At 42.7% G+C, this 70870-nt stretch overlaps 2 protein-coding genes across 6 annotated transcripts; one reads left to right on the top strand and one right to left on the bottom strand.

The window, feature by feature from the left end:
• Positions 1–15761: 15761 nt before the first annotated feature.
• ebf3a (EBF transcription factor 3a) lies at positions 15762–47184 on the bottom strand. 4 transcript variants are annotated; one of them, XM_047608371.1, is made up of 16 exons: positions 46414–47184; positions 44622–44778; positions 44315–44378; positions 44129–44184; positions 42644–42717; positions 41898–41966; positions 33244–33325; positions 32813–32930; positions 30122–30252; positions 29877–30003; positions 27101–27189; positions 21621–21686; positions 20443–20605; positions 19611–19811; positions 19252–19437; positions 15762–16788 (listed from the first exon to the last, which is right to left on the bottom strand). In XM_047608371.1, the coding sequence occupies exons 1-16, from the start codon at positions 46533–46535 to the stop codon at positions 16757–16759; spliced, it is 1737 nt and encodes a 578-aa protein (XP_047464327.1). In that variant the 5' UTR covers positions 46536–47184; the 3' UTR covers positions 15762–16756. The 4 variants fall into 4 exon arrangements, with proteins under 4 accessions (XP_047464327.1, XP_047464326.1, XP_047464329.1 ...); XM_047608370.1 differs by having other exon boundaries at positions 30122–30255; positions 46414–47183; XM_047608373.1 differs by having other exon boundaries at positions 19623–19811; positions 46414–47183.
• Positions 47185–58236: 11052 nt separating this feature from the next.
• LOC125022872 (rho GTPase-activating protein SYDE1) lies at positions 58237–68954 on the top strand. 2 transcript variants are annotated; one of them, XM_047609847.1, is made up of 14 exons: positions 58237–58479; positions 61360–61604; positions 61782–62211; positions 62285–62626; positions 62869–63064; positions 63274–63437; positions 63766–63879; positions 63967–64055; positions 64158–64295; positions 64367–64493; positions 64657–64823; positions 66151–66424; positions 66506–66769; positions 67203–68954. In XM_047609847.1, the coding sequence occupies exons 1-14, from the start codon at positions 58395–58397 to the stop codon at positions 67388–67390; spliced, it is 2823 nt and encodes a 940-aa protein (XP_047465803.1). In that variant the 5' UTR covers positions 58237–58394; the 3' UTR covers positions 67391–68954. The 2 variants fall into 2 exon arrangements, with proteins under 2 accessions (XP_047465803.1, XP_047465802.1); XM_047609846.1 differs by having other exon boundaries at positions 61357–61604.
• Positions 68955–70870: the final 1916 nt, after the last annotated feature.

The raw sequence follows: 70870 nt of genomic DNA, 5'->3' as shown, positions 1-70870 counted from the left end.
TTGGAAGAAAATCGTTGTAAAATCAACAAGATCCCATAAATCCATAAATGAAGTAAAGGGTCATGTGACCAACATCGTAAATACTTTACTGCAGATAAACCAGTCACTGAAACAGATGTTACATAATAAACCTTTAATCAGACCAAATTAAAACAAAGAAAAGTAAAACGTGTCTTGTTCCAACCAGCAGCTACAGACAGACTGACCTACAGTCTCTGGATGATCCTGTCTCTGAGCTTTGATAGAGACGTATTATTTGTGTATTGACTGAATGGATCCGTCCCCGTTCTCGTAACTGAATTCATTGTGTGGTTTATTGTGATGTGGGTCAGTCTACGGCTCCAGATTCTGAAATCCTGGTTTAATCTGTTCTTGTTGGTGACGTCTGTTTGGGAGCTGGATGTAAACTGAGGCCAGAGAAATGATTGTGCTGAGTGTCGTCTCCATGTCTCCAAACATGTCTCCCAACATGTCTCCAAACATGTCTTCAAACATGTCTTCAAACATGTCTCCATACACGTCTCCCAACATGTCTCCTAACATGTCTCCCAACATGTCTCCAAACATGTCTCCAAACACGTCTCCTAACACGTCTCCTAACATGTCTCCAAACACGTCTCCAAACACGTCTCCATACACGTCTCCAAACACGTCTCCTAACATGTCTCCCAACACGTCTCCCAACATGTCTCCTAACATGTCTCCAAACATGTCTTCAAACATGTCTCCATACACGTCTCCAAACATGTCTCCTAACATGTCTCCAAACATGTCTCCAAACATGTCTCCAAACACGTCTCCAAACATGTCTCCAAACACGTCTCCAAACACGTCTCCAAACATGTCTCCCAACATGTCTCCAAACACGTCTCCCAACATGTCTCCTAACATGTCTCCAAACACGTCTCCAAACACGTCTCCAAACATGTCTCCAAACACGTCTCCAAACATTTCTCCAAACATGTCTCCAAACATGTCTCCAAACATGTCTCCAAACACGTCTCCAAACATGTCTCCCAACATGTCCCCAAACACGTCTCCCAACATGTCTCCAAACACGTCTCCCAACATGTCTCCTAACATGTCTCCTAACACGTCTCCCAACATGTCCCCAAACACGTCTCCCAACATGTCTCCTAACATGTCTCCAAACACGTCTCCAAACATGTCTCCAAACATGTCTCCAAACATGTCTCCCAACATGTCTCCAAACATGTCTTCAAACATGTCTCCATACACGTCTCCTAACACGTCTCCAAACACGTCTCCAAACATGTCTCCCAACATGTCTCCAAACATGTCTTCAAACATGTCTCCATACACGTCTCCTAACATGTCTCCTAACATGTCTCCAAACATGTCTCCAAACATGTCTCCTAACATGTCTCCAAACACGTCTCCAAACATGTTTCCCAACATGTCTCCAAACATGTCTCCAAACATGTCTCCATACACGTCTCCAAACACGTCTCCAAACACGTCTCCCAACATGTCTCCAAACACGTCTCCAAACATGTCTCCAAACACGTCTCCAAACATGTCTCCAAACATGTCTCCAAACATTTCTCCCAACATGTCTCCAAACATGTCTTCAAACATGTCTCCATACACGTCTCCTAACATGTCTCCAAACACGTCTCCAAACATGTCTCCCAACATGTCTCCAAACATGTCTTCAAACATGTCTCCATACACGTCTCCTAACATGTCTCCTAACATGTCTCCAAACATGTCTCCAAACATGTCTCCTAACATGTCTCCAAACACGTCTCCAAACATGTTTCCCAACATGTCTCCAAACATGTCTCCAAACATGTCTCCATACACGTCTCCAAACACGTCTCCAAACATGTCTCCCAACATGTCCCCAAACACGTCTCCCAACATGTCTCCAAACACGTCTCCAAACATGTCTCCAAACACGTCTCCAAACATGTCTCCAAACATGTCTCCAAACATTTCTCCAAACACGTCTCCAAACATGTCTCCTAACATGTCTCCTAACACGTCTCCCAACATGTCCCCAAACACGTCTCCCAACATGTCTCCTAACATGTCTCCAAACACGTCTCCAAACATGTCTCCAAACATGTCTCCCAACATGTCTCCAAACATGTCTCCAACACGTCTCCCAACATGTCCCCAAACACGTCTCCTAACATGTCTCCAAACACGTCTCCAAACACGTCTTCAACATGTCTCCAAACACCTCTCCTAACATGTCTCCAAACATGTCTCCAAACACGTCTCCAAACACGTCTCCAAACATGTCTCCTAACATGTCTCCAAACATGTCTCCAAACACGTCTCCAAACATGTCTCCTAACATGTCTCCCAACATGTCTCTTAACATGTCTCCAAACATGTCTCCAAACATGTCTCCCAACATGTCTCCAAACATGTCTCCAAACATGTCTCCTAACACGTCTCCTAACATGTCTCCAAACATGTCTCCAAACACGTCTCCAAACACGTCTCCTAACACGTCTCCAAACACGTCTCCAAACACGTCTCCCAACATGTCAGGGTGGATGAGCTCTGGGAGACTTTGCTTCAGTTCGTCTCTGGCTCCAAACACAGTTTTAAATCAGATCAGATTAATTAACGCTCTGTGAAAACACACGGTTCTAAAAATCCTCCAACAGAACAAGACGAGCAAGAAGCTAATTTTCTTATTAACATGTGGGAACGTGTGAAGAACACTGAGACTCTGTTAATGGTTCTATGTGTAGTTCCACTGTTCTACCACTAGAGTTTGTGCATAAAGTTACACACTTTTCTAAGCACAAGTACAAACACATCTGTGAGTGTGTACGCTGATAAGTGAGGCCTCTGGACCTCAGCAGGTCATTTTATTTGAACTGGACTTTAGTTAATTGCTGCACCTCCAGCACCACATGGGTCGGGGGAAGAGGGAGGTCAAAGATCAGGCAGAGGGGAGTGGGCGGGGCTTTGGGGGGGGCGGAGTCATTCTTTGCTTTACTGAGAGCTGAGTAACATGTTAGGAAGGAAAGAACTGCTTTAAACCACGGTGGTGTCTGGACTCCCACAACGGAGAAGAGCCACCACCTACACACCACACACCTTTATTAAAAGTGGGTTACCAAGGCAACCAGAGGATGGGATGTCCACCTACATGGAGACCAACTGTCCTCTGCAGAGTCATGGACCAACGTCGTCCTCCTCATAAATGTGCCTGAATACCCATGATGCTTTGCTGCTACAGACTCACAGGTAAATGTCACCTCTGACACAGACACTGTTGTTTGGATGCAGAGAAGACACAAACTAATACACACTCTAATACACAATAAGACACACACAGACACACACACACACACAGTTGCACTCCTGACATTTGTCTTTCATCATCATGTAAAGGTCACGAGCCGGCCCTCTGCCAACACACTGCTGCTTTATTAGCATCACATTACCACAGTGTGTAACTGTGGGAGTGAGTGTGAGTGTGTTTAACTGTAAGTGTGTGTGTTTTATGCAGCTGAAACAGTGAAACAATATAAGAGAAGAAGAGTTGAAGTGCTTTTATTTGAATTAAAAGTTTAATTTCATGAAGGAAGGAAGACAAGATGTCCTCCTTCATGAAGGAAGGAGGACATCTTGCTCCTCTCATGTTTGGGCCCCTGTGGAGGCCCCTGGGGAGGCCCCTGGGTCCACTCATGCTGGGGCCCCTGGGGAGGCCCATGCTGGGGCCCCTGGGTCCACTCATGCTGGGGCCCCTGTGGAGGGTTAGTTTACTTTTATGTGCAACAAAGTTACGGTGACAAAGTCATTTTCCTCTGGATCATTAAAGTTTATCTAAGAACAACTTTTGTTTCTGGAGGAAACAGTTTGTTTCTGTTTGTTCACTCCTCAGAGGCGCTGTCCATCCAGCTCCTCCTCCTTCTCCTCCTCCTCCTTTTCTTCCTCCTCTCCCTCTCCCTCTTCCTCCTCCTCCTCCTCCTCTTCTTCCTCCTCTTGTTCCTCCTCCTCTTCCTCCTCCTCCTCTCCCTCCTCCTCCTGTTCCTCGTCCTCTTCCTCCTCCTCCTCCTCTTCTCCCTCCTGTTCCTCCTCCTCCTCTTCCTCCTCCTCCTGCTCCTCCTCCTCTTCTTCCTCCTCCTGTTCCTCGTCCTTTTCCTCCTCCTCCTCCTCTTCTCCCTCCTGTTCCTCCTCCTCCTCTTCCTCCTCCTCCTGCTCCTCCTCCTCTTCCTACTCATTCTCCTCCTCCTCTTCTCCCTCCTCTCCCTCCTCCTCCTGTTCCTCCTCCTCCTCTTCCTCCTCCTCCTGTTCCTCCTCCCGTTCCTCCTCCTGCTCCTCCTCCTCCTCCTCTTTACATTCTAACCTTGTTTTAAACTCTAACCTTCATTTCATTTGCTCGTTTTTCGTCCCTCCTGGTTTCTTTTCATTTTTCCGTCTCCTCGGTTCAAAGTGAATTTCTTTCACCGTGGGATCTGTGTTAGTGTGTGTTATTGTGTGTGTGCGTGTGTGTGTGTGTGTGTGTGTGTGTCAGGTATATTATGGTATGCGTTGCCGTAGTGACGGGTAATGGGAAATTGATTGTGACAAAACGACATTACAGACGGACATTTCCATAAGAGTTTATTTACGCCGTGTTTCCAGGGGGAACTTCATCTCCTTCATATTCTCTCCGTTGCCGTGGCGCCGGTGCGAGTCGGCCTCCTCGCTGCCGCTTTGGCCTCTGGGGGAATCGAACCTGCGCCGTCTGCTAACAAATGAACAGCCCTGGCAAACTGGTCGCAGTCATCTTTTCATTTAACCTGAGCGGCGATCCGGCCGCACCGCACTCTCTTCAAATCAAGAGGTAATTTCATTCCCAGGATTCCCTGGTCCACGGCGGCGGTTTATTGGCAGATATGAAGACGGTGATTACAGCTGTAATAACCCAGTGTTCTCCATGTAGATGGAAACAAATCATATGTGTGTTTACAGGCGGGAGGCAGCAGACGGGCTAATGGGTATTTGATTTGAACGGTGAGGCTGGTTTCATCCAATCAGCTGTGTCTTCCCAAACTTTATGTGAGAGTCAAGAAGCAGAAGAAGAGTTTCTGAGGAAGACGTCCGGGGTTTTGATTTGTCCTCTGGCTTCTGTTTGATCAACCTGTCCAACACTGATTCTGAAACTCTCCCTTTAAGAAGAAAACTGTTATTTGCTTCTTGTTAATTCTCCTGAACTGTGACCTCATCCAAGTAAAACTACATAATAATATAAATGAATGTTGGTCTCCAGTGAAGCTCCCGTCTCTGCTACGATGGACCAGTGGTCCCTTCAAGCTGGAGACTTTTTGTCCAGGATCTATTTATTGTTTCTTCAGTCATAGAGCCAGTGTTGAGTGAAGTCAGTTTGTGTTGATACAGGACGGTCTGGTTGTGTCTGGTTCTGCTTGGTTCTGCTCGGTTCTGTTTGGTTCTGTTTGGTGACTGGATGCAGACTCTCGTCCCATTGAATGGATCAGATCTTTATTTGAGCAGCTGACTCACCTGTGATAGAAGAACTGTCACTAACAGTTTTATTTCGATTCATTATCAAACTGTATCTGGACCATCATCAGGTTCAGTCAGATGGATTTTCATCTCTTTCTCTCTTCTCTGTCTCTACCCGGCCTGAGGCCTTAGGGAGATGGGTCCCTCCATATGAGCTGGTCCAGGTTCTGGTTCTGTTCAAGGTTTCTCTGCTCTGGAGGTTTCAGGACAGAATTTATGAAGAGTGTTGAGACAGTTTGTGTTGTTATTGACGCTAAATGAATAAAATTTAATTGAACTGAACTGATTGGTCGGCTGTTGTCAACTTATGAATTATCAATGAGGTGGTGAGCTTCTCTCACATCAGTTTTATTGGAGTAAATAATGAATAGAGGCTCACTGGCCACAGGTTCATTAATAAGTGAAGTCATCAAAGAGGAGGAGTTATTTCAGCGTTTACACTGAAAGTCAATGAGCCTGAAGATGGAGTGAACCGTCCTCCCTTCTCCAGTTCATTTACCCCCAGATCTCTGAGAAGAAACATCTGACACCTTAACCCAAATGAGTAGAGTCTACCTCCAGTTATAAAACAACCATGTGCTAGTTAGCCACACTAGCTAACCTGTCACACTGTTTGGTCTGAAGCTCCAATCACATCCACAAAACCAGTCCTGTCTGTTCGCCTCCTCTAGCCAAGATTTAGTGTTGTTGGATTTTCTCATTCATTTTGGTTACATTGAATTTCCTCCTTTGTTTCATATTCAGTTATTCCTTTGTATTTAAGTTTATGCCTGTGATCACCTTGTGTCTTTAATCTCTCCTCTCATTAGTTAATCAGGCCCTGTCCATATATCGTCCTGACTTTGCCTCTTGGTGCTTCTTATTCCTCAGGTTTCGCAGAGAAGACGAGACAGTCGATCAATAGTGGAATCAACTTCTCTCATGTATCATTTGAACATTAAACCAGAGTTTCCCGTCACATGACTGAGAGACAGAGACAACACCAGCAGGCTTTTAGCAGGACATGCTAACTAAAACGTTTCCTGATGTGTTCTTGAAGCTTCATGTCTGTTCTGTCACTTCCTGTTTGTTCCACTCTGCTGATTCCTCCATCATTTCTCAGCATGGAAACCTTCATCCTCTCCATCCTCCTCTCCATGCTCACAATGATGTCTGTAATTGTGTTTTTTTGTAGGATTCCAGGGTCACATTCAGGTTTCTGAAGTGTTAAATCAGGACGTGTGGAGCGAACTCAGAGCTTAACCCTAACGTAACACATGAAGTAATGAAATGACAACTAGTTATAGTCAGGTGTGCTGTTGAGATCGACTGCGGTCTGTAGTTAGATAAATGAACGTCAGAGGTGATTCACGAGATTTCCTTGTGTTAATTAATACTGTAAATAAATGAGCCCGCCGTTGTTCAGTCAGCTGAACTCACCTGAACTCCTCTTGTCCAGTTTGTTTGAGTCTGGGAAAAATAAAAGTCGACTCAGGGCTTGTCAGGTTTGGAGGCAGAGTCCAAACTTTTAATTTGAAAGGTGTTTCCAGTAGAGCCGGTGTTTCAGGAGGACATGGAGGCGTCCGTCCGTCAGGCTGCAGATTCCATGATATTTCCTTCTATAATTTGAGCTGTCAGACAGTCGGCTGTCCACACCTCCCTCCCTCCTCCTCACCCTCCTCCCCCCTGCTCCTCTCCTCGCTGGGTCATTTGTCATGGAGGAAATCACCGCTCAAATCTTCCACGGCGGTAATATCTCTGTCATTCACCCTCCTCCCCCCTCCTCACTCGTCCTCCCCCTCTCATCTCTGTGTGATGCTATCTGAGGAGAGGAGGTGACAGTCTATCAGAGCACCTCCTCTCTGCTCCCCTGATAACACTCCACTGCTTATAATGTTAAGAAGATGATAAGAAATAATAGTCTTTCTCTTTTTCATGTTGGAGTGGAGTATCAGGGCCGAGGAGCCGACATCCATCACCTGCTATTTATCAGCGCCCAGCGGCCCAACTTTTATAACTCAAGAGCAAAATAATAACTGAGCACAGAAACAATCAGCAGAGAGATTCACACCGTCCACGTTTTATCGGCTCCACGTGTCCACTGTGATGGACCAGGGGATAAAAGTGCAGTTTGTAATTTCTGCTGCTGGGAAACACTCACATCTCTGACAGAGTTTAACAGGAGCAGCGTGGACGGAGGAGACGACGGTCGACAACCACTAAACATCCTGAGAAGTTCAGACCAGTGATGAACCTTCGGAACACGTTTATGTTCAGGATTAAATGCACATCGGGAATCAGCAAACATCTGCACTGGAAGAGAAACACCTGGTCATTACAAGCAGAGATGAGACGAGGAGCAAACGATAAAGAGTTAAGGCAAAAATAAAATAAAATAAAAGGAAGTAACAGCAGAAGCACAGAACTAAAAGGATTAATAATTAAATTAATTAAATGTCTCTGATGCTGAGGACATTTTGGACTCTCTGTCCAGTCTCTCAGGCTGTCTCTGCCGTTTCCATGGGTACGATGTCTGAGCTCCTGCTGGTCAACATCACAGATGAAGTCTGGAGATCAGTTATTAATGAATAACTAGTCTGAAACATGGAGGTCTGTGTTTACTGTCCCCTACTGAGGGAAGGATTTTATTCCTTCATGAACTTCACCATTTCGCTTCTGTTTTATGTGTTACTGTGGTTGAAAGGACCGTGTCTGATTCTCTGGCTGCCACATAATTGCCCCTCGGGGACAAATCAAGTTTTTTGAGTTGAAGTGAATTTAAATTGAAATAGTCGTGTTGATGGTGTGTTGTGTTGTGCAGCTCTTTGTTCCCGGGCCGTTTGAATGGTGGTTGTTCTCTGCCTGAATAAAGTTGTGACTGTTGTTGTTTCTGCTGCAGCGTTTCTTCAGCTGGGAGTTGAATGAAAAGACAAACTGTGTCAGCAGTCTTCATGTTAGTCCAAACCTCCAGAGATGATGTCTGGCAGCAGCTCTTCTCACAGTTAAATGAAACAGGATTTCAACTCATTTACATACAAAGAAAACGCTCACATGCTGAAACGTTTGGGATAATAAAACCTCCTCACTAATTACTGACACTTCCCTCAACAAGCTCCTTTTATATTTATGTAAAGCTCCAGTTTGTTTCTGATGATGATCATGGAAACTAAATCCAGTGTTTGGATCCCTGCGGAGACGAAACCGTCTGAAAGATGTTTCATAGATTTCTGATAATGGTCTGTAGCAGATTACACATCAGAGCCTGTTTATAACTCGGTCTGGTTCACACCTGGTCCTCCATCCACCCCGACCTCCTCCTGCCGATGACTCCGCCCCCTCATCAACTCCTCACTGTAAAATCAAACTTCCCTCCACGGACATGTGTTCATGCTTTTATTGAGTAGTGGGGACCAGACTCCTGTGGAATACTAATGTTGTGAGGACATTTCTCTGAGCTCCAGAATCTTAGGGTCAAAAATAATGAGAGAAATTAATTTAATAACGAGACCTTTAGACACACACACCCCCTCAGCTGTGGCCTCATCCAGGCCACAGCTGAGGGGGTGTGTGTCCGTCTCTGTGTGTGTTTTTATTGTGTGTGTTCAGTGATTAGTGATTACAGACTGAAACAGACTGATTAAACCTTTCGTTTCTCATTCTTGCCTTTAATTTGTCATCACACACACAATAGAGTATGAATGTATACATGCTGTGTGTGTGTGTGTGTGTGTGTGTGTGTGTGTGTAATCCTTTTTTCTGAGCTGAAAAGGGTCAAAACCACAAATTAACTTTCTGCTCATTAATTGAACCAGGATTAGTGTGTGTCTGTGATGAGTGTGTGTGTTATTGTGTGTGTGTTTGGAGTTAATGGTGTTGATGTTGAGTTTTAATTGCTTTTCATTCAGAGGAAATCCATGAGATAATATTCATTATCAGCGTGTGTGTGTTAGTTCAGTGTGACCTCGACATCTGATCAATAACATCTGATTAATAACTTGATCTTGATCATAGTTGATCAGTGTGACCATTTTAACACTGTTGTGTAGTTAATAACCTTAATTCAACTTTACATTGATCCCTGACACTGAACTCAATAAGAAACATTTATAAATGAATAAATAAATAAATGTTATTGTAAACTTGCGAACATGTAAACACACACTAATACACTGTGACGCAACTCTTCTTTTCTCCCATTTCCTCACATCTTTCCGCTCTAGTTTCACTTCCTTCCTTCCTTCCTTCCTTCTTTCCTTCCTTCCTTCCTTCCTTCCTGCTCAGTAATAATCAGGTTTGTGGGTCACATTGTGTTATTGTGTGATTGACAGAACATCCCCATATTGTTCATGATTCATGTCGACATGAAGCTGATGATTTATTCAATGCACATACACATCAACACACACTCACAAACACACACACACACGTTGTTTTATTAAAGACAGTTCCACTTTTAGAGATTCATCTATTATTAAACTCTGATGGAACGTTAGCTTGTGTCCTGTTAGAACCCCCACCACACACACACACACACACACACACACACACACACTCTCCCCGTATCAACAGCCTGTGACCTCGTTAAGCCTCGTTAGCGCTCTCAGCATCAGGTTTGTTTGCAGGTAATTAGTTTGTTTTGTCTCTTTGTTTGTCTTGTTTTAGTTTAATCAACAAACATGGCTGCTCTCTGGAGACCCCTCTCCCCACTCCCCACCCCCTCCCTCTGTGTTTACAGCCATCGCTCGTCACGCCGACTCAGCCACAGAGGCTCATTGTCTGATTGATCCGAGTTTCTCTCTGAGTTTCTGACTTTATTTCTCGGAAACATATGACCTTCATCAGCTGATCCTCCTCCTCCTCTCCATCCTCCAGTTATAAATACTCTACTTGAATACTTGACCTGAATCCATGAGTCTTTGTTTTGGGACACGTGTGTGACCTCTGACCTCCACTGTGTTACCAAGGCAACAGCTTGCAGATCAATACTCATTCAACTAGAGGTGAGAAGGGGTTGATGGGAAAAGCTTCTCCTCCTCTTCCTCCTCTTCATTGTCTGGCCAGGAACCAGAGAAAAGTTCCTGATGTCTCAGTCATCAAACATTCAACTTCTGACCCGTCCCTTGAACTCCTCACAGCCTGATGCAGAGCTATGTTCACTGTCCTCAGGAAAACTGAGTGTTAGTTAAGATCTGTGACAGGTTTCTAACCAGGAGAGAGGAGCCGTCCATCGTTCACCGACAGGTTTTATTGTCAGAGACATGAAGACAGTCTGAGGAGGATGTTTGCTCAGGTCAGATGACTCTCAATGATCCAATCAGATCACTGCCAGGAAACAGGTGTGTTAACGAGCTGGATCGACGCCAGGACACACACCTTCTGTCTGAGATCACGTCCTGATTGGATGATCGGTCAAGATGACACAGGTCATACAGAGTCAATAGCTCCTGATCAATATGAGGGGGGTCAACGGGTCGGGTATTGACCAGCAGTAATGGAGAACATCAGTCCAGATCTCTGTTTCTGATCCAGATCTTTCCAGATGAGGGAGCTGTGGCTTAGTGGTTGCAGAAGCAGCTATGGGGCAGAGGAGTTCTTCAGTTCTTCGTCTAACCCCTACACTGCCCCCCAGTAACATCCCACTGCTCCCATTGTTGGACTTTAACATCTACTGAGTTGACTTGACTTTACACCAATATGCAAACACATGGTTTCAAAAAAAAAAAAAAAAAAAAAAAACCCTAGAAGAAGTAAATTTATGTGGTTAGTTAGAGCTATTGTCCCTTTTCCTGCTAGGAGGTAATATATGATATAATAGCATTAACTTCATTTAGAGTTGACTACACAACCCAGGTTAACTTCATTAATTCAAATAAATTCAATTTAATTCAATTCAGTTTTATTTATATAGCGCCAATAACAATACAAATCGTCTCAAGGCGCTTCACAAAAACCAGCCTGAAACCTCCAGAGCAGCCTGAGGGAAAAACTCCCTTTAACAGGAAGAAACCTGGAGCAGAACCAGCTCATATGGAGGAACCATCTGCTGAAGATCAGCCGGGTAGAACCAGAGAAGATAGAGAGAAGAACAGGAGAAACAAGATAAATTAACTTCTGTCATAGATACAAACATCAAGCTGAAGGAAACATGTAGGGTCTAGTAATATAACACATAGCTGATGATCTGTGACAGTTTGTGAGTATAACAGGAATCATGTTGGTGAATAGTTCATCTAGGTAGGAGTGGACACCTGGAGGAGGACATGATGACTGGGACAGATGTAGTTTATGGAGCTCCACAGGTCTGATACACAGACTCCAGACCATGAAGACTGGGCTGGTTGATGAGGCCACGGCAGCAGATGTAGCTTAGAACTCCACAGGTCAGATATTCAGCCTCCAGACCAGAGACCCTCACAAGAAGATGGAGGGGAGAGAGGGAGACACTGCACAGGGAGACACTTGCTGCAGCGTTTTGAATAAATTGGAGGCTTTTTAAAGAGTATTTGGAGCCAGACAGTAACGAGTTACAATAATCCAGCCTGGAAGACACAAATGCATCAACTAGTTTTTCTGCATCACTCTGAGAAAGGATGTTCCTAATGTTGATGATATTACGAAGGTGAAAGAAAGCAGTCCTGGTCACCTGCTTTATGTGAGAATTAAAGGACATATCCTGGTCAAATATAACACCAAAGTTTGTCACAGTAGTACTGGAGGGGAGAGGACACTGGACCTGATGTATGCTAATGTTAAGGATGCATACAGCTCCTCTCCCCTCCCCCTGCCGGGCAGGTCATATCACAACCTGGTACACCCCAGCATCGCTTATGTACCTCTGGTAAAGAGTCAGCCTGTGACCACAAGGACAGTGAGGAGATGGTCGGAGGAGGCTTATGAGGCACTGCAGCGATGTTTTGAGGTCACGAACTGGCAGCCACTCTGTGAGCCAAACAGAGAGGACATGGACGGACTCAATGAGTGCATCACGGACTACATCAACTTTTGTGTTGACACCATTGTTCTAGCAGAGCACTAGAGAAGCAGCAGAGAGGCGTGTAAGACTGCAGCTCTGCCTCCTGGGCTGAACTCTGGGTTGTCATGGTTTTGGGGTGTTAATAAAATCGGCCAAATTCCTAGAGATAAGAGAAGCACCCACCAAGGTGGGATGAACTCCATCTCCTCTAATCAGTCCAGGCTTTCCCCAGAAAGAGTTCCAATTATCAACACAGGCCACGTCGTTGGCTGGACACCACCTAGATAACCAGCGGTGGAATGATGACATGCGACTATACATGTGGTCACTGGTCAGATTGGGCAGGGGACCAGAGAAAACTACGGAGTCCAACATAGTTTAGCAAACTTACACACCATACTTAGCCTTAGCCTTAGCCTTAGCCTTAGCATTAGCCTTAGCATTAGCCTTAGCCTTAGCCTTAGCCAGCAGTTTGAGATAAGATTTGGTGTCGCCGCTCTGGCCCCTGGAATGCATCTAACTATGGTCGCTGGTTTCTCTAACTTCACGTTCCACAAAATAGAGTCGCCAATTACAAGAGTTGGCTTCTTAGCAGGTGTGTCGCCGAGTGGTGAAAATCTGTTTGAAACGTGAAGCGGTTGGTGGTGCTCCATGGGCCGGGTAAGACTATGCTTCCTTCGTACCGTCACCCAGCCACCCTGGTTTCCTGGCTGCTCGGGAGTTGCAGGGGAACAGCTAGCAGGAGCTATGCTAACGGGAGTTGCAGGGGAACAGCTAGCAGGAGCTATGCTAACGGGAGCTGCGCTTGGTTGGCCCGCACTGGCTACAGGGTGCTAGCTATTGATTTTTGCATGGTGCAGAGACGTGCTTCCAATTCAGAGACATCCGAAGCTACAAATACACTACGAGTTTCACCGCGTGTACAGAAAACGTTTATGTGATTTTAACAGAGCTAAAACAGTGCAAGCACACACAGCAACGGTGCAGAAACGGGAAGTGACAAAATACGCTTACTCATGTGGCAAATGCCTAAACGTAGTTAAATGTTTGATTCAACACAGTCCTCTAAAGCAACATCTATACAACATTTTTTTCTGTTCTACAATACATTAGAGGAGGATTTGTCGCGACAATGGAAAACTGTTGAAGACCAGCATTGTCATCGTCTACTATTGCTTATCTTTACAGCTGGAGCCTATCCCAGCTGTCATCGAGCGAGAGGCGGTGTCCACCCTGGACAGGTCGCCAGTCTATCACAGGGCCAACACACAGAGACAAACAACCATTCACACTCACACTCACACCTAGGGTCAATGTAGGGAGGAAAGTGGAGTACCCAGAGAAAACCCATGCAGACACAGGCAGAAGACTCTTAGACAAAGCAGAGAAAGGGATAACAAAGCAAGAAAGAAAGGAGTGATGATGGAGGAGGGGAGCTGCTGCCACGGCAACCAGCGCTCCCCGCTCTCAATCAGGTCCTCAGGGAGACCCCCAGGCTCTCAGTGTGAAGACTGATAGACTCTTTAAAGGGACAGTCCAACATTTACAGCAGGACACTGATATGGAGGAATGTCCCTTTAAGTCTAAGACCCACAATGCATCTGGTGTTTGTCTAACGACTGCAGACTGAAGGAAAGAGGATGGAGTTAATATAAGAACACCTCTAACAGTGTTGATGCTGTTGGGATGAATAACGGAGGGAAATAAAAATGAAATAAAAGTGAAAATGAGGTTTGGAGTTTATCACTGATTTATCTTAATCACATCCTGTTTGTGCTTTTGTGTCTTCTGAGTGTTTCATACAAGTCCATTAATGCTTTTCTTTCTGTTTTCTGTCCTCTCTTTAATAATCACAGCAAAACGAGAGAAAGGAAGATATGGGAGAGGAACGATAAGAAAGCTGAGTTACGTCTTTAACTTCTGATGAAAGGAACAAAAAAGACGCTCCCGATGAATGTTAAACTGGACACATATAAACTGACGAGACCAGGACGAGGACTGAAGCAATAATTAGTTCAGACCCGGGTGTCAACCAAAAACTAGTCCAGGTCTTTATTTGCTGTAAGTTGGAGCAGTAAGAGTAGTCCTTCTGGAAACTATAATATAACATCTTTGTAAATGTTCTTCAAGATTAAAACATTTTGATTGTCAGTTCTCTGTGTATTCAGGACAAAAAGAAGAGTCCAAAAGTGTAGATATAAAATAAAATATGATATGATATATAAAAATCGAGCAATGTGGCGGTAGAACCGTGCAGGACGACCTCAGACAGATATTCATCTACTGTCACTGTTTTATCAGAAATATTTGAGACTTGTGTCTAATTAGCAGAGGCTCAGATGAAAGTGATGACAATCAGATTTAAAGGGTTCATTTATGACTTTTATTGTTCATTGTTTCTTATTTGAAGCAGGAAGAACCAAAGAGTTGAGTAGATGAGAGCTGTTGTCTTTATTCAGTTTGAAGGAAAAATTATTTCATTACAGCCAAACAGTCATTAAATAAGATTTATCATAAAAAACAACAGAACCCAAACGAGTGGATCTGACTGATGTGTGACGACTTTAATGTTCACTTTTCTTTTCTGGTACAAAATGATGGTTGTTCTTCAGTGTGGCACCACCACAAACACCAAGGAATGACGACATGACGGTACATTTATACAAAAACCATCGCAGATATAAATACACTATTTATAAGACATATTTACACAAGGACATCCCCTCAGAGCTCAGAAATATTCAGCCACAAATCACAAAACCCACACAGAACAAGGACAAGGGGTGAGGTAAGGTCTCAGTTGCTGGGATCTGGGGGCAGGGCTTGTGCTTAGGAGCTAGAGGTGGGGCTTGTCCTAGGTCTGGGTCTGGGAGGATAGTCTCAGTGCTAGAGGTGGGCTGTCCAGTCTGGGATCTGGGGGGCAGGGATAGGTCTCAGGTGCTAGAGGTGGGGCTTGTCCTCAGGTGCTGGGATCTGGGGGCAGGGATAGGTCTCAGGTGCTAGAGGTGGGGCTTGTCCTCAGGTGCTGGGATCTGGGGGCAGGGATAGGTCTCAGGAGCTAGAGGTGGGGCTTGTCCTCAGGTGCTGGGATCTGGGGGCAGGGATAGGTCTCAGGAGCTAGAGGGGCTTGTCTCAGGTGCTGGGATCTGGGGCAGGGCTAGGTCTCAGGAGCTAGAGGTGGGGCTTGTCCTCAGGTGCTGGGATCTGGGGGCAGGGCTAGGTCTCAGGAGCTAGAGGTGGGGCTTGTCCTCAGGTGCTGGGATCTGGGGGCAGGGCTAGGTCTCAGGAGCTAGAGGTGGGGCTTGTCCTCAGGTGCTGGGATCTGGGGGCAGGGCTAGGTCTCAGGAGCTAGAGGTGGGGCTTGTCCTCAGGTGCTGGGGTGGAGATTGGTCTCAGGTGCTGGGGGTGGGGAAGTGAAAGGTGCAAGCACTAAAAAGACAACTCTGTACAAGGGGACACAGTCACATTAGCGAATCAGGATGCTGGATTTGTTTTTACAGTGAATAAAACCAAACAAACACAGTAATGGGGCGGAGCTAAATGAAGACAGGGCGGGCTTTGTATGGGCAAAACACAATTTTTGTTTTTCTTGGGAGCAGTAGATCGTTTCTCAGTGTTTTCAGAAGTCTGAGTTCATTAAAATGAAAAATGAGGTTAACGAATGAAACTGAATCCAGGAGACACAACTCTGGATTCTGGATTTTATGTATTCGAGTGATTTTAGTTCAGTAGCCAATCAGAAGGAAGCTTCCCATCTGTTCTATTTTAAGAGGACGAAATAAAATAATGCATTTCTTCTCAGCCTGAAACCAAGTAGAAGCTTCCTCCTTCAAGTTGCCAGAAGTGGCTTTTGATCAGTTTCTGTCTCATTCCTGACTGAGTTGGATTCTGAGAGATTAGATGTTGAAACAGGACATAATTATAAAGTAATATATAAAATCCAGCTGCATACTGAGGTTTGAACTGTTGATTAATTTAATTCTTGTATTTTACCTGAACAGTTATTTCAGTGTGAGTAGTTTGAGACCAGGTCGTCTCTGTTGGTCCTAATGGCCGTGATGAAGGAACCAATCAGAGGAGGTGAATATGAACAGAGGAGAAAGAAACAGAATAAAACATTAGAGGAATCACAAAGAGACTAAAGGACCAGACGCTCCGTCCAATGAGAGTTCAGATCTGAATCAACACTTGGTCCTGGTTGGCTGTTGTTCGAAGCCCCGCCCCCCGAGTCCAGCGACTCCTCCTCCTCTGAGGTGAGTGGTGGAGGGGTGGAGGGGTGGAGGTGAGGAAGAGGAGGAAGGATTTCTACATGGGAGGAACGACCAGTCCAGACATGGCTGCAGAAATAAAGAACAAAGAGAATTTACAGTTTCCTCTAACATGGATCACCGCCCCAAATCAATAACCGGATGTCCAGATAAAATCCAAACTAGGCATGAACACACTGTTCACCGGGAAGAGTTAAATACGCAGAACTAGAAAAAAAGAAGTAGAACCTTGTATCTCTAAAGCTGTTTATATACGGTACTGTGTATATGTACTATGACAGCAGTAGAGTGTGTGTGTGTGAAGGTTGACTGATGCTGGTCTCTGGAGGCCTTCAGCCTGGTCTGGTCTGGTGTAGTTTGGTCTGGTCTAATCTGTTCTGGAACCAGTCTGGTCTGGTCTGGTCTGGTGTAGTTTGGTCTGGTCTAATCTGATCTGGAACCAGTCTGGTCTGGTCTGGTCTGGTGTAGTTTGGTCTGGTCTAATCTGATCTGGAACCAGTCTGGTCTGGTGTAGTTTGGTCTGGTCTAATCTGTTCTGGTACCAGTCTGGTCTGGTCTGGTCTGGAACCAGTCTGGTCTGGTCTGGTCTGGTCTGGTCTAATCTGGTCTGGAACCAGTCTGGTCTGGAACTTTGTCTTTGAAACATTTTAACTTCCATCTTCTGTCTCCATTTATACTTTATGTTTATTCCTTTATTTTTCAGTTTTCTGGACCAAACGTCACATTAAGGACAAATTCTAATTCTTCCCTTTGTTTTTATTGTTTTTATTATTTTGAGGTTTTCTGCAGCTGTGACTATTAATGACTGTCAAGGAGTTTACACACTCTGTACACACTGTGATGGACACACACATACACACACGCAGATAAACACACAATATCACAAACACATAAACACACAGTAACACACACACCGTAACACACAGTAACACACACATCGTAACACACAGTAACACACAGTAACACACACACATAAACACACAGTAACACACACCCTAACCCACTGAGGCGTTTTCCTTGTCCAGAGCAGCATGAATATTTAATGTGGACAAACCTCTCTGTCAGAAACACTGACATCACACACACTGACTGCAGCAGAGTGTGTGTTTAATGTGTGTGTTTACAGGGTGGATCTGTGGGTTGTAGTGAATAAAACATGCATCAGCATCACTGTCCATGCACGACTAACAGGACTCAGGTTACCCACCCTGAGAGTGTGTGTTCCATGTGTGTTCTACATGGACCTTTTAAACCTGCTGATAAATTAGTGCCAGTTCCTGAAAAACATACAAAAATAAAGAGTCTCCTCCTCCTGGAAGTAACTGATCTAATAGTCCAGAGCCTTCTGCTGGATAACTAGTTCATGGTGATTATCTTCAACAAGTTATTTAAGACCAACTGATGCAATGAGGAGCTTTTCATGTCTTCACCAACCATGTGTAAAGACACATCCCGTGGTGGTGGAGAAGATGTTAGTCTGGTGGAGAAGGGTCAAATCATTGGCTGCATCAAGCAGAGGAAACATCTAGAACAGGGGTACTCAATTAAAATTCAGAGAGCTCCAGTTACTAAAATTTCCTCCCAGCAAAGGTCCGAATCTAATGTCACTCGAAATAGTATATCTTGATGTAAATAAAATCAACAACGTACACACATTTCTATATTATTTATTGTCAAATTCCAGGTGTTTTCAAAGTAATAGCCCATACTTTTAACATACCAATATTCTGAACTTATCGAACTACAATCGATTTGATTGGCTTGGCCAGTGATGATGCTCCTGACGTATGAACAAGATTAGCAGCACATGCATGAATTAATTATTTTTTTATTAATCATTTGAAGCCTAAATGGATCACTGACGAACCATCAAAGCATGCCGATTTTGAATTACCATAACTTACAGTTTTTTGCACCATTGACGATACAAAGTGTGGCTGAACACTGGGAGGTTGTGCTTTTGTCTCTAAGATATTCGTGTCATCTCAAGGGTATGACTAACTTTCACCCACAAATTCCTCCATACAACTCTCTCTTCCTGGGGCTCTAGGATCGTACGCGCTCCTCAACCTGGAGCGTGGACTGTGTGTACTGATCTGGAGCCAACAGCAGCGATGCATCATCATTGCCGTTTTACAGAGAGCACAACTTCCCAGTGTTCAGCCACGCTTTGAATTTTGGCCATCTTGAGTTAGGATCATTTAAAGGTTCTTTGTGTGCGTAGACGGATGTTCAGGTCTTAAAGTGTTAATATTCGAATTTTAACTGAACTGTCATTGGGGCTTAAGAACTTCGTTAGAAACTGGAAGGATAGTGGAGAGCCATCGTCTTTCAGGAATAAATGTGGTGGGTTTAAAAAATATCCAAGATGACAACACCGGGATTCATGGGGCTCAAACAGTGAAAGAGTGGTTCAGGGAGCATGAGACCAGACCAGAGTCCAGACCTGAACCGCATAGAGAATCTATATGTAAGTATGCAAGATAATATCATAGTTGTAGAGGAGGTGTAGAGGAGGAGGCGCTGGTCTACCTTGCAGCCCGTTGCTGTTGGAGCAGTTGGGAGGAGGAGGAGGAGGAGGAGGAGGAGGAGGAGGTGAAGCTTGAGGACGGACGACCGGAGCAAATGCACTCTTCTGCTTAACAGCAGCAGAGAAAGAAAAAACTCCATGGGATGAATTACAGTTGGACACAGCCATCGTTGGACTGGACGGGACCACTGGAGGACATGGAAGACAGAAGGGACAGTTATCATAAATACATAGATTTGATTGATTGATTGATTGATTGATTGGTTGGTTGGTTGATTGATTGATTGATTTATTGATTGATTGGTTGATTGATTGATTGATTGGTAGTACTGGTAGCACAGATAGTACTGGTAGTATTTACCTTGGTACTTACTGCCATAGTTGTTGGTTGATGATCCATTGAGGAAACCCGGTGATGTTGCTACTCCCAGGTTGCTCATGGTACTGTTGCCATATCCATTCATGCTGTTGCTAACGGTGTTTCCATAGTTGCTCTGTTGGGGGGTGGAGCTTGGTGCATATCCCCGTGGCGACACGCTGCTGGTGTTACGACTGTAGCCCACTGCAATAGACCCGGTGGTGTTACTAGTACTCTTCATGGTACTACATAGTAGTACTAGTCGACAGTACTACGTAGTACCTGGTGGAGGTGCAGTAACTAGCTAAAGTCCAGATCAAATCAAATGTCCTGTGAAGGTTCAGGTCCGTGCTTGTCTGACCAGCTCCCATTAACCTCATCATCCTAATTACAGCGTCCCTCACATGTTTCTCAGATTCTAGAAACGTCTTCCCTCTCCAGAACTGTCCCGGTAATGTTAGCCATTAAATTAGGAACACTTGCAGCTTAGCTTAGTGATGTTAGTGACATTAAGCTTCAACATTATTTATTTGTTATTTCAACTTTATCTTCTATAGCCTCAAAGTAAAACACTCAGGGAGAGGACAGTGGTGTCAACTAGAAGACACACAGCAAATTTTATTCAGATTGTCATAATGGTCAGAATACTGACTGGTCAGAATATATGAGGATATATGAATACTGATGAGTTTAAACCTGGTGGATTCCTTTTACATCTCAGTGCCACACGCTTATTAGGGGCATTTTAGGTTCACACAAGAAAAGACGTCCTGCTGAGACTCAACAACACCTTCAGACTAGCGGTGGTGAAGTGTCCTCTTGCCCCTGCTCATACCTTGCGTCGTCTCGGAGACGTTGACGGCCAGCTGTCCACTGAAGGAGTTCACTCCCATCATGCCGTGGGACGCACTGTTGCCTAGAGACGAGATTTGGTTGTGGTTTCTCGGAACGCTGTAGAGGGCTTCAGCAATGTCCGCCGCTCGCTTCAGGATGATCTCCTGCAGAGGACACGAGACATGAAACACCAGAGAACACCTGGACTCAGACCTGGGTCCAGAAACCAGAGGACACGAGACACCTGGACTCAGACCTGGGTCCAGAAACCAGAGGACATGAGACACCTGGACTTAGACCTGGGTCCAGAAACCAGAGGACACGAGACACCTGGACTCAGACCTGGGTCCAGAAACCAGAGGACACGAGACACCTGGACTCAGACCTGGGTCCAGAAACCAGAGGACATGAGACACCTGGACTCAGACCTGGGTCCAGAAACCAGAGGACACGAGACACCTGGACTCAGACCTGGGTCCAGAAACCAGAGGACATGAGACACATGGACTGTCTGACAAAAGAACATTTGTTCTGAATGAGTGGAGAGTCAACACACACACACACACACACACACACACACACACACACACACACACACACACACACTCTTATTTGTTGCCACTGTTTCTACGTTTGGATTTACATTAATTTACAACCTGTGTTCAAGGTCAATAGACCTGAGACTGTTAGTGTGTGTAACCGTGTGTGTGTTATCGTGTGTGTTATTCTGTGTGTGTTACCGTGTGTGTGTTACTCTGTGTGTGTTACTCTGTGTGTGTTACCGTGTGTGTGTGTTACTGTGTGTGTGTTACTGTGTGTGTGTTACTGTGTGTGTGTTACTGTGTGTGTTACCGTGTGCGTGTGTTACCGTGTGTGTGTGTTACTGTGTGTGTGTTACTGTGTGTGTTACCGTGTGTGTGTTACCGTGTGTGTGTTACTCTGTGTGTGTGTTATTAACCGGTGGTTTGAGAAGCGTGTCGGTGAGAGCTCCCTCCATCAGGGTTTTAGGACTCATAAACCTGGAGGAGGAACAAGATGAGGAGGAAGAAGAAGATGAGGAGGAGGAGGAGGAAGAAGAAGATGAGGAGGAGGAAGAGGAGGAAGAAAATGAGGAGGAGGAGGAGGAGGAAGAGGAGGAGGAAGAGGAGGAGGAAGAGGAGGAGTACAGGTGAGGGTTACCTGGTTGTTATGAGGCATCCCATAAAGAGCTTCGACCAGATCAGCTGCTCTCTTCAACAGAACCTCCTGGAAGAAGAAGAAGCAGAAGAAGACGCAGAATACAAAGTTATTTTGGACAGAGACAGAGACAGAGGACAGAGGACAGAGGACAGAGAAAGAGACAGAGACAGAGGACAGAGACAGAGACAGAGGACAGAGACAGAGACAGAGGACAGAGACAGAGACAGAGACACAGAATCAAATGTCTGTCTTTGAGGCTCAGCACACACATTCTGACGGTCGTGTAGTGTATCAGTGTGTGTTAGTGTGTGTTAATGTGTATGAGTGTGTGTTTGTGTGTGTTAATGTGTATCAGTGTGTGTTTGTGTGTGTTAATGTGTATGAGTGTGTGCTAGTGCAGGGGTCTTAACCTTTTTGGTCTGTGGGTCCATTCAAATATGACAGTTTTTTATTGATTTTAATTGACCTGAGTTGTGGTTTGTTGTAGTTTTTTGCATCACGACTAAATGTTTCAGATCATCAGTAAAACCTGGTGCTGGGTGGTGGTGGTCTGGATTTAGAGAAATTCTGTGGTGATAATTTAAATATATTCAAAATGATAAAACTTTCAAATTAAATAAATAAAATACAAATAAAGTGCAAATGAAAATGTTGCCTTTAACCTGCTGATGAACACAGTGATATACATTTCTGCATGTTTGGTCGTGGTCTGATTTTAAACCTCTGGTTTCCTTTATAGGTTTCCATGATCGCTGACTTGATTCTTCTTCCCTCACCATTACTGTGCAGTAACTCAGGTCAGACTACTGCACAACTTTAAACAGACATTCAGAGCCATGAACCCAGAAGCATCCTGAGCCCTGAACGCCTCATATTCAGCCATGAAACCAGTTCCTTCACAGTGACACTGGACGTAGAAGAGCAAGAATAACCAGACGGGTTGTGTCAGATCAGTCAGTGTGTGTTAGATCAGTCAGTGTGTGTCAGATCAGTCAGTGTGTGTCAGATCAGTCAGTGTGTGTCAGATCAGTCAGTGTGTGTCAGTGTGTGTTAGATCAGTCAATGTGTGTTAGATCAGTCAGTGTCTGCGTGTAAGTGTGTGTTAGATCAGTAAGTGTGTGTAAGATCAGTCAGTGTGTGTCAGATCAGTCAGTGTGTGTTAGATCAGTCAGTGTGTGTCAGATCAGTCAGTGTGTGTTAGATCAGTCAGTGTGTGTCAGATCAGTCAGTGTGTGTTAGATCAGTCAGTGTGTGTCAGATCAGTCAGTGTGTGTCAGATCAGTCAGTGTGTGATAGATCAGTCAGTGTCTGCGTGTAAGTGTGTGTTAGATCAGTCAGTGTGTGTTAGATCAGTCAGTGTGTGTTAGATCAGTCAGTGTGTGTCAGTGTGTGTTAGATCAGTCAGTGTGTGTTAGATCAGTCAGTGTGTGTCAGATCAGTCAGTGTGTGATAGATCAGTCAGTGTGTGTTAGATCAGTCAGTGTCTGCGTGTAAGTGTGTGTTAGATCAGTCAGTGTGTGTCAGTGTGTGTTAGATCAGTCAGTGTGTGTTAGATCAGTCAGTGTGTGTTAGATCAGTCAGTGTCTGCGTGTAAGTGTGTGTTAGATCAGTCAGTGTGTGTTAGATCAGTCAGTGTGTGTCAGTGTGTGTTAGATCAGTCAGTGTGTGTTAGATCAGTCAGTGTGTGTCAGTGTGTGTCAGTGTGTGTTAGATCAGTCAGTGTGTGTTAGATCAGTCAGTGTGTGTCAGATCAGTCAGTGTGTGTCAGTGTGTGTCAGTGTGTGATAGATCAGTCAGTGTGTGTTAGATCAGTCAGTGTCTGCGTGTAAGTGTGTGTTAGATCAGTCAGTGTGTGTAAGATCAGTCAGTGTGTGTCAGATCAGTCAGTGTGTGATAGATCAGTCAGTGTGTGTTAGATCAGTCAGTGTCTGCGTGTAAGTGTGTGTTAGATCAGTCAGTGTGTGTTAGATCAGTCAGTGTCTGCGTGTAAGTGTGTGTTAGATCAGTCAGTGTGTGTTAGATCAGTCAGTGTGTGTCAGTGTGTGTTAGATCAGTCAGTGTGTGTTAGATCAGTCAGTGTGTGTCAGTGTGTGTTAGATCAGTCAGTGTGTGTTAGTGTGTGTTAGATCAGTCAGTGTGTGTTAGATCAGTCAGTGTGTGTTAGTGTGTGTTCGATCAGTCAGTGTGTGTTAGATCAGTCAGTGTGTGTCAGTGTGTGTTAGATCAGTCAGTGTGTGTTAGATCAGTCAGTGTGTGTTAGTGTGTGTCAGTGTGTGCTAGATCAGTCAGTGTGTGTCAGTGTGTGTTAGATCAGTCAGTGTGTGTCAGATCAGTCAGTGTGTGTCAGTGTGTGTTAGATCAGTCAGTGTGTGTTAGTGTGTGTTAGATCAGTCAGTGTGTGTTAGATCAGTCAGTGTGTGTTAGTGTGTGTTCGATCAGTCAGTGTGTGTTAGATCAGTCAGTGTGTGTCAGTGTGTGTTAGATCAGTCAGTGTGTGTTAGATCAGTCAGTGTGTGTTAGTGTGTGTTAGATCAGTCAGTGTGTGTCAGATCAGTCAGTGTGTGTAAGTGTGTGTTAGATCAGTCAGTGTGTGTCAGTGTGTGTTAGTGTGTGTTAGTGTGTTTCCGTTTGTGTCAGTGTGTGTAAGTATGTGTTAGTGTGTGTTAGTGTGTGTAAGTGTGTGTAAGTTTGTGTCCGTTTGTGTCAGTGTGTGTAAGTGTGTGTTAGTGTGTGTCAGTGTGTGTAAGTGTGTGTTAGTGTGTGTTAGTGTGTGTCAGTGTGTGTAAGTGTGTATTAGTGTGTGTTAGTGTGTGTAAGTGTGTGTCAGTTTGTGTAAGTGTGTATTAGTGTGTGTTAGTGTGTGTAAGTGTGTATTAGTGTGTATTAGTGTGTATTGGTGCAGAGAGCAGAGCTTCATTGAGTCGTTATCTTAATTAAACCTTCAGTTAATCTGCTGCTGTTTCTCATTAACAACTTCTGCAGTCGGCTTTAAATTACCCCCCCCCCCCCCCCCATATTCATTCCTCCCTCCCTGCATCCATCCATCCATCATTCATCCATCATCACTCCATCATCACTTCATCATCCATCCATCATCACTTCATCATCACTTCATCATACCTGCATCATCAAGAGAACATGGTTCTGAGTCTGATGGCGGAAACAAACTAAAACAGGTTAAATCTGATAATAGTCAGTGTGTGTGTGTGTATGTATGTGTGTGTGTGTGTGTGTGTTATAATGTGTGTGCGTCCACATCCTTGCCACATGGCTGCACTCACTGATTACCTGATTTGACTGTTTCCACCTCCCTGTTTACCAATGGGCTTTACACACACACACACACACACACACACACACACACACACACACACACACACACACACACACACACACAGTTTTACTTCTATTCAATCATCCCTTGTGTGTATGCTTTTAGAATTCCGAATGTTCTCTTGTTGGTGTGTGTTATTGGGTTAGTGTGTGTGTGTGTGTGTGTGTGCGTGTGTGTATGTGTGTGTGTGTGTGTGTGTGTGTGTGTGTAGGTGTGATCTCTAACCATGATGAATGTCATCTCAGTTCATTTCCACAGGAACAGGTTTGAACCTCTCAGTCCATTAAACTCATTCTCAGCGTCTAAACTAAAACTGAGACTTTCTGCAACACATTACATCTGTCACCAGCCACTTCCTGTGGACGGGCACCTGCAAACCACATACAGCATATCCTATATACACTTATGCTATACCAGTTACACATATAGTGTTGTGTCAGCTCCAGTCACAGGCTGTGGGTCGACCCCCACAGAAAGGAGACCTTCAATACACCCACAATATTAGGGACGTGGTCATAATGTTGTGACTGATCGGTTCATATTAATGAATGCTGATGTGTTCTTATCTCTTTAATTTAAGGTTTTCTCTGGACTACTGCTCTAAATGTCTAAAACTGTTTGGACTCAGATAGAAGAGAAGTTGTTCAGGGAGTCACCAGATAAACGCGTTGATCAGGTTTCTGGAGGATGAGCTAGTGTTTCTGTGTGTAAACCAACAAACAGCTCATAGCTGTAGATCAGATCACATGTAAACCCATAAACCTGGGTTCATTCAGGATTACTTCCAGTCATTAGAGTCTCTGTGGTCGGCAGTCACTCTGCCGCATGCTGAGCACAAGGCAGCGTGGGTAATTGAATAAAACCATCACAGATGAATTATTAAAGACTTGGTGGGATGTGGTTTTCATTACGGGGCTAACAGCATGTCAGCTCACATCAGAGCAGCTGGAGACCAAAACACTCTTTGAACTACTCCAGTCATCCTGCTTCACTGGTTGGATGTCGTTCATTAAACATCTGTCCTGTCACGTGTTAACATCCTGGTCTCAGAAACCCCAAGAACAAACACCTGATCCAGGTCCAGGAGCTGAGCTACTGATGAAAAATCATCAAGTAAGATGTAAGAACATTTGGGACAATGTGACAGATGAGACCAGAGTAGAACAGTTTGGTTTAAATGTTTGGGCATCGTCATGTTTGGAGATGAACCAACACTGCATTCCAGCATCAGAACCTCATCCCTCCATGACACATGGGGGCGCTAATGTCCTGGTTTGGGCCTGTTCTGCTGCATCTGCTCATCATTGATGGACCAATGAACTGTGAATTCTACCAGTGAACTCTGAAAGAAAATGTCAGGACATGAGTCCATGAGCTGAATGTGAAGAGAAACTGGGTCATGGAGGAAGACAAGGAGCCCAAGAACACCAGTGGTTCTCCAGAAGAACCAGATGAATGTTTAGGAACAAGTCAAAGTCCTGACCTTCATCCAGTAGAAATGTTGGAGCATCAGCTGATGAGAGGAACCCACCAACATCTCACAACTCAACTGGTTCTGTTCTGATTAATGGATCAGATTCCTCCAATTGATCAGACGTTACCACAAACATTTAGTTACAAGGACTCACAGACTCACACACTGGACACAATGAGTCAACAACATGATCAACACTAGACCAGTTTAACATCATTGAGTTCTCTCTGTCTGTTGTCAGTAATGTGCTGATGTTTTGAATCATGTTTATGAAGAAAAGTAGAAACCTTTTAAGGTGTTCTGTACATTATAATGAACATGTGCTTCTAAACACATCAGCATTAATTTGCCTCTCAGCCTCCAAACCATCCCGAGACCCGGAGGACGTTCCTCAAATAAACCATCAGACAGTTTCTGGATGTCCATAGTGAAGGTCTGATAGAGACTCTGTACATGTGTGTGTTTGGTAAAGAAACACACTATGTGAATTATACAGAGTGGGGTGTGTGTGTTAAAGGCTGAGTCAACACGCACACAAGTTAAACAAGTGAATCAGTAGATGCAGCTGATGATTATCGGCCTGTGAGCAGTCGACCAGAACTCAGACTGATGGAGAATAAAACAACAATCATCACTTCTTCCCTCTGTGTTTGGATAAAATGATTGTCGTACCTTGGGCAGTCGCTCTGGGTCCCCCGGGTGACGAGGAATGACCTTCTGTAACCTCTGGAAGCCGTAGTCAATGGTTGGCTCGTTTAGCGCTGAGGACAAGGAAGTTCATTGATTAGTCCCTGATGGTACTCATCAAAGTTGATGCAAAAGGATGGCTTGTTGATACCCACTGATTCAATGGGTATCAACTTTATTGTTACTGTAATAAGTAATGAATGTTATCATTGTTCCCTTGTGTAAACACTATAGGTTATTTGTGTATATGCTATTTTTATTTATTCTTGAATTCCATGAACATGCTGATGAAAATTAGCATTTCAGCTCAGATGCATTTACATTGTCAAAATGTCGATTGATGTCCATTGTTGCTCTCAAATAAAGAAATTGAAATTGAAACATGTAATGTCAACATATTACATTAGGTACCTTGACACAGATATGTAACATGTTCACAGAATAACAGCAGAAAGTTCACAGCTTCCTGTCTGGTCAACCAGGCCTTTTATTGTCCACTGATAATTATATGGCTGTAGAGATACTGGGAAGGTCCCATTGATCAGTCAGTCTGGTCTGTTAGGATCATCATCAGAGGTCAGGGTACATGTGAATTAGTTTTATCTCTTTCATGGAGCGTTCACACTACAAGCAACAGCAACTACGACCTGGTCATCGTTACCATCAGAGTCCCTCTTAAAGAGTTGCATGAGGGGTTGAAATATCGCTGCATCAGAGGAACAACTAAAATGCCTGAGATGTGCGGCTGCTAGCGCTGCAACATTAGACTCAACATTAAGTCCGTTTATAACACAGCTACTGTAGACGTTTGCATCTGTGGCTTAGTGGCTGGAATAGATTTTCATGACCATGACATGAAGAACTAGAAGTAGAAACCCGTGGACATTCAGTGCTGCTGTTTGTCATTTCATCTCCAACCTCCTCCAACATCATTTACACTTTAAACTGTCCGGGAGCTGATAAATCAGAGCGTCAGTAAATGCAGTCAAGCACAGAGAGGAGAGAGTGTGTGTTACTCTGCACGTTAGTGTGTGTGTGTGTGTGTGTGTGTGTGTGTGTGTGTGTTACAGTGTGTCCGTGAAGTTCATGAATCATAATCACGTCTTGGTTCTTCTGCATTTAACAAGCTTCAAACTGACTCTCCTCTACATCACAAACAGTGTGTTGGTGTGTGTTGTAGCATGGTCTTGTGTGTTGTAGTACGTTATTGTGTGTTAGTGCATGTTAGTGTGTGTTGTAATGTGTTCCTGTGTGTTGCAGTGTGTTGTAGAGTGTGTAGTGTGTTGCTGTGTGTTGTAGTGTGTGTGTTGAGTCCTTGAAGGATCAGTGGGCGTAACCGTGGTGGTTATGAGACATCGTAGCTGAACAGACGTCTGTGTTATCAGCTGAATGTGACCTCATGTTGTTGAGTGAAGAGCCTCTAAAGAGAAACTCAGTCAATGTTCATTTAGCTTTGACTCATCCTGGATGCAGATGTTAACCACTGGACTGATCTGACTCATCCTGGATGCAGATGTTAACCACTGGACTGATCTGACTCATCCTGGATGCAGATGTTAACTACTGGACTGATCTGACTCATTCTGGATGCAGATGTTAACCACTGGACTGCTAATAAAGATCTGATTGGTTTGAATTGATCTGACATGACATCAAGCATTGACTTCCCCCTCAGAGTCAAACCCTCTTCATTTTGAATGGATTATTCTGGAGGACAATTATTTCACTGCATTATATTTTATTAATTCATCAGCATGGAGCTACTTTAACCTCCATGACTTTATGATGAACACATGCAACACTAACGTCACATGATATCTCTTTGATGGATGATTTATTTTAAATGTAGATGTTATTAGTTAAGCTCTTACACACAGAGCTACTACAGGGCATCTATGACAAAAACAGAGCTGAGAGTTGAGGAAGTGAAACCAGACGGGAGGTGTGTGAGAGATCAATGCTCAGTGATGTACAGTCATGAACATTTCTTGACCATTTCTGTCCGTCTGCCTCAGGACGTATTTTACCATCACATGGAAAACAGAAGTCACGGTTTTGCCTAAACGTGTTTCTACAGCACCAATGACCTTGACATTCTTACATATGTAAACTCTACTGCTGCATCTAAACTGTGTTTGACACTGATTTTCTTTTATTGCAGTTTGTTGGTCATTCATTAGTCTTTATTGAACTGAACTATATTATTTCATCCACTCTTCGTCTTTGTGTTTCTGTTCCGTGTTTGCCTTTGTATGGTTCCCCAGTGCATTTTCATCATTCATTAATGCGTCAGTAATAATATCTCATTAGTGGAAAGACTTGGGCACCACCACATTGACTCAGAAACAGAAACATTTCCACTGTCTGTTCATAACAAAATACAAAGACTGATGGAAGGATACAAGACGTCACTGGACGTATCCCTAGTCTAGGTATAACTCTTCAGACTGGTTGGATTCAGTATAGACAGAAGTATTAATAAAAATAACACCAATACAGAGGACTTACAATTTACAAATTCAACACCTGAGCACAGGTGATATTGATAAATTGGTGATAATTATAATTAGATTTGTTTTAAGAGTTTTCTGTAGAGATTTCAGAGGAGACAAGCAGCTGGGCTGGGTTTATCTTTTCGTACAAGTCTTTGTTGTAAAGACTTTAGTAGAAATGTTTTCCCATTAGACCAGTAAACAGTTCCAGATTAAGAGCAGGGTTGATCTGCTCCTGGTTCTCATTCAGTCTGAGGGTCAGTGATTACCGGTGTAGACGAAGCGTCCCGGCGCTCCCTTACAGAACTGTTTGGACTTGTAGGACAGCGTCACCTCCACGACCCCGGGGATATGACGGGGAGGAGTCTGGACCCGGATGGCATGAGGAGTTATCAGCTGGAGACAGAGGGACAGAGTCAATGGGACAGAGGGACAGAGTCAAGACTCCAAGTGTCCTCTATACAGAAACAGGGGGACAAGGGGAGCCAGAAGGACCAGGGGTACATCTACCTACCTCACTCCACACCAGCATGGTGCCGAAGACGACTTGGAGTCCGTCAAAGAAGTTGTCCCCAATCAGGATGACAGTGGCTCCACCAGTAGTCCAGCCCTCACTGGGACTGATGGCTTTAATACAGGGAGTGGCTGCTGGACCAGAGAAAGAGACGGAGATGGAGACGGAGACAGATATGTAAGCATCTCATCATATCCAGTTCAACTTGTACACAGATGAAGCTTCAACCCTCTATGGACCAGGAACCATATGTGGTAACTTGGTGTCCTGGTTCCTCTCAGTGAGGTTTATTGTCATGTGGCTTACATTGAGCCAATCAGAGAAGATCAAGGAAACATTGTCAGGTCTAATCAGGGTCTAATGTGGTCTACAAGGTCCCCCTCTGAACTGGTTTATTAGGAACCATGAAGAAGAACAAGTGTCCTAATGTTTCTAATGTGATGATGTTGACAAGTGTCTGAATCAGCTCTGATGTTCTAATGTGACAAATACATGTTTACATTAGTTTAAGGACCAGGAACCAGATATGAGACCAGGAACCAGATATGAGACCAGAACCAGATATGAGACCAGGAACCCGATATGAGACCAGGAACCAGATATGGGAGATTAATTCATCTGGATTTAACACAGGACAATTAGCAAAATTTAAAAAAGTCTTCTGACATCCTGCAATAACACTCTGACATAAAGTATGTCAGTGAGAGCCCAGTGAAGGGTCTATCCATGTCCATCCATCAGTCCTCTGACTTTATCTGTGTTAAAAGTGTTGATGTGAAACATTCACGCATTGATGACACCTGAGGAAGAGTTTCACTAACGAAAGGTTGAATTCCTCCAGCTAACGTCACTGATCCACTGTCAAATATGTTTGAATTATACAAGGAGAGAAGAGCAGATGTCCACCTGAAGACATGAAGCTGGTGGCGTCTCTTTAGATTCTTTGTTTTCTGTCTCAGGGAGACGTAGCAACATGGACACCACTAATAATAAATAACAATTAATCGCTTTTATATAGCACTTCATCATAAACACTCAAAGTCCCTTTACATCAAAGTAAACCACTGTTTCCTGCACAACTTTAGCATAATCTAGTTTAGTGACCTAGCTTAGCGAAGCCTAGCTTAGTAAAACCTAGTTTAGCATAGACAAATTGTCAGAGTCTGGTAACTCTCCATCCCTCTGGATCTCCTGGATCCTTCTCCAGCCAATGTATGACTGCTGGTACCACATTAAGCCCCTCCCACAAGATCTGATTGGGTCCCAACACAGAGACGCAAGAACAACTTTCCTACGATGTAAATAAATATGTGATCTGTGTCAGTATCTAGAAACTAGAATCTGTCAAATGGCTTCAAGAAGCTTGAACGTTTTCATTGGACTGAACTACTACTGCTAGTACTACCAGTAATACTAGTACTACCACTAATACTACTACAACTACTACTGCTACTACTACTGATGATAGTAATAATAATATGACCCCTCTCAGGGTCCAGACCCACAGGTTGAGAATCCGGATCCTCTCTAACACACACACATGAACACACACAACATTTTAATTGGGTCGTGGCTTTTATTCGCTTTAGTGGAGTTCAGCCCAACATCACACACTATCCCACTAACACACACACACTGACACACACTAACACACACACATTAACTGACAGACACTGACACACACTAGCTCTGGTAATGACTACTTCTTCCTCTTCTTTCAAGTGCTGCTGCAGATTAATTATAAAGTGAAATGAAAGCGTGTGTGTGTGTGTGTGTGTGTGTGTGTGTGTTAATCTCATCACTGATGATATTACAGCAGCGGTCCTCAGAACAGTGTATAGCTCTCTGCTGGTTCTGACCTGTGTTCAGGTTCTAGATGTTTGGTTCCTTCATGAATTAATTACTGAATCATTAACGAGTCGTTAGTTAATGAACTCCTCTGGTTCTAACCTGGACCCTCCTCTGGTTCTAGTCTAGACCCTCCTCTGGTTCTAGACTGGACCCTCCTCTGGTTCTAGTCTGGACCTTCCTGTGTTTCTAGTTTGGATCCTCCTTTGGTTCTAGTCTGGACATTCCTGTGGTTCTAGTTTGCATCCTCCTCTGGTTCTAGTGTGGACCTTCCTGTGGTTCTAGTTTGGATCCTCCTCTGGTTCTAGTCTGGACCTTCCTGTGGTTCTAGTTTGGATCCTCCTCTGGTTCTAGTCTGGTTCTAGTCTGGACTAGTCTGGACCCTCTTGTGGTTCTAACGAGGGATGGTTTTTAGAGGGACTGCTGCTGAGGGGGATTCAAACCCACGGGACTGTTCTCTGATGGAGGGGTTGTTTCCATGGTTACCGTCTTTAATTAGAATGGCAATTAAAAAGGTTGAATAGAAAAGACACACCGTCCTCTCTGGGGATACGTCCACTCCTCTACCCACAAACCTTTTCAAAGTCCACATCACTGTCCTCTGATTACTGTCCTCTGATCACTGTCCTTTGGACACAACATCGATACACAGGGACAGAGGGACCTTTCAAAGAGACGGCTCTCCAGGAAATGAGTTGGACATCTTTGTCCAGCTGCAGTAAACTAGACCAAGACCATTAAAGATGTTTCTGGATGTGTTCGGGATGTGTTTGGACTAATGTGGACATCCTCAGGGCTTCTATCGCCGTTGGTGGACATTAGAGGACATGAGGCACTGTGTACCTTCAGAAGGGTCCAATCTCCGAGCTCGTCGTCCATGCTTGGAGTTGTTGTGGACAAACATGTTGTCTGAGACAGCGAGGACGTGTCCGTCCACGTTGACTGTTGTTGACACTACCACCTGGAAAGAGAAAGACAGATCTTACTGATCTTACTCTGACAGAAGAGTGTCTCTTTGTCCTCTGTGGATCATGGTCAGGACAAAGAGGGACGTTCACCAGGCCGTGGCTGTGGTGTCTGTATGTGTATTTTTGTGTGGCTGTGTTGTTGTGTTGTGTGTGTGTTGTGTTGTGGGCCAAGACTGGTGAGGTCAACAGACTCAATAAACTGGGGAGGAAAGCTGCTGGGTGGTAGGATTGAACTTGGTGCTGTAACATTTGAATTTACCCAATGGGGATCAATAAAGTATTATCTTATCTCTTATTTAATCTTACCTGGAACCTCCTCATGTCTCTGGGGTTCCCTGCATTCTTCAGACAGTTCTGGTTACACTTGAGGAAGAACTTGAGGAAGAACCTGGACACACAATCAGATCAGATGTGTTGGTTTGTGTTGGTGACACAGATGCTCAATAAAGAGTTTATAAAGATAAAAAGTTTCTCTAGAAGCTTTGATGAAAGTTCGTGGTTCACCAAAAATGAACCAGATCTGGAACCAGGTCTGGAACCCAAGCTGGGTTAAAGTGTGAGGTCTGCCTGGCTGAAGAAGATGAAGGAGATTTAAAATGACATAAAAGGGATTTAAATAAATCATTCAGGGTAGTCACTGGCAGGGTGGGGTAAGCATCCTGCCCTGTTCCCATTCTCAAGCAGTCGTCTCCATCTGGCCTCAGTGGTTACCGTCCAGTGGCCCTTGCATCTCATGTGATGAAGGTGCTAGCCCGCCTAAGGCCACAGGTGAGATCTTCTTTAGACTCCCTACAGAGTCTGGGGGTGGATGATGTTGTCATCTATCTGCTGCAGAGCTCACTCACACCTAGATGGTGGTGGAGGCTCAGTGAGAATCACTTTCTTTTGATTTCTCTAGTGCCTTCAACACCATCCAGCCTTTGGTGCTGAGTGGGAAGCTGCAGTCGAAGGGTGTTGGTGCATCCACTGACTACCTGACAATCAGGGGGGGTCATGTCCTGTCTGGTGTGGTGGTGAGTGGTGTGGGAGTCCCACGGGGGACCGTTCCTGTTCACCTCATACACCTCTGACTTTCAGCACAACTCAGACTCATGTCACATCCAGACGTTTCCTGATGACTCTGTGGTTGTGGGGAGGAGGGAAGAGGAGGAGGAGGGAGGAGGAGGAGTATAAAGGACTGTGGACAGATTTGTGGGGTGGGCTGGAAGGAATCACCTGCTGCTTAACGTGGACAAGACCAAGGAGATGGTGACTGACTTCAGGAGGAAGGGAACAGATCCTCAGCCCCTCAGCATCCTGGGCAGGGATGTGGAGGTGGTGGAGGAGGACAGATACCTGGGAGTGAGCCTCAGTAACAGACTGAACTGGAGGACCAACAGTACAGCTGTGTCCTAGAAGGCCTCAGAGACTCTGCTTCCTGAGGAAGCTGAGATCCTTCAACGTGTGCAGTAAGATGCTGGAGATCTTCTACCAGTCTGTTGTGGCCCTGTCTATCTATCTTTATTATTATTAGTATTATTATTGTTCTTGTTGTTGTTGTTGTTCTTGTTTATTCTTATAATGTGTATAATGTGCTCTAGGAGCGTTTGTCTGTAGATAACAGCGTGTAGGGGTGACCTCTGACCTCTGATGAGCCGTTCAGTCTTATCACCGTGGTAACCACTGAGTATCAGCTGATCGTCACCTTATCTTCAGACACACACACTCTACACCTGTTATTCCTACTCCTCCTTTTCCTGTTCCTCTCCTCCTCCTCTTCTTCTTCCTCCTCATCCTCTCCACCTCTCCCCTCTGAAGAGAGATCAAGGTTGTAAATCTATTCGTAGGAATGATTAAGCTTTCAGTCTGTTGTGTGATAACTGAAGAACACACACACACACACTAAAGCACACTCACACACATAGAGACACACACTCAGTGTCAGAGTTAATGTGCTCTATGAGGTAGAAAATGTAGTCAGTGTGAGGACGAATTAAACTGACGGTAATGTAGTCCATCACTGAGATCCTGTGGGTTATAGCGTGTGTTATAGTGTGTGTGCGTGTGTTTTAGTGTGTCTGTGTTTTTTAGTGTGCAAGTGTGTTATAGTGTGTGTGTGTTTTAGTGTGTGTATGGTGAGGTTTAGTTTCTCCGGGTCCTCGTTCTTTTGCTGCTGCTCCTGCTGATGAGGACAAACATCAGGATTTTCCAATATGAATGAAACTGGTTGTGACTGGATCAGGTCTCTGATGACTTCAAAAACACAACAAAAGTTAGTGTGTTATTGGTATGTTATTAGTGTGTTATTAGGATGTTATTAGTGTGTTATTTTGCACTTTATTAATGTGTTATTAGTATGTTATTAATGTGTTACTATCATCTTATTTGCATGTTATTAGCGCGTTATTAGCACACTATTTTTGTGTTACTAGCGAGTACTTATACAGCTATCTTTCCAAGAACTAGTTTAAGTTTTACACCATCAGACTGAGGATATTTGTGCAAAGTAAGGACATTTTGGCCAGTCCTCACTTCTTTACGAGACTGTTTGAAGGTTAAAACTCAGTTTTAGGGTAAAGGTTACAGTGAGGTTATGGTTGGGGTTTAGATGAGGTGGTTAAGGTTAGGGTAAGGGTAAGGGGCTAGGGAATGCACTCTGCCAATGAGTGTCCTCACAAAGAGTCATACAACCATGTGTGTGTGTGTCATAATAGCTGTTAATTAGCACCGTGTTCAAACCAGCCACAGATGCTAATTATGTTAAATCTGTCCAACATTTGGTGATAATTACAACAACAGGCCTAAACACATCTGAACACACACACACACACACACACACACACACACTGACGCTGATTGTTTTTTTTATAGTCATGTGATTTTGAATGCTTATGAAAAGTAAAGGAAAAAAAAAAAACAAAGTAAGGACCAGCCTGTACAACACACAATAACACACACTAACGTGCACTAACACACATTAACACACATTAACACAAACTAACCCTAGAACTAACATTATAATTAGTATAACAATCACAACGTTGGGGAAATTTCACCAGATAAAAAATACTTCTCATCATAATGTACTGAAGTACAATTACTCCTGGTGAACTGAAGAACTTTTATTTTATTTTAATCTATTAAATGTCTCAAATCAAACAAATCAACGTATCTCAGGGGGCTGATATAAAAAGACCCTTTATGTTACATATATATTAAAAAAAGTGTGAATCTTTAACTTTAGCTCCTTAAAATAAATAATGGAGCTATGAACTTGTGTCCACCTGTTCCACCTTCTCCAGTGGAGACACAGTCTTCCTACATCAACCGTGGGAGAGATGAAATGATGAGCTGACTATAAAAATGTTTCTGATATTTATTAGCATTACATTAAATAGGAATTACATGCAGATAACACACACTAAGACACAAAAGCACACCGCAACTGGTTGAATCTGTTTTCTATGCTGGTTTCTCGTCGTGTTTACACCAGATCCGGTTTATCATTGTGGATGTGTTGCTATGACAGACAAGAACCAACAGATTTGCCATTAAATGCATGAGATCCAGGTCCTTGTCTCAGACTGGACTGTTCCAATCTCCAACCAACATGTTCATGACCCAGAGTCCGCCTCGAAGCATGAACCCGATCAGAGACAGAAATCAGATTCAAATCAGACAGAAACCAGATTCTCATCAGACAAAAACCAGATTCTTATCAGACAGAAACCAGATTCACATCAGACAGAAACCAGATTCACATCAGACAGAAACCAGATTCACATCAGACAGAAACCAGATTCATCTGGAGGAGGCAGCCAGACAGGGTCAAACAGAGTGACAGGAATATTCAGAGTCTGACATTTTACTGCTAAACATCTTAATGTCAGCTGTCAATCACTGCTGCTGCTCTCTCTCTCTCTCTCTCTCTCTCTCTCTCTCTCTCTCTCTCACACACACACACACACACACACACACACACACACACACACTGTTCCCAGGTTTCTAGACTCTGATGAACACAGGATGAAGTAGAAGAGGAGGAAGAAGAGGATGAAGAGGAGGAGGTAATTAAATTAGATAATGAAGAGTCCATCATCTCTCTCTTCACAGTAAATCAAAACAGACAACTGGTCCTCCTCCTCGTCTGTTCTTCATCTCAGTGAGGAGGAGGAGAAGGTTATTAACTAAGAGTGAATTCAGAGCTGTGAGACTTATACTGAGTTACTGATTACATCCTCTTTGACTCATTTAAGTAAGTGTGTGTTATTGTGTATAGTTATTCCAGTAAAGTTCAACCTGACAACATGGACACAGTCAGTTTGGAAATAATTTACCTTCATGGGTATAAAGATAAGAGAATAAATATATAGTCACTATTGAAACTAAATGGTTGCTCCTGTTTCATAATTAAATGTCACCTAGAGCTCAGTATATCTAATATGTTGAAGATGTTTTTCTTCAGAGGGTCACAGACAGAAAGTCATGAATCCTTTTGAATCTGTTCACCATGTATTTAGGAGGAAACCGTGAATTTCTATCAACATTTAAAGCAAAAACATAAAGACTAGTCTTCACTGATCATGTCGCAGAGAAAATCAAATTAAGTTCAGTTTATTTTGAGGAGTGACACTACACAGCTCATCATTTAACCTCATTAAACTCTCTGTGTCAAACCAATCAGCTGCCAGGTCTTGTCTGTGTGAGGTGGAGCTAATTTACATATTTAATTGAACTCATTAGCAATTATAATTAAGTACCTCTTATATTACAGCATGAAGCTCTGACCAATCAAATCTGTGTTAAAGCTGATTCTCATTAAGTCCTTGTTCCCTTTAAGACAGATTCTTTTTATCCTGTCCTCGAGGCTGACAGGACCAAGATCAGGAAGCGAAAAAAGAATTTAAAAACCATCAAAGATTAATTTACTGCAGAGCAGGACAAAATATTTCCTTTATATTTCAGTCCTAATTAAATGATCATCTCTGTTTGATCAACATCAGCATCATCATGCTGATAAGAAACATAAAAACAATGACCATCAACTATCAACCAGCATCCGAAAAGCAGAAATCAACAACCAGTGACCAGCAACCATCAACTATCAACCAGAAACCATGTGATCTCAGGTATCATGGTCTGGACCATGTGATCTCAGGTATCATGGTCTGGACCATGTGACCTAGGTCTGTCCTTATTTACTCAGAGACACTCACGTGTGATTGGACGACTAGTTCCAAGTCTTTGATGTTGAAGGTAAAGTCAATGACATCATCAGACGGTGACAGACGGAGTTTCTCATCTGTGTTTCACTTTGAGCCTAGCAGCTTGTTAACAGACACCTCGTTAACAGATGCCTCGTTAAGAGCTTGTTAACACAAACAACAATAAATAAACGAAAGCTTAAGATTCAGACATACAGCTGTCAGTCAAACTCAAACAGAGACTGTTGGGTATAATTAGCTTGTCTGATGAAACGTGAGCCTGGTTCCTGAAATACCTGAGTGTGAAGTAAAAACGCTCACACACATTTCTTTTAAATCGTTAATCAATAGCGATGAGTTGCTAGCGGCAGCGCTTAGCGACAATCAATACTGACACACACTGACAGCAGACACCTGTTAAATACCAATTAGAGGGAGGAGATCTGTCTGCTGCTCCCATTAGCCTCCACTCCTCTCTCCCATCGCTCAGTCATTTATCAACACTCTCTTAGAACCAACATCTGAGAGGAGACGGGGGGGAAGGGGAGGAGGGGGAGGAAGGGGAGGAGGAGGAGGAGGAGGAGAGTCGTAAAGTCTCTGAGAGTCTCTGATGTCTAATGATGAACAAGATAATCAATATATCACCTCTAAACTGTGGAAGGGGTCAGGCCAGTATAACATCATTTATCCAACTGTCTGTGGATTAGAAGAGATTTCAGGATTATTATTCTGATCGATGGATTTTAAAGTTTGATTCATTTAAAGTCCCAAACCTGTGGAAAGTAAAATGTCCTATTTAGTCCGAGATCAGGTTGTGACCAGAACCATTAATCTGAATCCTAGAGGAGTCTGAATCTTTGTCTTCTTCTCACTTTAAACCATGAGCTGATTTATTTCCTGTGTTTGTGTTGGAGCATCCATGAACACCGTCCGCGCTGTTCAGCAGTCTAACAGCAGCAGATGATGCATTCAGGGTCACACTCTTCACTCCATGAGTGTTTCCCAGGAAGAAAAAAATATTCAGCTACACTTCATCTCTCCATTGACTTCCATGCATTCATACATTTAACATTTAGCTGGCTGGGGCCCTCTGGGGCCCCCAAACATTATTCTGCTGTCAGTCACCCTGAAACACGGCCAGTAATGAGATTCCATCCAAAACCAACCTGCAGCATGAGAGGGGAATCACACCTACGCCCGCTAAATGATTGACAGCACGTCGTCCTCCCATAATCCCACGCTGCAGACACCAGAGACCCTCACAGACACAAGACTGTACCCCCCCCAAAAAAAATAAAAAAATCTCACATCTGTTATTCAGGGTGAGATGGTGAAGAGATGAGAGCCGCGCCCGTCACCAGCTTCATCATCAGCTACAACCAGGCGGGTGGAAAATCGACCATTTTCAGAGAGTTTAAAGACAGAAGAGACATTAAAGTGACTGAAGATCATCGCGTTAAAATGTTCTCACACTCAGTGCTCAGCTGGGATCGTCCCATCACCATCACCATCCAAAGCTCCTCTCAGAACAAAGACTCAGCAACAGGCATTCAATTTAACACAGTCAAGGTTAAATGATTTTATTATCAGTATTAACACCTGAACCAAAACTGAGCTAAAAAACATGGCACAGTAGGACTGACCAGGGACACTGATCACTGATTACACCAATAAATACAAATTAGACAACCAAAAGTTTCATCTCAAAGATTCACATAAAATTCAGGTATTTTACAAAACTGACACTCGTCAAGCTGTGATTATTACCAGACCAGACCAGATCAGATCAGATCAGATCAGATCAGATCAGATCAGATCAGATCAGACTAGATTAGATTAGATTAGATTAGATTAGATTAGTTCAGCAGTGAACAGTTGTTGATATGGTGTTTTAATGTCTCTAAAAATCAGGATAGAAAAGTGTTCATTTGTTATGACTCTGCATCAACTATGCACCACATGATGAACTGTCCAACAGGGTCTGAGCCCCGTTCCTCAATTACTTGCATGGTCTAATGATGTAGACACAATAAATCCATCTTGTAGTTAAAGTTATTTTAGCACTGATACGCCATGGAGGAAATATCAATATTCTTTTTATATATTCTATAATGTGCACAATAAAGAATGTGGAGTGTAGAATGTGATGATTTGATGGCTAAATAAAATTGTATTGTGTGCACTTGAATCAAGAATGTGCTTATGAAATTCTGTTCAACAGCAAAACAAAGAAATATTAAAAATATTTGTTCACAGTAAAACATTGACTGACAATGTGTTGGAGTGTTTTCTAATGTATGTAATCAGATGATAATCAAAGAGTATTTGACTTTAATAAAGCTTCCATTCCACATAATTGAAACTTTTGGATACATTTTGAAAATGTGTGGCTTTGTTTTAATTTAGATGATGATGGTTGTAATGTTCAGTTCTGTCTGACTATAGTTCTACACACTGATGTTTTAATCTGATGCTGCAGAAAAGAGACTCAATTATTTAGAGAATGATGTTCATTGAGACAGCCTCTTATTTCCACTTTTAATGTATCCCTCATATATTTTATTCTTTATATATTTTATTCTTCATGCATTTTATTGTTCATATATTTTATTCTTCATATATTTTATTCCTCATATTTTATTTCTCATATATTTTTTTCCTCGTACATTCTATTCTTTATATATTTTATTGTTCATATATTTTATTCTTCATACATTTTATTTTTCATACATTCTATTCTTTATATGTTTTATTGTTCATATATTTTATTCCTCATATTTTATTTCTCATATATTTTTTTCCTCGTACATTCTATTCTTTATATATTTTATTGTTCATATATTTTATTTTTCATACATTCTATTCTTTATATGTTTTATTCCTCATATATTTTATTCCTCATATTTTATTTCTCATATATTTTGTTCGTCATACATTTTATTCTTCATATATGTTGTTCCAAATACATTTAATTCTTTAGATATTTTATTCTTCATAAATTTTATTCCTCATGAATTTTATTCCATTGTGAGTTGTGGTTTTATTAAAAGTTGTCTCTGGTTGGAGATGAATCAGAGATGAATTCAGTGTTTTTGTTTCTGACCCTGACATGTTTCCTCTTCACTGGACGCTGCACTAAACACAGGAGACCTTCCCAGCATGCACTGCAGCAGCAGAGAGCCCTAATATATGACCCCTCCTCTTTTCAAAGGGCTGCTCCATCCATCCATCCATCCATCCATCCATCCATCCATCCATCGTATTATTATTATTATTGTTGTTGTTGTTGTTATTGTTATTATTATTGTTGTTATTAGTATTATTCATGTGTTTAACAAAGATCTTGTGTCAAACATAGGGAGTCATTATCTCTACCCAGAGTCTCTGAATGTCTCTCCAGCACATTAAACACTAAACTTGTTTATTCCAACTATAAATAATAATAAAGTGATTTCAGATTTATTCTTTGAATTAAAAAAAAAAAAAAAGAAAGAGAAAAAAAAACAGAACTAGAGATGGTATTAAATATTCCAGGCGTTAGAGAAATGTTTATCAACCAGAGACTGATCAGTTCATAGTTAACCATCAGCCCTGGTTTCATCAATGTGAGGACAGAGGACAGAGGACAGGAACATTTGAATAGAGTCCTCCTTACTGGCACGTGTAAATGTCCACATATGTTTATTTCTAAGCTGTTTGTTCATGTATGTGACACATAAACCATAAATAACATGTAGCATCCTGAGGAGCTGGATGTGGATGATAAGACGGTCTTACCTGTCAATGATGACGGGGTCTGACGGAGTCTCGTTTCTGTTTCCACAACTCTTCTTATCACAGCAGCGGCTGAAGGAGACGGAAAACTAGAAATGAAACACTTGTACAGCTCAGCACAGGCATCATCTGGGACACAGCCTGAGCCTGTGTCTGTGTCTGGTCCTGGGCCTGAGCCTGGGCCTGGGCCTGAGCCTGGGCCTGAGCCTGGGCCTGGGCCTGGGCCTGGGCCTGGGCCTGGGCCTGGGCCTGGGCCTGGGACTGGTCCTGGTCCTGGGCCTGGGCCTGAGCCTGGGCCTGGGTCTGGGTCTGGGTCTGGGTCTGTGTCTGTGTCTGGTCCTGGGCCTGGGTCTGGGCCTGGGCCTGGTTCTGGTTCTGGTTCTGGTTCTGGTTCTGGTTCTGGGTCTGGTTCTGGATCTGGATCTGGATCTGGGTCTGGGTCTGGGTCTGGGTCTGGGTCTAGGTCTGGGTCTAGGTCTGGGCCTGGGTCTGGTTCTGGATCTGGGCCTGGGTCTGGGTCTGGGTCTGGGTCTGGGTCTGGTTCTGGATCTGGGCATGGGTCTGGGTCCGGGTCTGGTTCTGGATCTGGGCATGGGCCTGGGCCTGGGCCTGGGCCTGGGTCTGGGTCTGGGTTTGGGTCTTGGTCTGGGTCTGGGTCTGGGTCTGTTTCTGGTCCTGGATCTGGGCCTGGGTCTGGGTCAGTGACCTTATGGAACTTTATGGACCTGGTGGGGTCCAGGTGTTTGTACCTGCACATGATCTCATGCGTCAGTAGAACTCGACACATCTCTGGGTTCTTGTCCTGACCCTCGTAGATGATGGCCTGAAACAGACCGAGAGGAGTTAGAAGAGAAACTGCCCCCAGAAACGTCTCAATCAAAACTTGTTTCGCTTCACGTAGCCTCGTCTCTGTGACGCCCCCCACCCCCACCCATCACTAGCATTTTACTTATCATTTACTCATTATTATTATTATTATTATTATTATTATTATTATCATCATCATCATCAGCATCATCATTATTATTATTATTATTATTATGATTGTTATTATTATTATCATCATCATCATCATTATTATTATTATTATTATTATTATTATTATTATTAGTAGTAGTAGTAGTAGTAGTAGTAGTATAAAATATACAATATGACGATGGAAACTGACAAAACAAAGACCAGGATCTGGGTCGTTCTCTGGTCACCGTGGCAGCGATAATCAAAAATACAAAATAAACAGCAACATAATAAATGAATATTGATAACAACAACAACACATTCAAACAACAACAAACAAATCATAATAAACACAATGATAAAGGAACAAAGCACAGACAACAGCAACATCACCAACAATAAATGATACAACAACAAATGACAAAAGATTAACACAGCAAAAAAAAATTAATGACAGTCAACAACAACGCAAGCTCATAATAAACAATAAAGAATGATCAACAACATCCAATAAATCACAAACAAAGAACAATCGGTGTTGAAGTAGGACGTCGACGCTAATATCGGCTCAACTTCTCAGATCATTTTTAGAAACTGAAAAACCTCTTTTCTGTTTCTGTTTCATTCCGCTGATCAGCTTTTATATACTGAATAAACATTTCTAAACTACATAAATAATATAAAAGAATTAAAATATATTTTGAGACTGAGAAGGCAGAAATTGATTCACTAATAATATAAACTGAAAACACTTTCAGATTGATGAATGATGTTTGAGGGGAAGAAAAGGAGGAGGATGGTCTGTCTTAGAATAAAAACAAAAAAATGTTCCAGGTGTCAAAGAGAAGTCGACCTGAAACTTCATCTGACAGCTCGGCCTGCAGGAAGAAAACCGGCTCTTATTTAGAAAGGCTCGTCTCTGGAGTTCCATTATTAAACGGATCCATCACCTTTTAATCCCTCTCGCAGCCAATCACCAATAATACACAACCAGTAACAGATAAGATGTAACCACTTTTTAACCAATACCCAGTAATATATGATATGTAACCAATAATACAGAACCAATAATATATAACCAATAAAATATGTCACTAATAACCAACAACATTACCAGAAACCGATAAAACAGAATATATAACCAGTTTATAACCAATAGCCAGTAATATAGAATATCCAATAGCCTCTATATAGCCAATGGCCCATAACATAAAATACATGACCAATATATAATATATGACCAAAATATAACCAATAAGCAACAGTCCGCTTGTTACCTGTTTGGTCATGGAGTCGATCAGCCTGACGTACAGGTCCTGTTCCGTTCTCACACCTGCACAGAGTCATTACATTATTTATCCTGTTAGTCTGTTTGTCTGGATGAATTAGTTTGAATGTGTTGAACCAGCGTTGAACCAGTGGAGGGGCAGGACGGCGTCCGCTGATCAAACCAGAGCACCCACCGTTACTGTAGAGCAGCTGCAGTTTGTAGTGAATGCCGTTGTTAGTTTTCTCTCCACTCGGCTCCTAAAACAAAGTGATGATTAAAACAAGGTGAGCCTGATGATGCACACTGACAGTAGTCTGGTCGTCCTTTATCCTGGGGGAGCACTTGGTTTCTAACACCTGACCCCCGGACAGCTAACTGTCTTCAGTGAGGCTTTGCCCAGATTTAGTGACTGAAGAAGAGTCTCTCTCTGATTTACGTCAGGGATAAAAAAATACACACATTTTTACTCGACGACAATGAGTTGGTGGTGACCATCTCACCTTCTCTTTCTCCACAAAGTCAACGTAGGCGGTGCGTTCGATCTCCACCGGCTGACCCTGGCGGTCGTACAGCGCCAACACAAAGTGGAAGAAGTTGGACTTCCTCAGGTTGGACGGAGGCTGCTTCTCAAAGTGAGCCCGGGCTAAGCCCACCCCACTAGAAGGAAAAGAGACCAGTCAGTCCTCTGTGATGATGTTTTCAAATGAGCTGAGTGAAGGTCAGACAACAAACCATGAGAAACAGACAGGAAAAGGAATTTAACTTTTTCTTTCCTTCACAATAATATAAAAACATATGAGGGTGGAAGTTTTAATTGCTTTTAGTAAAAGAAAACCTTTGTGGACTTTACACTGACTTGATAATTCTGAGAATAAATAATCACGTTTAATCCATAATGAAACTAATCATGAGTCTTTCTCCTGACGTGAAGCCGCTCGTCAGAGGAAAAAGACATCATCCAGTTTTTTATCTGAACATTGGTTTAAGAAGAATTTAGAACAAACATGAACAGAAACACGAAAAACTCCAGAAAATCTAAATCAAACCGGTCCATCTGTGAATGAGCAGCTCATAAATAATCAAACTAAACTAAATGTTCCCAAAAACCCTCATATGAAATTTAATTCACTGTTTTAATGTCAATAAAGAAAAACTAAATCTTGTCATTTCTTATTCTTTCAGTCCAACTCTTATCTTTATATAAATAAATCTAAAACAATTTAAATCCAGACACATGTTTTTAGTATTTTTTCCCTCCGAATTAAACACGGATTCACAGATTCTTTAAATGTTCAACGTTGTTCATCTGCAGCCGAGTTTCTGTCATAAAAATATAAAAATATAATAATTCTAAAATAATGAAATAATGCAATAATATAATGAGATAATATTATAAATGAAGCTTCATCTTAAATGACTGACATGAAACTAAATGAATAGAATCATTCTTTTTATCTAAATATGCTCCAATTTGTTTTACGTTTCTGTTGCACATTTAAATACACAAAGTAAATTAAATCTTTGACAGATTTATTCAGATCACAGGAAACTTTGTGAGTTAATTGTTTTTATCAACGAGGAATTTTAAACATTTAATTTTTACATTTCTCTGATTCTTTGATGCTGCAAATGTTTTTTTGTGACGCGTATGAAATCCATTCAAACATTAAACTCTAACAGCAATGTTATTATTAATTATCAGATAATCTAGAATCAGCTGTTTAACCTTGAATTATCTGTTTGAAAACAAAAAGATATTCATACAAACTTCAAGAAATAATTTTTATTTTGATCCGTTTGATCCAGAAACATCACAGAAAAACACTGAAAATATTAACAACAATAATACGTTTATAAATAAAAGAAAACAAATAAAAACACAACTTACTTTTCTCTGAAACCAATTCTTCATCAACAATTAGTAGAAAATATTTAACACTGACTTTGAACATTTTTCCACTTAGATTTTCTGTTCCTTTCTTTTTGTTGCGTCTTTTTTTTGACCTTCAGCTTCTGAAAACAATCATCCTGTAAAAACGTAAAACTCCTCCAACCTTATTTCTGTTTTATCTTTTGTTATTTTCTTTTATTATTTTTTCCTATAAACAGATTTTCCTCTAGACTGCAGAACATTAAAGAACATTTAGATTTATTTAGAAATGAAGCAGATTTTATTTCCCCCGGCCTTTGATTAAATTCAGGAGAGTTTTATCGTGGTCTAAGTTAAAGTGTTGCCGTCCATCCTCTGGGACTCCAGCTCCCAGCATCCCTCTGGGGCGGTGCTGAGTTTACCTTTGAGCGGCTGTGTTGGCGTCCACCACGCCGGTCGAGTGCATCCAGGAGCGAACGGCCAGCGGCTCCTCCTTCATGTTGGCCGTGGCCCCGCGGGGCAGGTTGTCCTGGATCCCAAACATGTCAGGACCGAGGTTGGACCACCGCACCACCCCGGGACAAAAACACAAGAACAAGACCGAAAAGAAGAAGAAGAAGAGGCTACGGGCTGAAAACTAAAAGACCTGGTCGACCTTCAGCTTGTTCCACATCGTCTTCACCAACGTAGCAACAAAGTCTGAAAGGAGCCGTTAAAAAAGAGGAAAAGAAAAGATTCGTTCAGGAAGAAGAAGAAGAAAAGGATGCGATGGTTTTAAACGTCTACTGAATTTCCTCTGGTTTCAGTTCAATTCAACTTTTTACTCAAAGACCAAAAAATCCCATTTTTCTTTTTGGTTTTATTATTTTCTTAGAAATTCTCTTTTTCCAGCGACAAAGAAGGAGGAGGAGGAAAAATAAAATCCTCAGAGGAAACAGAGTCCGGACGGAGAATCGAAAGCGAGATGCAAAGAGTCTTTTTTTTCTTTTCCCCAAAGAGGAGAAGAGAGGCAGAGAGAGGAGGAGAGAGGATGGAGGGATGAGAAGCGGAGGAGAAACTCTCAGCCCTGCGGCCCCACAGGACTGGACGCCAAAACCCAAAAACCCCACGGGTCTTCCTCCACGCTGATGACATCACCAAGGGGGGCGGGGCCTGACCTTATAAGGAAGGAGAGGTGAGAGAGAGAGAGGCTGAGAGAGGAGGAGGAGGAGGAGGAGGAGAAGGAGGAGGAGGAGGGGAGGAGGAGGCGGCCCTGGAAACCACCAACCACAGAAAGACAGAGAGAGAGCCTTTGATTGCCCCATGCTCTCTTTGGTTCCTGTTCACACCATGGGAACCCACCAGGGTTCTGGTCCAACTCGATCCAGTTCACACCGACTCCAGGAGGAGCCCAGAAATATCAAACCAGAATCAAGAGCCAGGAGAGAACCAGGAGAGAGCCAGGAGGCTGGTCCACAACAACGCAGTCAGAACCAGGAAGGAACCCAGTGTCCTGGAGGCCTGAAGAACCAGATGGACCAGGACCAGGACTGAGTAAGGTCCAGACCGTCAGGGTCAGAACTTTTCTGACTGAGCAGCAGGTTGTGATCATGTTCTGTTCATTAGGAGGAAAATCATCTTCATCTTCATCTTCATCTTCATCTCCTTCAGCTCTGACTCGACTGAAGTCAGCTTTAACTTTATTTAAATGTCACCAACAAACAGGAAACTGGAGGCCTCTGGTTTCACTCACTGACAGGGGGCGCTGTCTCCTGGACAACAGGTTGCACAGGTGAGTCTACGTCTCCACGGCAACCAACCACATTTCGGTTTGTTCTTTGTTTTCATGAAGACGAACATCCTGCAGTTTAAATCTGGATTTGACGACCTCTGAGTCCGAGACACAGAAAGAGGAGGAGGAGGAGGAGGAGGAGGAGGAAACGAGGTAACCCTCTTAAACCAATGAGGAGGAGAAAAAAGAATGAGGGGAAAAATGAGAGACAAAAGAAAAGATTAATTTATTTCCAGAACTTTAAGAGAGGACGACAGATGAAAAGAGATGAAGATGGAGGAAGAGAAAAAGAATCAATCAGAAAGAGGAGCACGTCTACTTTCTAGAATCAAAATCAAACCAAGGAGGAAGAGGAGGAGGAAGAGGAGGAAAAAGAGGAGGAAAAGGAGGAGGAGGAAGAGGAGGAGCTGGTGAGTTAACAAATAAATACATAAAGTAATGAAATGAAGCTGCTCTAGTTCTGGTCACTCTGTTGGTTTGATCTGTAAAAAAAATAAATGCTTACATCATAAACAGCTGAGACTGATGGGAACCTCCACAGGGAGAAGGAGGAGGAGGAGGAGAAGGAGGAGAAGGAGGAGGAGGAGGAGGAGGAGGAGAATGGGAGGAGGAGGTGGGGTAGAGCCAGAGGTAGAGGAGGAGAAGGAGGAGGAGGATGGGAGGAGGTATAATCTGGTTCTACAGCTTCGTTCTTTCAGAAACATTCCTGGACGCGAAGGATTAGATTATATTTATTTTAACTTTACATTCATTTCAATTTATTGTATTATTTTGATTATATTTATTTTAACTTTACATTCACTTCTATTTATTATATTATTTTGATTATATTCATTTTAACTTTACATTCATTTCAATTTATTGTATTATTTTGATTGTATTTATTTTAACTTTACATCTACTTCTATTTATTGTATTATTTTGATTATATTTATTTTAACTTTACATTCATTTCTATTTATTATATTATTCTGATGAATTCTTCGAGTAGCAGCATCTTAAATAAAAACCTTTGTGTGTCCTCATGAATAAATTTGCTCTTTACACTTTTTTTCCTTTTGTTATTCCTCAGTAAAAGATTTCAACTTATTTCTGTTTGTGTTGCTCACATTTATTCAAATATTCAAATGTTTAACCAGATTGTATGTTTAAATCCTCTAACACCGTTTTAGTTTTTATGTCAGAGATCAAAATTAAACAGAATATATTTATTTCACCTAAATAAATAAACATTAACAAAGAAGCTATAGTCCTCTCTGCAGGCAGCTCCGGTTCGAGTCCCACATCAGACGCCTTTTCCTGCATGTGTCCCCGTCTCTCTGCCTCCATTTCCTGTCCATCTTACAAATATATACTAAAAAAATAAAATTAACAAATTAAATTCAGTTTCATTAGTTTCACTAGTTTATAATGCCTTTATAATTATTTTACTGCATTAAATGAATTTAAACTGTAAATTATTAAAATTAAAAACAATAAAGATTCATTTTTTTAAACTGAATTAATTCAAACTGTTCATTGAAAAACTGTGTGTGTGTGTGTGTGTGTGTGTTAGTGTCTGTTACCGTGTTAGTGTGTTAATGTGTGTGTGCGTGTGTGTATGTGTGTGTGTTACTGTATCTTTTAGTGTGCGTATCTGGACAGACTTTGTCATGGCATTGTTGCGTGTCGCTATTTAAATGCTAATGTGTGTGTTCACACACATACACACACACTTACTAAAACACACACACACACACACACACACACAGTAACACACACAGTAACAGACACTAACACACACACACACACAGACACACACACAGTAACACACACAGTAACACAGTAACAGAGTAGCACACACACTATGTAGGAGCGGTCAGTAAATCAACACACATTCATTCATCGTAGTGTGACAATAATATATCCTTTTATTGCATAACAACAACAGCAAAATAACTAAAACTCATCTTAAACAGAAAACTCACTTTATCTTGAAATACGGGTAAAAAATAGTTTGCCCTTCAGCTCTCCAGCCAAACACACCTGCCCTCTTACCTGTGCTCAGGTGACGTCTACAAATAGAGTTAACACCCCCTGACATCATCATTGCATCATCATAATCATGTCAACATAATCAACAGTATTTCATCATGATTTGATATGTAGGTGGCAGCATGACTATAAATGACTCACATGAATATGATATGGTATGAATTCATACATTCATACAATGAAGCATACCCTCAAGAGTTCTTTGTGACAATATTCAAGATTGTCCATATAATTTCAACAATAAGTCAAGAAATAATCCAGTTATTTCTGATACTCTATTTGTGAAATAAGTTCATAAAAATTCAACAAAAAGGTTCAGTGCAGATCCTCATTTGAAAAGGAAAGCAAAGGGAGAAAAATGTTCAACTAAAGTCCTTTTAAGGGTCAAATAAGACAAAGGGGCATAGGTCAAACCTGTCTCCTCGGGTCATGTCTTGTAGAAGGCACAGCTCTGTGATGGGCCTTTCCAACGTATCATTTTGTGTCCTGATCTTGACCCGACGTATATGTCCTTTTTTGTCGGTGAAGATTTCTGTGATTCTGCCCATAGACCAGGAGTTGTGTGGTGAGCTTTCATCAATGATCAGCACGATGTCTCCATGCTTTAGATTCTTTTTAACCTTATTCCATTTCTGTCTCTCTTGTAGCAATGGGAGGTACTCTTGTGTCCAGCATTTCCGGGAGAGATCAGCTATGTATTGGGTCTGTTTCTATCTTCATCTGGAATAGGTATCACTTTTGTCGAAGAGTCCAGGTGGAAGAGTAGGCATTCACTTCATTTGGGGCAGGTGGATGGGTGTTAGAGGTTCTGGCTCTTTCACATCCTGAGATAAGACTGTGATGGGCCGGTTATTCATGATCGCCTCTACCTCACATAAAGCTGTTTGGAGATTCTCGTTATCCAGCGTCTGTTCCCTTGTGATGGAGTAGAGGATTTTTTTTTATTATCTGGATGAGCCGCTCCCATAAGCCTCGAAATTTGTACTGTTGTCAGAAACAATCTCCTTCATTTAGCCTCTTCTGCAGATAAATTGTGGGAGTGCAGAAATGCAAAAGTCTGTATCCATTGCATAGGCCATCTCTAGGTGTACAGCTCTACTTGCGAGGTATGTAAACAAGGCTCCATACCTTTTTACTTTTCTGCAGCCACGCTCCACTTCCATGGGACCAAAGTAGTCCAGTCCAGTATGGATAAAGGGTAGCAAGTCAGGTGTTATCCTGTGTAGAGGTAGGTCAGACATTTTTTGTATCATTGCTGTGCCATGCCATCTCTTGCAAAGTACACAATCCTGTGTTATCCTACCTCCAGTAGAGTTTGGTCCTATGATCCAGTATTTTGTTCTGAGTTTTGTTATCATTTGATTTCTTCCACAATGACTCACCAATGCATGGGTGTGGTGTAGGAGTATCTTTGACAGATGGTTGTTCTTGGGCAAGATGGCTGGATGTTTGATTTCCTCTGGCATTGCCAGCTTACTTAGTCTGGATTCCACCTTGAAAGATGGGATCTAGTTTATAGATCCTACTATTTCTCTTTATGGGTCAGCCCTTCTGTAGAGAGGTCACCTCATCTTGGAAGGATTGTTGTTGGACAAAGGACAGCCTTGGCTAGATCCTCCACAGACAGCGGTGAGTCTGAGTCACTAATTTTCTTTTTTAAGTTCAATTGTCTCAGAGTTTCTTTGAATTTTAGGAGCCAGGCTGCTGATTGAATCAATTTGTCCGATGATGAAAAGTGCTCAATAAAACCAGTAAGTGGACTTTGATTCTAGAGCGCCCTTGTAGTGAAAGTGAAACCTTCTTGACCTCTGGGTCACTGCCAGACAGTGTGGGTGGTATTTGGATAACTGGCCAGTCTGTTTCAGGTTGCATCAGGAAATCTGGCCCTTTCAGCCAGTGTCCATCTTCAAGGAAAGTCTCAGCTTTCGTGGCTCTAGATGCACTGTCTGCAAGATTGATTCCAGTGTTGATGTGGTGCCATTTGCATTTGTGTGTCAGATCCAGAATAGTGGACACTCTGTTAGCCACGTAGTTTTGAAACATTCTGCAGTCAATTTGAATGTGTTTTAGGACGGCGGTGATGTCGGTCCAAAAAGTCTCAAGCTCTCCCTTCAGCATCCTGTCTATCCTAGCAGAAAGGACTGCACTGGCAAACTTCGTCCTCAGGATTGTCACCACCTTTAAAGGTGTAACTCTTGCCTTCCCAATCATAAAAGCAATGTGAGGTAGTCCATCGTCGCTAGTCGCTCTTAAATAGCTGACTGTCCCATAACCTCGCTCACTTGCACCTCAGATGTGGTGCACCTGTGCCCCAGTAGCTTCAAAATCTGGTGGCCTAAGACATCTCCTGATTCTTTAGCCACTCCTTCCATTTATCTGTGTAAGCGGTTGGTATCAGTTCACCCCATTCACAATTTAGCTTCCACAGGTCCTGCAATATTTCTTTCCCAGTGAGCTATGATCCTACAAGATCGTATACTGAGTTTAGGTTAGGCCATCCATTTATGCCTATCTCTGTAGGAATGTTGTCTTTATCGACAGGAATGGCATTTTGTGTGAAGACCTCAGGAAGCTCTATGAAGCTGTCATATACTTCCAGCCCTCTCATGGCATGGGCTTTCACAGGTCTTTCATGACCCATTGTTCGGAGTAGGATCTCTGTTTTCTTTCCTCTGACTGACAGCTGTTTCATCAGTTTCTCTGTGACAAGGGGTCTAGAAATGCATAGGTTTCTATCAAACAGCTCCCTTTATGTGTTCTTATCTTTACAGATACCACAGCTAACTTGTAGTTGGTGGTTCTGCCCCCTGTTTGTGCTGCCAATGACACCATAGCAATTTGTGCTGCTGATGAAACTTTAGCAATGCAATTGCTCCTGGTGTCTGAATTCTGCTTAGCTGCTGGCTTGATATTTCCTGGAGTAAGGTTCTCCATATGTAAGACTGTGGTGTTTCTTCTCACGGACACGACACGTGAGGCGTTTCTTGCACTCTTTACTCATGTGACCTTTGACCAAGCAGGCAAAACAGAGTTCACTTTTGCTAACAACAGTTGTAGCAAGGCATTTCTTGCTGCTTGATCTCATTTACAGTAAGTCCTTTTTGGGTCTTCTCCCATTTATGCTTCCGGCAGAGTCCTGGATATCCCCGAAGAATGATTCTGGCCTGTTTTTCAATAAACAGAACAAGGTCATGGAATTTAGGTCTCTGCTGTGTTCTTTCAGTGATGTTACACGCAACAGACTGCCATTTCTCTCAAAGTTTAAATGAGAATTTGGAAATATGTCTTTTCATGTTAGATGGTGGGTCCATCTCTGACATGTATGGGAGTTCCTGGACTACCACAGACTCTTAGATATGCTATGAAGCTATGAAGTGCCTTTCCATTATCTGTACATATTTGGTTCTTTTCAGCATGTGCGGATGTGATCTTGAAATCATCGGCAAAGTGATATTTGAATAGGTGCTGTGCTTCCTCGTAACCAGCTGTGGCGTTCATGTGAAAATAGCTTTGAACTAATTCTTTTGGTTGTCCAACAGTATACTGTTCTAGGAAGTACAGTCAGTCCTTGTTATTGTTGGTTTTGTCCTCAATGTTGTGCTTAAAAGGATCACCGTCAAACACCTGAACCTCCCTCCTTGGGAGTTTAGATTCTTTATGCTGTATCACTAGCAGATCCGCCAAGTCCGTCTGTCTTTGTATAATGTTTGTGAGCTTGATGTTCTGAGCTTTCTCACTTCTAGGAGTGGATTCGCCTCATCTGTGTGGTCGATCAGATACAACACCTCTAGGTGTGTGAGGGTTCGTAGCCCTCAGACCTTTTTGTGATTCCAGTTAGTGGTGGGTACTGAATGTGTATAATTTTTTTGTAAGGGTGTCTTAGGTATGGTTCCTATCTGTGCAAACTCCAGTTGTGCCAGGCTTCCTTCTGTTTTGTCAGATGCATTTATTTGTTCCTCCCTAACCCTACACACTGATTTTAGTTCAGTTACAGGGAACTAACAAATCAGAACATTTCATTTTGCACAACTTTTTTTCTCTCACTTCTTTGACCTTTTTAACTTCAGTTACTTTCACCTGAGTCTCTTTTGTTGGTCTCTATTGTCTCTAACGTGTCTCTAATGTGTCTTTATTGTCTCTAACGTGTCTCTATTGTCTCTAATGTGTCTCTACTTTAGATTTAGGGTTCTATTGTCTCTATTGTAAAATGTCTCTATCATTTATTTTTTAATGTGTCTCTGTTGTCTCTAACGTGTCTGTATTGTGTATAACTTGTCTCTGTTGTCTCTATTGTCTCTAACATGTCTCTATTGTGTCTAACTTGTCTCTGTTGTCTCTATTGTCTCTAACGTGTCTCCATTGTCTCTAATGTGTCTCTACTTTAGGGTTAGGGTTCTATTGTCTCTATTGTAAAATGTCTCTATCATTTATTTTTTAATGTGTCTCTTTTGTCTCTAACGTTTCTCTATTGTGTTCACTAAGTGTCTCTTCTACTGCATCTGTGTTTGTTACTGAACCAGAAACAAATCGAGGACAAAACAGACGAATCCAGAAAAATGGAAATAAACGAGGAAACAAAGCGTCGACCTCAGCTCCTGGCTGTGGTGCGGGGTGTGTTACAGTGTGTTACTGTGTGTTACTCTGTGTGAATGTGTCTTACTGTGTGTACTGTTGTGTAGTGGTGTGTAGTACTGAGTGTGTGCGCTGCAGAGGGATTTCCAGTCGTCCCAGTCGAGGGAATTCCCTCCATCCCAGCAGAGAGTCAGCGAGCGAGGAAAGAGCGACACCAAAAGGGTGAAGAGAGAGAGACATCATCATCATTTATAACTCTCTAGTTTTAATGGATGAAAGAGCATTTATGTCTGATCCATGAAAGAGGTTGAAATAAATTCTTTACTTATTTACATTTTAAGAACAGAATCAGAATTTTGTAGATTTTCATTCACACACAAAATAAATAAAAACAATAATCCTTTGATCCTGTGGAGGCGCCGTATGAATTCCCTGCTGATGTCTGAACTATAATATCTGACATAAGGACTAAGAATTAACCTCAGACTGTCTTTATTAGAATGATAACGCTGTATGAATAAATGACTGAGATAAATATGATGAACCCTATAAATAAAATCAGATAAATGTGGAGTGTCATCACTGAACAATAACAGCTCACAAGACATTCTGACTCCACAGAAAGACGTCACAATGATACAACTAAAAAGAAATAAAAACTCAAAACATTTAGAAAACATCAGTGAGTTTATGATGAACTGGCGCCAACAGATAAATACACTAAATCTTTATTTATATAAATTAACACTCTGAACAACGGCTACTTTTATTGGATTTCAAGATTTCTTTACTGTCAGTTTCACTTTACTGTTAACAGCACACAGAAAAATAAACAGAATAATAAAAAACTTTTCCCTCTCACACACGAAAATATACAGTAATATACAAAAATCTAAATGAACAAAATGTAAAGGAAAAATAATTAAATATAAACAGCTACTAAACAGATATTCTGGACTGAGAGAAAAAAATATTTACTAAATAAATAAATAAAATCAGTTGATCAATTGTTTAAAAAAGAAGAAAAGACAGGACGGAGGAAATTATAACAGATGTAAAATCATCTCAGCAAGTTTAGAAATGTAGAAGAAACAGGAGTGAAACTGAAAACGTCCACTTAATTTAATCCAGACAAAAAATAAGAATTTTTGTTTGTTCATCTTTACCTCATTTTAAAATGAAAGGAAATTAAATGAAATGGCACATCTAAGTAAATATCATCTGTATGAGTGTGAGAGATACAAAATAAACCTGTAACTCCTCACGTGTGTAAAATAAATTATACATAAACCCAATAAAAAAAAAACTAAAATAAATGACAAAAAAATAAAAATAAAAACAAATAAATGAGAGAGATTAGAGTGCAACTATAAACTATGATGAAAACTGTGGACTAAAGCCCACATATAAAACAAAATAAACAATATTTGATTTCAGCTCCAGACCAGAGATGATGGAGGACACATTACAGAGGACAGAGAAACAAATAGAGGACACACCAGGTTTGGACATCTGGAGGCACCAGTCAAAGCTGTATTCATTAACCTCCTCTGTTAATTAATTAAAGACGTGTCAGGTTCAATTAGCAGCAATTAAAGAGCTGAAATCTTTTTGAGTGACCCTGATGGCCCAGACGTCTCAACGCTCACGAGCTCAACGCTGCCTGTCAGACCATGCAGAGGGCCCAGCCACTGTCAGAACAGACTGAGGGATTAAAACCTGTTAGACCAGACTGGGGGATTAAATCCTGTTAGACCAGATTCAGGGATTAAAACCCTGTTAGACCAGACTGCGGGATTAAAACCTGTTAGACCAGATTCGGGGAATTAAAACCCTGTTAGACCAGATTAAGGGATTAAAACCTGTTAGACCAGATTGAGGGATTAAAACCTGTTAGACCAGATTGAGGGATTAAAACTTGTTAGACCAGATTGAGGGATTAGCACCTGTTAGACGAGATTCGGGAAATTAAAACCCTGTTAGACCAGATTGAGGGATTAAAACCTGTTAGACCAGACTAAGGGATTAAAACCTGTTAGACCAGATTGAGGGATTAAAACCTGTTAGACCAGACTGAGGGGTTAAAACCTGTTAGACCAGATTAAGGGATTAAAACCCTGTTAGACCAGACTGGGGAATTAAAAACTGTTAGACCAGATTGAGGGGTTAAAACCTGTTAGACCAGACTGAGGGGTTAAAACCTGTTAGACCAGATTAAGGGATTAAAACCCTGTTAGATCAGACTGGGGAATTAAAACCTGTTAGACCAGATTGAGGGGTTATAACCTGTTAGACCAGATTAAGGGATTAAAACCCTGTTAGACCAGACTGGGGAATTAAAACCTGTTAGACCAGACTGAGGGGTTAAAACCTGTTAGACCAGACTGAGGGATTAAACAGTCGCCCCTATTGTCTCCCACAAGAACCAAATCATCATCATAGTGGTGTTGTGCCCCTTCAAGACAGAATAAATCACCTCTATTAGCTGCATTTAATGAAAACATCAACCAATACTGCAGATACTACAATTATTATAATTTTAACACTTATATGTCCTAAATTAGAAGAGTAACTAAAAGAACAAATGTATTTTTACACACGGTTTGAATTTTATTTGACTACAAATAGTTTTTTACCCTCAACAAACACAAATACAAATACTGGATGTTTTGCACACCCCTATTGCAGATACATCCATAATTGTTATAATAGTTAATTAAAGAATACTTATTTTTACACTTACATGTCCTGTAATTAAAATTGATATTTATTCCTACTTTGAATTATATTCGAATACAAATACAAATACATTTTTCCCTCAACAAATACAAACACTGATACAAATACAAACACTGTATGCTTTGCACACCTTCTTTACATGTGTCCCATGTGTCTCTGTGTTTATATGTGAGGTGGCAGCGCCCTCTGCTGGACACGTCTCCATCCTTTCTGCTGTCACATTAACTCTTACAACAGTGACAGGGTTTTGTCTTAGTGAACATCCATCCATCCATCCATCCATCCATCCATCCTCCATCCTCTTTCTGATTTAAACTCACCTGAAGGCCTCGTCTCAGCTCTGTGGTTTCAGGATAGTGGTTCATATTCTCAGAAAGAATCGTTCCAATTCTTTGAAAGTTGGAGGATTTGCATTTGGTTCCATTCTCCTCCCTCTGAGCCTCTCAGACCATTAAAGGCTCATTTTTACCAGTTCACATCAGAACCGGTTCTCCAGGATCTGATCTTCTCTGCTGTCAGACATGAAGGAGAAGAAGTTTTTATTTTCATGGGCTGGTGAAAAACAAGTAAATACAGTTTGTCAGCTCTGTATTCTCTGAGCAATAAATTAAAAACGACAGTAGCATAAAGATAAAAGCTACAGCAGCTGTACACAATAAAATATGATATATACAATAAAAGCACACAGTAGCACAGATATGAATGGAATTGGTGCAATGCAGAAAATAGTAGTATTTAAAACAGTAAACAACTAAACAATAGAGTAAATATTAATGTGCCTATTGAGTGTAGGTGGACTGGGGACAGGTATAAATCTATATATGGAGGTTATTGATGGAGAGGCCAAACAGGTGAGGGATTTACAGTAGAAGCTGGTTTTTAGTTCTAGACTATGTTTTTTGTTTTAGTGATGAATTCAAAGCTAATGAAACAATCAAGGAAACAGATGGCAGTCATATTTAGATCAGAGTTTCTAACTTTACCCCTAAAGGATAAAAACTGTTTCTGAACTATCTGTAGGGGAAACTCCATTTCCCATGAGCCCTCAGTGCTGACCTCCTCCGCTCAGAGGGAGGAGAGTGGGAGGAGGAACAGGGGGAGGAGAAGGGGGAGAAGGGGGAGTTTGGGAAAGAATGCGTGGAATTCGTTTCCTGTCGAGCAGCTCTCACACAGCGAAGGAGGAGACGAGGAGTCATGGCCGAGGCTGAAGTTCTCCTCTGGCTCCCAGAGGACAAGGAGATCTCCTGAACACACCTCCAGGACCAGAACCAGGACCAGGAGGAAAACATGGCTGAGCCCCTGCTGAGGAGGACCTTCTCCCGACTCAGAGGCAAAGACCGGAGCCGCAGGAAGACGGATCCCAAACTGAGTGGTGAGAAGCTGAAACTCTGTTTTCCATCACGTACAGGAGTCAGTGAATGCCTCATTCTGAACCAGCTTCAGCTCAGGCTGAAGTTCGACATCCTGTTTCTGAGCAGAGTCTGAGTCTACTGACGACCCACGTACCTAGAGTTTGTCTCAGATTAAAGTAGTTAGAGTTTGTCTCAGATTAAAGTAGTTAGAGTTTGTCTCAGATTAAAGTAGTTGGAGTTTGTCTCGGATTAAAGTAGTTACAGTTTGTCTCAGATTAAAGTAGTTACAGTTTGTCTCAGATTAAAGTAGTTACAGTTTGTCTCAGATTAAAGTAGTACTGACCCTGTACTAATGTTTAGTGCTTTAAGGTCCTCAGTTTATTTGAGTTGACGTGTTTCTATTGAGTTTCCATCTTCAGTCCCAGTTCAACAGGAATCAGGACAAACAGTTTTTCAGGCTAACCAAGCAGTCGGGTCCATTTAGAGTCTCATCCTCAGATCTTCACCAGTCTTCATGTTTCATGACTGTCAGCTGATTGTGGACATGTCTCCATCGCATGTCAAACATCTCTGGACGTTGTCCATCTCTGAAACTACTTCATTTATTGACAAAAGGAAAGTGGGACATGGAAATCTGAGTCTTCTTGTTGTCTTATTATTGTCTTTTTGTCATCCTTGTCCTCTTGTCTTCTTGACATCCTCTTTTCTTCTGGATGTCCCAGTTCAGTCCTCTGCTGTTCTCACATGTCTCTGAGTTTATCTGCTGTGATTTTGAGGCCTGAGCTCAGATCATTGTTTACATTCCCAGCAGTGGGTGGTGGTGGTGGTGGTGGTTGGGGGGGGGGGTTATATAATGTGACCTCTGGAGGAGAGAAACCGTTCCTCAGCTACATGCTAACAGTCTGCTGTTCACTGTATTAGCTAATGTTATATATATTGTATAGATCCAGGGTCTATGTAGAGCATGCTATCGTGATGTTACCCTAACCTACCTCCCCAGGGAAGAGGTCAGTCTGAAACAGATAGAGACCAGATTCTACAGACCAGAACAGATTCTACAACAGGACAAGCAGCTATAACTGTTTTATCATCACTGCAACGGCAGATACTGATAGCTGAATAAGCTATGCTAACTGTGCTCCCTCTGCTTCCAGTCTCTGTGCTAAGCTACATTAAGCAGTGCTAAGCTATGCTAAGCTGTTCTAAGCTACGCTAACTACACCCCCCTGCTTCCAGTCTCTGCGCTAAGCTAACCCTAACTCTAAACTACTAGTTGAGGTATCCAGAACCAGATTAAGCTCTATTTAACCATGTGGTCAGACTGAGAACCAAGAAGAGAACCAAGTTTTCTTCATGGTGCTGCAGATCAGAACTTATCTGCTCATCTGAACACACGGCTCTAAACGTTTCCTGTCATTACAGCAGCTGTGTGCTGTTACTTCTTGTTTATCTCTTCCTGTGATGTTACAGAGACAAGTTTAGATTTTAACCATGGACATTGTATTTTTTATTTGTCTTCAGGTTTAAAAGTGAGTAAAAAAAAAACAGAGGACGGTGGTATGTTCCCTTTGAAGGAGCTGGAGTTTGACTTCATTCAGTCCAACTGAATATACAGTATATATATGTGTGTGTGTGTGTGTGTGTGTGTGTGTGTGTGTGTGTGTGTGTGTGTGTGTGGGTATATACATGTAGATGTACTGTAGGATCTGTCAGAGCTGGTTCAGTGTGTTTTCAGACTAATGAATAGTGAATAGGCAGCAGTGTGTTTAGTAATACCCACAGAGAGCTCATTGACATCTGCACAGTAACAGCTGTTTATTTACCCCCACCCCACCCCCACCCCACCTCCCAGTCCTGGCTGATCAGCGATTCTAGAAATTAAACACAGACGGACTATTATTAGTTGTTCTCTCAGGTCGTCTGTGGCCTCAGTCACATGATGGGAGGTAGTTTTAGTTTAGGAAGGAACAGAAGCTGAACATGGAGGACGAGGTAGCAGATAAAGATGAGGACATTTCCCTGAGGACGCCTCAGGGAGTTAAGCTCCTCCGCAGACTATTACTCAAGACAAACAAGTCTATTTCAATGATTAAGCTTAAAAAAGGCAATGGGTGGTGTCTTCTCTCAGGTCTGTCCATGTCTTCATTCCTGGTTGGACTAAGACACATTCACCAGATCTGCAGAGACACTCTAAGACCACAGAATGAGTGGAGGACAGACCAGGTCCATGAAGGAGGACTGAATGAGTTCAGATGAGCCTCAGGTTAAATATGTCTGATGAAACATGAAATAATAAGTTTAATTAAGTTGAATAGACAGCTGGGCTAGCCAGACCCAGACAGAAGGACACAAGTTGGTCCTTGAATGTCCAAATTGTGTCTGACCAGAGAGCCAGAAGAATCCTTATATTTAGGGGACTGGACATAATGAACAATATGGACAATAACATCAATCAGTCACACCAAAAACAGAACCTGTATCAATAACATCTCAAACTGGAACTGATCCAGGATCTGTTCTGGTCTCAGTCTTGTGTTCATAGTGACTTTATATCTGAATCAAGAGTTTTAATGTGAACAGGTTCAGTGGAGACAGAAACTTATGTTCATGAGTTTAAATTGAATTGAATTCAATTTTATTTCTATAGCGTCAATAACAGCACAGATTGTCTCAAGACACTTTACAAAAACTGGCCTGAATCCCCCAGAGCAGCCTGAGGGCGACGGTGGCAGGGGAAGAACTAACTTTAAATCCTCATCTTTCATTTCCAGATTTTATTTCTCATATTTGAGATGGAGATGGAGAGAAAGGAATCAAATGTTTACTTCTAGTAAACTACTTACTAGTCTGTACACCGGAACCAGAACTCAAAGGTGATGATTCTCTGTTTCATCCAGAAGCTCCGCTCAGACCTGATGCTGTTCTCCAGAGCTCTTCATCACCACCATTATCGTCATCACCAGCAGATCTCAACCCCCCCTCCCCTCCTCGTAACCACATCACCGTTGCTAAGAAACAGCAGTGGGCACGACAAGGTTCTGAAGCCCTGCCCCCTCTCCTGTCCCCAGCCTCTGCCACAAGATCATCTGGAATATCCCAGGATGCACCTGGGCCAGCCTGGTCCCAGAGGATGGCCCAAGACAAGGTACAGTAAATTAAGGTCTAATTTATGTTAGATCAAGATTTATTTTTTCTGCTTATTTAACTTCTGTGTTTTTGTACAACAGATTAAAAATCCTTGTATGTGGTTCTGATTCTGGTTCTGAAGGTTGGACCAATCATTCTTTTCAGTCATCTGACCTTGTTGTGTCTCCTTACTCAGGTCCATGGGGACAGGGCCAGTTCACCTTGTGTCCCTGTTAGTCCAGTCCAGCAGGAAGCCTCCCAACCAGCAGGAGGCGCTGCTGATCCTCTTCCTATGTCCATCGGCACCAAACTGTCTGGCCAGCGCACCTACCTGCAGAGCCTGGACCGCAGTAGTCGAGCCTGGGTGTTGTCTTCAGGAAAGTCCCAGGCTTCAGACGAGCTGCGTCCTCAGGAGGACAGCGGCAGCAACATCTGGTACAACCCCATCCCTGAGGAGGAGGATGCTCCTCGGAGGGAGGAGGAGATATGGAGGAGGATGGAGGATAAGGTGGAGGGAGGAGCAGCAAAGACGGTGGCGCCTGGAGCAGAATGTCAAAGCAGTGACTGTCCTGTCATGTCCAACCCGAGTGTCTTCCACTTTGCAGAGGACATCAGAACAGAGACAGGTAACAGGTCTTGGTCCACCTCCTATCTCTTTGATCTTCACCTGGTTTGATCGTCTCCATCTGTCCCCCTTAGACCCCCCCGCCTCAGACTCTAGCCCCGTCTCCCAGAAGAAAGTGGGCTTATCGGGAATAGTGATTGACAGGGTGAGATCTCCTGGTACTGTGAGGAAACTGTCTCTGAAGATGAAGAAACTTCCCGAGCTTCGCCGCAAACTCAGCCTTCGTTCATCTTCCCGCACTCATCGCCATGGAAACGATAGCAGAGTGGGTAGTGATGAGTCGACCAATAAGAATGCAGCATCATCATCAGTGTTGTCCAATCAAAACGTGATCAGCAGGTATCACTTGGATAGTTCTGCCCCCCCAGCCCGACCACTGCGACGAGCATCCAGGGGACGCTCAGCCAATAAAGGAGGTAAAGACCTTTATATCTGGTAATGACAGAAACAACAAACAAACAGGACCCCTGCACCTAACAAGGAGGCAGACCTCATTAGTAGCAATGATTTGTCTGGTTCCAGTTTTATCACAAGGTTCTTATTAGGACAAAAAGTCAGTGTGGACTCATTCTTGATTACTAGCATCAGCGTTCACTAACTTAATACAAGGTCCAAATAAGTTTTTCTGTAAAATGTAAAATCACTGTTTTCCTTTCAGGGTATCTCAGTGACGGGGACTCCCCTGAGCTGCTGCCACGGCAACATGCCTCTCAACATATGACGTCCCAGGAGGTGCCATGCGACGTGAGCTCGTTCCAGCTGTATGTGGGATCCAACCCTCCAAGATGCAGCCAGAGGGTGACGGGTTTACTGACAGTCCACCTGTTGGGCCTGGAGGAGATGAAGACCCCCAGGTAGGGACGCACAATGAGCTGCAGATGTACATCTGATAACAGCACCATCCAGAGGTATCAATATCCCCTCCCAGAGATCATACACCTCACCACCAATCACAAGTTAGATGTCAAAGTGATGTCTAACTGACGTCTAATGAAGACAAAGTGTTGAAGACCTGTAAATCTACGTCACCTTTCTCCCTCTGTGTGGGTGTCTTTTGTCCCAGGTCAGAGGACAGTAAGGACGTGTTCCTGGCCATCCAGGTCGATGGAGTGACGAGAGCAAGGACAGCCAACCTGACCATGCGAGGCTCCTCTCTCTCCTTAAACCACACCTTCCACCTGGAGCTGGAGCGAGCTCGGCAGCTCCGCATTGTGGTGTTAACGCCAGGTACCAGTCCTGGAAAGAGGGGTGTGGGGGGGCAAAACACTTTAAAGTTTAAAACCAGATTCAATTTACAGGTGGGAGTAACAGTATTAAATTACTGACCAGACTATTAACCCTAACTGTACCAGTGAAACCATGGCATGATCTCATGAACCTTCAGGTTAGAATGACAGCAGCATTTTTCTAACATCAACATCAGGACACTGGGTTCTGGTTGGTTACAGTGATGTTCCTGTTCCCTGATAATGAAAACAACCTTAACGCTGACTAAACAAAACTGAGAACCATGGTCTTCAAACCATTAACGTATTAATTTGTCTCGTCTCTGCAGCCAGTCGACATGGAACAGGAGGAACTAAACTAGCAACTGGCCCGAGTCCAGATGGTCCAATCAGAAACAGAATCTGTTGTCTGGGTGGAGTGTCCATCCCTCCTCTGTTTAAAGGTTCATTGCTGTTCATCATCTCTGTGGTGGTTTAAATGTGCGTTAGAGACAGTCAGCTCAAACCTTTCCCACCATGTTGTGTCTCAGGGAGTCGAAGTCACCAGCTTTGTGTGAAGCTAGAGCCCAGAGGACTTCTGTTTGTCAAATTGTCTCTACAGGAGAAATGGGACACACAGGTAGGACATATCTACTGATACACCAGATCTAAGCCTCAACACTTTTCTGTCGAATCACTCGTCCTCATTTTTACCACCATGGTGAACATATAACATCTACAGTCCAACTATGATTCATCTACGCCTGCCGCTGTCTTTGGGGTTGAACTGCACCACCTTGTGGAGAAAGAAGGATCTACGTCTCCAGTCCCTCTGCTGATCCAGAAAACTGTGGCAGAGATAGAGCGACGAGGACTGAAGGTTAGTGTCTGATCCATCTCTGCTGTCCTCTGAGGTCTGTCTTTCATCTGATGGTGTCTGTCCTTCTCCAGGTGGTGGGTCTGTACCGACTTTGTGGTTCTGCTGCAGTGAAGAAGGAGCTTAGAGACTGGTTCGAGAGGAACAGTTCAGCAGTGTGTCTGTCTGAGGACCTCTACCCTGACATCAACGTCATCACAGGTGCCAGAACACAGCTGTCTAGACCTGAGACTGGACCTGGGTCATTTTAATCCTCTGAACAAGACTGGACCAGAGGATAATAATAATAATAATAATAATAATAATAATAATAATAATAATAATAATAATTATAATAATAATAATAAAGTCTTTATTTTGTCAGGTATACTGAAGGACTACCTTAGGGAGCTGCCGTCCCCCCTCATTACCAGGACTCTGTACCAGGTGGTCCGGGAGGCCATGGACCAAAAACCCCCACCTTCAACTCTCGACCCCCAACTGTCTCAGAGCACCGTGGAGCTGCTGTCCTGCCTGCCACCTCCAGAAAGGGTAAGACATAAGACCAGACCAGATCATCCTGCTGGGACTTTCCTGTGTATTTTCAGACATATTTCTGAGTTCTATCTCAGGGGTAGGTCCATGTTTCTGGACATTCACAGCGTTTCATCTGTTTACTAAAACTTGTCCAAGTTAATTATTTATTAGCGTTAAAGACCTCCAGACTGACCTAAAATAATCAGACTGGTGTCTGCATCCCGAACCCAAACTGAGAGCTGAAGAGGGTCCTGACGCTGAAGGCTGAAGACCCCCCCATTCCACTCTAGAACCTCTAGGAACCACAAGTGGAGTAAGGCCTTTCAGGGGCCTTACCTGGAAGGAGGAGGAGTTTAAACTCTAAACCTGGACTCATGTGATGTATCTGGGTCATTGCTGCAGCAGTATTTGGAGGCTGGAGACAGTAATAAAGGACAGTAATCCAGCCTGGACCTAGTGTTGTGGGGTTCTTCCTCCAAGCTCGTTGCTCGTTCCAAACAAATCCAGGCTTAGTCAGAAAATGATGTTGTGGTTATTTATTTCTCCTCCTCACTAGGTGCAAACAGTGCCCAATATGTACAAACCAAAAAATAAATAAATAAATAAACAAACAAATTCAATGAAACAATATACCCTATATATGAATGAAAGAAAGGAAAACGAGTTCTGCAGCAACTCGACTTGCCACAATACTTAAGACTCTCAGTACACTGTTACCTCCTCTGTAACCCACCACTTCTCTCCCTGAGTAGGGCCCAAGCAGCCCCTTCTATAGTCAAAGCCCCTCCCACAAGGCCTCATACATTTCTATAATGCCATTAACATCTCTTTTCCTCATGATAATGTCCATTTCCTTTGCAGGTGATAATCAGAAACATTGTACTGAAAATTATGACAGTTTGCTCATTGTTTCTCCACCATAGAAACTGGGAGATATATGGACAAATCGACATTATTAATAAAACATATTACTTTGTGCCATGTGACCAATAATGGCACACATCATCCTCCTTCCTATATAATGAATTCTGGCCTTACGCACTATTTCTCTGCCATTAAAGGGCAGGTCTTGGTTTCAAGGTCAAGGTGATGACATCCAGAGAAACTAAAAGATTACATCACAAAGCTCTGAGACATTTAGGACCAGATGCAATGACTTGTGTTTAGTTTGAGTTAAGAGTAAACTTGACTGCTGATATAAGGACCCAGGGCCATCAACAGAACCCAGGAGAAACCAGCATCCTAAGTAGAACCCATTTGTACCCAACCTTCTCAGTACAATATATTTTTCTTGACAACGTCCAGCTGTCTCTCCATCTTCATTGTGTCTCGCTGTCTCCAGGCCACCCTGTCTCTCCTCCTAGACCATCTCAGTCTAGTGGCGTCCTTCAACTCTTCCAACAGGATGACCCATCAGAACCTGGCCGTCTGCTTTGGGCCAGTTCTCCTCACACCGACCCAGGAAGCCTGGAGGGGTGGAGGAGGAGGAGGAGGAGGAGGAGGAGGGAGGTCTTGTAGAGGAGCAGGGAAGGGCTTTAGCCAGGAGGAGATGGCAAGCGCTGTGGACTTCAAACGCCACATTGAGGCATTGCACTACCTGCTGCAGCTGTGGCCAGGTGAGATGTCACCTCTTTAACCTGAATCCCTGCGCACTCTGTTGTCATGGAAATAGCCTCACATTGATTGTTCTTCCATAGTGCCAGCCCATCGCATCCCAGCAGACGACAACACCGATGCCTCCCCTCCTCCATCCCCTGCCCTTACCCCCAGTCCCCTGGGTCCGCTGCCATTGGCTCTGCCCCCCCAGCCTAAAGAGGAGGTGGTGGTATCCCGGCGAGGCCGTGGTGGTCTGACCCGGCTGGACAGTCCACCGCCAATAAACCGGTACGCCGGCGACTGGAGCATCCTCACAGGACAGGAAGCGGACTACGATGAGGTGGCAGGAAGCGAGAGTGATGGAGGTAAAGAGACGTTTCTTGATACAAATAAATATGGTCACCTGAGAACTACACGTCAGCCGCCATGAAGAATCAGTGTTTACCAGAAACACCAGGTGTTAAAAACCTTCAGCACCATTCATCTGTTCACCACTCAACCAGAAATATCCAAGTATCTCATCCAAAAGGCATTTAAATAAAGTCAACTTGACTTAGAGTTTAGAGACATTTCATCTGAGTAGCTTTTTCAGTTTTAAGGGATTGGAGGAATAATTGTCATTAAGGACTGTCGTTAAATGTGTGTGTGTGTTTGGGAGGGGGCAGCACTAATGTGCTTAGATGTAAAACTATTTCTCTGTTTCACCGTATATAACCAAGAATATAAAAATAACTCTGGAGCTTTGATATGTCAAGTGCTCCCCTCTAAATTCTATCCATTTATTTTTTGCTTTTTCAGGCAGTGGAGATGAAGAGGTGGACGAGAAGAAGGAGACTTGGTCCTCAGGAGTTGGGGAAGGTCTCTACGTCGACGAGTTTATGGATTTTGATGCTCCATTCAACTGTCGACTCAGCCTGAAGGACTTTGATACTCTGATCCACGACCTGGACAGAGAGCTGGCCAAACAGATCAACATCTGTCTGTAGGAGGAGGAGGACGAGAAAGAGCAGGAGCAAGACCAGGAGGAAGAAGGAGGAAGAGGAGAAAGAGGAGGGGGAGGTGTTGACTTCATTTCAGGAAATTAAACTATTGATTAATAACAAATACACATGAGAAAACCTTCAGATATAACTTATATTTGTTTTTAATATGGAGAAATTCACATTTAACCTCTTGATTGGGAGGAATAATATTCAAATGTGTTTTTCTTTCTCATTATTAGTTTTAATGATATTCATTCAAACAAAATAATATTAACTATCTCAAATATTTACTTGAATAATTAAAATGAATAATTATCAAGATGATGAAATAAAACTATTTCTGCATCTTATCATTATGGAACAAATAATTTCATCATGAAACAGATTTTAATGAGATCAAAAGATGATGAAATGAAGAATCCTCAAAATACAAAGAATAAAAAAAGGAGAATAAAACGTCTGGAATGCTGATGAAATATAATTTTTTTTATTTAATTACACATAAAAAACTGTACTGGCCACAATAGTTTTCATGACAAATTGCACAAACATTTTTTTACCCATTAAAATGGTTTGTGTAGTGAGTCATTTTTGTTATAAATCATACAATTATTAGTATTATTATTTTTATCAGGGATTCTCCTAATCAGAAATATTCTTTTCATAAATCTAAAGATTGAATTATTTAGAATTATTAAGAATCTTGTTTCATTAGAAAATCTTTTCCCTTTTCCAACGGGAATAAGAGAAAAGAAAAATTAAGAAACAAATGTCAGACATGCCTGGGAGTTTCCTCATGTGACTACACCTCATAAAAATATCCTGACAGAGGAGATGAAGAAGTTGTCTAACCAAACGTGGACCAGGTCCAGGTCTTGTTTCTGAACTGGAGGGTGCGCTGTGCCAAAAGAACAATTAATTTATTTCCTTCATCCAAAGGTAGATGTAGCTCCAGTAGAATAAGAAGAAGAACTTGAATTTCTCTAATGCCTGTCACAGTACCCAAGGGGGTGTCAGCATCACCTTGAAGTTCTCTGAGGCGTTGCTGTGGAGGAACCAGAATCTGACGGTATCAGTCAGGAAGACGTTTCATCACTTCCAGTCACAGCGGTGACATGAAGACTAAACTGTTCTGGGTATCAGGGTTGGATAATATGGGTCACTGAGGACCATTGTGGATCTAAGGTGGTCTATGATGGTCTAAGGCAGACTAAGATGGACTGTCCGGGCTGTTTGCACTGTTAACAAACTGCATAACCGTCGCTCTGCTGATACAGATCTCCAAGTCTGTTCTGAGACATCATGTCCCCTGCTGGTGGCAGCTGGTTCTGCAGCAGAGTGATGTGATCTGCAGTGTATGTCAGTATTTTCGGTACAGAGTTTCTAACTGTGATGGTGTTTCCGTTGTTTTTGTCAGTATTATAATAATTTGCACAAGGTTTGTAAGCACTTCTGTTTTATTGATGACGATGTTTCTCTGCAGATAACGTAACATACGCGTTGGAGTGTGTACGCTTGAATCTCCCAAACATCTATTAAACCAATTTATTATTATTATTGTTATTAACTGAAGGACTGTTGTGTCATTATTAAGACATGAACCACACACACAAACCAAAATTATCATGTTAGCCCTGTGCCTCCTTTTTCTCCATCTAGTGGGATAATTGACTACTACATAATTACTACAAATATTAAAGACAATACAGCTATGTTGTAGTGAAAGTTAGCGTAGCATTGATATGAAGCATGCCTTCGTGACTGTTTACTTAGCATTGCTATGTAATAATAATAATGATACATTTTATTCGTACAGTTAAAATGAGCATACTGGAGCGACTAAACGAGTTCCAGGGGACCAAGCACCGAGCCTTGGGGGACACCTTGTGCCAGGGGGGCAGTGGATGAGGAATGAATTGTTGTCGGTTGGAGAGGTAGGACTTGATCCAGGTGAGTGCAGATCCGGTGATGTCAAGTGATTTTTCAGTGCGAGAGAGGAGGATGGAGTGGTGGACTGTGTCAAAAGCAGCAGTGAGGTCCAGGAGGATGAGGATACTGACATGGCCAGAGTCTGCAGACAGGAGGAGATTGTTAGGTATTTTGAGGAGGGCTGTTTCAGTTTTTGGCGGAAACCAGATTGAAAGACTTCATAGAGGTTGTTCAATGGTGTGTGTGCAGCTGGAGTTGTCAGTGTGGATGTTGAAGTCGCCAAGGAGGAGGACTGATGGAGGAATGGCACCAAGCTGGTTTAGGAGGTCAGAGAGGTCGGTGAAAAAATCTGGGTTCAGTTTGGGTGAGTGGTAAATGACAGTAGTAATCAAAGGGGAGGGGCCAGGGAGCTTAAATGCAATATGTTCAAAAGAGGACACTGCTGGGATGGGGAGTGTGGTGATTTTGATGTCCGTTCTGTGGATTACTGAAATACCGCCACCGCGTCCTTTTTGGCAGGGTTGGTCTATGTATGTGTATCTGGAGGGTGGTGCTTGGTTAAGTGAGAAGTAATCCATTGGTTTGTGCCATGTTTCAGTTAGACAGAGGAAGTCCAGGTTGTTCTCCTGAATGTGTTCATGGAGGATGAGGCTTTTGTTGGTTAGAGAGCGGGTATGAAACAGAGCAAAGAGCAGATGGTGAGAAGCTGAGGGTGAGTGTTCATACTTGGGGAGTGAGTCCCCCGATCCAACCACTGATGGCTCACAACTTTTCCTTCACATTCGACTTTGCTGCCGCTCAACTCTGCTGGTTGGGTGTGGGTGAGAAGTCCTTGTGTGCATGTGTGGTTTGTGTGTAAACTGAACACTGCCTCTGATTAGATTATCATCAAAGCTTACTCCACCTTAACCAATCATCATCACCTATGCGGTTGTTGTTGGTGTTCCAACACCAAGTTGGATGATAACAGACAGATTTAGTTTGTTACGAGCCCCATTTAATTGTCAGTAACGGATACGGCGTTACAACTATGGAGATGGTAATTAGTTAATTACCCCATTACTGAAAAAAGTAACGCCGTTAGTAACGCCGTTTATTTTAACGCCGTTATCCCCATCACTGGCTACGTAGCATGTAGCCTTGGTAGCTGCTAGCTTAGCATTGATATGTAGCATGTAGCCTTGGTGGCTGTTAGCTTAGCATTGATATGTAGGATGTAGCCTTGGTGGCTGTTAGCCTAGAATTGTTATGTAGCATGTAGCCTTGGTGGCTGTTAGCCTAGAATTGTTATGTAGCATGTAGCCTTGGTGGCTGTTAGCTTAGCATTGCTATGTAGCATGTAGCCTTGGTGGCTGTTAGCTTAGCATTGCTATGTAGCATGTAGCCTTGGTGACTGGTAGCTTAGCATTGCTATGTAGCATGTAGCCTTGGTGACTGGGGTCCTGGGGAGTTCCATGTGTAAATCTCCATCTTCTTCTGGATCGTATAATGAACTCAATGGTAGAATGTGATGATGTCCAGGAGAAATAAAATGTCCAAAGGTTGAATTGTGTG

Source organism: Mugil cephalus, chromosome 16, assembly GCF_022458985.1.
Source record: "Mugil cephalus isolate CIBA_MC_2020 chromosome 16, CIBA_Mcephalus_1.1, whole genome shotgun sequence".
In the NCBI taxonomy this organism is placed as follows: Eukaryota; Metazoa; Chordata; class Actinopteri; order Mugiliformes; family Mugilidae; genus Mugil; species Mugil cephalus.
This window is presented reverse-complemented; position numbering and strand designations above follow the sequence as displayed.

Coding starts and splice junctions, on each gene's coding strand:
- ebf3a (XM_047608370.1), bottom strand. CDS start 46,535: ATGTTTGGGATCCAGGACAACCTGCCCCGCGGGGCCACGGCCAACATG. Junction 44,379..44,621: donor ACTTTGTGGAGAAAGAGAAG/GTGAGATGGTCA, acceptor ACTTTGTTTTAG/GAGCCGAGTGGAGAGAAAAC. Junction 32,931..33,243: donor GAGACATGAGGAGGTTCCAG/GTAAGATTAAAT, acceptor TTCTCTTTCCAG/GTGGTAGTGTCAACAACAGT.
- LOC125022872 (XM_047609846.1), top strand. CDS start 58,395: ATGGCTGAGCCCCTGCTGAGGAGGACCTTCTCCCGACTCAGAGGCAAA. Junction 62,627..62,868: donor ACGCTCAGCCAATAAAGGAG/GTAAAGACCTTT, acceptor TTTTCCTTTCAG/GGTATCTCAGTGACGGGGAC. Junction 64,494..64,656: donor TGACATCAACGTCATCACAG/GTGCCAGAACAC, acceptor TTATTTTGTCAG/GTATACTGAAGGACTACCTT.